Here is a 52,943-nt window from a genome sequence, read left to right on the forward strand (position 1 = left end):
CAGGGGAGCAGTGTCCCTGCCAGGGAAGGGGACGGGGCCCTGGGGAGCAGTGTCCCTGCCAGGGAAGGGAACTGGGGCCCTGGGGAGCAGTGTCCCTGCCAGGGAAGGGAACTGGGGCCCTGGGGAGCAGTGTCCCTGCCAGGGAAGGGGACAGGGCCTGTGAGAGAAGGGGAAGGGGACAGTGTCCCTGTGAGAGAAGGGGACAGGGCCCTGGGGAGCAGTGTTCCTGTGAGGGAAGGGGACCAGGGCCCTGGGGAGCAGTGTCCCTGCCAGGGAAGGGGACAGGGCCCTGGGGAGCAGTGTCCCTGCCAGGGAGAGGGAACCGGGGCACTGGGGAGCAGTGTCCCTGTGAGAGAAGGGGACCATGGCCCAGGGGAGCAGTGTCCCTGCCAGGGAAGGGGACAGGGCCCTGGGGAGCAGTGTCCCTGTGAGAGCAGGGGACCATGGCCCTGGGGAGCAGTGTCCCTGCCAGGGAAGGGGACAGGGCCCAGGGGAGCAGTGTCCCTGTGAGAGAAGGGGACGGGGGACCTGGGGAGCAGTGTCCCTGCCAGGGAAGGGAACCATGGCCCTGGGGAGCAGTGTCCCTGCCAGGGAAGGGGACAGGGCCCTGGGGAGCAGTGTCCCTGCCAGGGAAGGGGTCCCGAGCCCTCGGGAGGGGTGGAAGGGGGACCCCTGGATCGGGGGTGTCCGGGAGGGGAGGAAGGTCAGCAGCAGGGAGGGGCCGGCACTGTGGGGTGGCCCGGGGGGTACCGAGGGGTACCGGGGGGTACTGGGGGATACCAGAAGGTACCGGGGTGTACCGAAAGGGGACTGGGGAGTACTGGGAGGTACCAGGGGGTACCGGAAGGTACCGGGGAGTACCAGGGGGTACCGAGGGTGCCGGGAGGTACTGAGGGGTACTGGGGAATACTGGAGGGTACCGGGAGGTACAGGCGGGGTTCGGGGGTACCGGGGGGTACAGGGAGGTACCGGGGGGTATCGGGGGGGTACCGGCAGGGTTCGGGGATACTGGAGAATACCGGGGGGTACTGGGGAGTACCGGCAGGGTTCGGCGGGTACCGGGAGGTACCGGGGGGTACCGGCGGGGTTCAGGGGGTACTAGGGGTTACCGGGGGGTACCGGGAGGTACTGGGGGGTACCGGTGGGGTTCAGGGGGTACCGGCAGGGTTCGGCGGGTACCGGGGGGTACCAGGGAATACCGGAGGGTACTGGGGGGGTACCGGCAGGTACTGGTGGGGTACTGGCGGGGTTCGGGGGGTTCGGGGGGCTCGGCTCCGCTGAAGAGGGGCGGTCCCGGCCCGGGGGGCGGTGGCAGGGGCCGGGCCCGGCCCCTCCGGCTCGGGTGGGACGGGAAGGGGAAGGAGCGGAGAGGAAGAGGAGGAGTTGGGCTGCACCTGGGTGCGCGTCATTACTCGCGGGTGCCGATGGCTGGGGCGGCCGAGCCGGCGGGGCTGCGCGCTGAACGGTGAGAAAAGCGCATTGCCAGGGACTCCGAGCGGGGGAAAAGGGAGATGTGCAAAGCAGGAGTGTCCTCCCTGCGAGACACGCGGGGTACCCGCGGCTGGGGCGCCCTGGGGATGCTCGGGGATTCAGGAGGATGCAGGGGGATGCTCAGAGATGCAGGGGGATGCTCGGTGATGCTCAGGTATGCAGGGGGATGCTCAGGGATGTTGGGGATGCTCAGAGGATGCTCGGGGAAGTTCAGGGATTTGCAGGGATGCAGGAGGATGTTCAGGGATGCAGTAGTATGCAGGAGGATGCTCGGGGACGTTCAGGCATGCAGGAGATACTCAGGGATGCTGGGGATACTCAGGGATGCTGGGGATGCTCAGGGATGTTCAGGGATGCAGGAGGATGCTGGAGATGTTTAGAGGATGCTCAAGGATGCAGGAGGATGCTCAGAGGATGCTCAGGGATGTTCAGGGATGCAGGAGGATGCTCAGAGATGTGCAGGGATGTTCAGGGATGCAGGAGAATGCTCGGGGATGTTGAGGGATGCAGGGGGATGCTGAGGGATGCAGGAGGATGCTCGGGGATGTTCAGGGATGCAGGAGGATGCCTGGGGATGCTCAGGGATGCAGGGGGATGCTCAGGGATGTTCAGGGATGCAGGGGGATGCTCAGAGATGTTCAGGGATGCAGGGGGATGCCTGGGGATGTTCAGGGATGCAGGGGGATGCTCAGGGATGCAGGAGGATGCTCAAGGATGCTGAGGATGCTGCGGGAGCTGTGCAGGGACAGCCTGACCCAGCTCTGCTCCGTGTCATTCCTTGTCCCCTCAGGGAAGCACGGATGAGTTTGGAGGGAAGGGATTTGCAGCCCTGGGCAGGGCAGGGGTTCCTCTTGGGGCTGATACAGGAGAAAATTCAGAAAAGGGAGAAAATTCAGCCCATTTTTTAAACTTACCACATAAAGTATTTATGTTATTAAATGTTGTTACAGTCACAATTTCAATGATGTAAAGAGCTCAGCAGAGTTTTGCTGAAGGACCACCTCGGCTGCTGTCTTGTAGCAGCAAGATCAATAATCTCATTTTCCTCCTGTTCCACAGGGTTGTTCGCTCATGAGTTGTTTTTGCCTCGAGCCACAGCTCATTTAGCTGTGGCTGACACCCTTCTTGTTTGGTTTTCTTTGGGTTTTTGGGGTTTTTTGGGTGGTTTTTTTTTTGGCTTGAGGGACAAGGCAAACGTGCTGTGCAGCACCAAGTCAGCATGTGACCTTTACAGCCCGTTGCCAGGTTGGTGCTTGGGGAAGGGAGGGGAGGCTTCCCAGGGATCAGCTGAGCAGTATTTAAGAAGCACTGGCACCTCTGATGTGGAATTAAAGCCCAGAGCCAGCCATTCCCTCGAGATGGCTTTGATTGAGATGCCCACAAGGGTTTGTGTGTCACCCGCTCGCCACAGCAGCACAAATCACAAGGCATTGCCTGAGCTGAGGAGGATCCTCACAGACTATCTGCATTTTTACTGCTCTTAATCAATTCAAATGCCTTGGCAGCTTTTTCTGCTGGGCCTCTGTGTTCCTTTCCTTCATCTGGAGTTTCAAAGAGGGTCTGGGTTGGTTTTTTTTCCTCCCCCAAATACAATTTTTCACCTTTCAAGTGATGCTTCTTCGGTGTCCTTCATCATTCTGTAGCCTACGTGGAGGTGGCAGGTGTAATATGAAAAATTAATTAACATTCTTCAGATGACCCTTCCTCCAACCTGGCTGACGTAAATGAAAGCATGGCAGAGTTCCAGTGGAGATGTGGGAGTGTTTTGGGTTTTGGAAGTGGATAGAAAATAATTAGAGGAAAAACAGTAACTGGCACTGGCGATTGAATCTTGTTAAATCGTCTTTGCCAGGTTTGGGAGTTTAATAAAATTATTATTATTATTATTATTATTATTATTATTATTATTATTATTATTATTATTATTATTATTATTATTATTTTATTTTTTTAATATTATAATTCTAATTATTCTTTAATTAAAATATTGTGGCTGAGGGAAGGGGTTCCTGGGTTAGACCCTTGTGCTCAGGAGGGCCCTTGGTCCATTTTATTCCTGGGACTGCTCTTGGAATGTGCAAACAGTGGCACTTGCAGGGCATGCTGTGAGCAGGGTGATTTTCATGACCTGTAAGCAGGAACTGCTGCTTTTGATTATTTTTCAAACACTCTGCTGTCACTGGGAAAGGTTTTTTGCCTGAAAATATCCAGAGGAGTTGTACTCATTTTTCCTGCAGGGCTTGGTTGTTGTCATAGCTTGGTGTTGAAGCTTTTTGTAGTTGGATTTTTGGGGTTTTTTAAGGAAAATATATTTTTTTTTTAATTTTTGAAGTAGTCTCAGTGTGAGGGCAGCACTCCAGGCTGGAGATGGGATTCATTCCCAGAAATTCAAATTGCACTGATTGAATCCCACATCCCTCGTGGGGTCTCTGCTCTATGGAGGACCCCAGAGCCAGCCTGGGAGTGGGAATTTGGTTCCTTTTAGCCCCTTTTCCCTCCTCTCACCCCTCCCATGCTCAGACAGGCTCTATGTATAAAATATTTGTGTATTTATAGTGGTGCTGACATCTGAGGAGCTTCCTGTGTCCCGTTCCTGAGGTGGTGTCTGTGCTCCAAAAAAAGATTTCCCCATTAGAACCCAGCCAGGGAAGGAAGTTGGAGCCATGTGGTGTCTGACAGATAACTGAGAGCCCAGAGCTCTGCACAGGCACCAGCAACATCAGCCTGCTCTGGAAGGAGTGCTGGGGGCTGGAATATGGATAAATTCCACATTCTCCACTGTGTTTTGGCTGAAGGGCTGAGGAATTACTCAGTTTCTTGTTGAAGTCCTTGTTGCTGAGAATTTGAAACTTTCTGTGCTGGCAGGCACTGACCCCCACAAGAACACTGCACTGACCTGAGGCTGTGGAGAAGCTTCCAAAACTGATTATTAGCACTGGGATTATGGGTGTGGAGTTGGTTAGAATGTGTGGTGTCACAGGGTGGAAAACTTGAAGTTAAGGGTTTAGAATACAGTAATAGATGTAAAGCAGGATGGAGGTTTTAGGGCGGAGGCTGCTCCTTCTTCTTCACCTTCTTCTCCGTGGGTTTGGGTGGTTTTGTGTAATTGGATAAAAATCCACATTGCAGGGCATGGGTGGTTGTTGGGTTAAAAGTGAAAATAATTGAGGTGTCATTTCTTAATTGGACAGTTTATCCTTAAAAGGCCTTGTAGAGAAAGCTAGTTAGCCATTGTGATGCTTGTTAGTGAAATACTGCAGAACTCACCCCTTGTGAGACTGTAATATGGATAAGAAATTATTCTTATGGATAAGAAATAAAGGATCTTCTTTATTTCTTATCCATATTCCTTTCTTTATTTCTTATCTTATCTTCTTTCTTCTTATCCATATAAGCAATAAACACCTGAGTCTGAGCACGAAATACCATCTCAAGAGCTTCAATCCCTGCCAGAGGCAGAAGAGAAGCCAGACCCAGCAGTTTGTCACTGGTGTTGGTGGAGGTGGGCTTGGTGCCACCTGTGCCCTCTGAGCAGCTCCTGGTGTTGTCTCACCCCCCCAGGTGAAATGTCCCAACGCTCCCAGCTGAGGAAGCAGAGGGAGATGGAGACTGAGCCCTGACTGCCAACCTCAGGCAGCAAAAAGGGCGGCAAAACCCAGGAGAGAAGAACCCTTGCAGCCCCCATCCCTCCCCAGGTACGTGCAGCCATTCCTGGAAGAACATTTCCTATTTAATGCCATTCATGAATGTCATTTCTTTTCCCTCTCCCCACGGCCGTGTGCAGCCTGGGGAGTGGTGAAGAGGTTAAAAAGCAGGAGTGAGTGGTGCTGGCTGTGCTCCAGCAGGGAAGGGGGTTACTCACAGCCCATTGCACAGCTGGCCCCAGGGCAGCTCTCCCTGCTCCTGCCCTCAGCCTGCAGTGCTGCTCCACAGAACTGCTGGGGCTGGGATCCACGGGGGAAATGGAAATAAACCTGGCTTAACTCGGGGCTAGGGAGCTGGGCTTAACTCGGGGCTAGGGAGCTGGGCTTAACTCAGGGCTAGGGAGCTGGGCTTAACTCAGGGCTAGGGAGCTGGGCTTAACTCAGGGCTAGGGAGCTGGGCTTAGGTTGGGGCTAGGGAGCTGGGCTTAACTCAGGGCTAGGGAGCTGGGCTTAACTCAGGGCTAAGGAGATGGGCTTAACTCAGGGCTAGGGAGCTGGGCTTAACTCAGGGCTAGGGAGCTGGGCTTAACTCAGGGCTAGGGAGCTGGGCTTAACTCAGGGCTAGGGAGCTGGGCTTAACTCAGGGCTAGGGAGCTGGGCTTAACTCAGGGCTAGGGAGCTGGGCTTAACTCAGGGCTAGGGAGCTGGGCTTAGGTTGGGACTAGGGAGCTGGGCTTAACTCAGGGCTAGGGAGCTGGGCTTAACTCAGGGCTAGGGAGCTGGGCTTAGGTTGGGACTAGGGAGCTGGGCTTAACTCAGGGCTAGGGAGCTGGGCTTAACTCAGGGCTAGGGAGCTGGGCTTAGGTTGGGACTAGGGAGCTGGGCTTAACTCAGGGCTAGGGAGCTGGGCTTAACTCAGGGCTAGGGAGCTGGGCTAGAGCTGGTCCTGCCCTGGGGCAGAGGGGTGGCTCCAAGGCGTCCTGGGGCATCTTCAGCCCAAATTCCCAGCTGGATTCCCAGCTGCCCTCATTCCCAATTGCTCTCATTGCCAGTTTCTCTCATCCCCAATTCCCCGTTTCTCTCATTGCCAGTTTCTCTCATCCCCAATTCCCCGTTTCTCTCATTGCCAGTTTCTCTCATCCCCAATTTCTCTCATTCCCAATTGTCTGCTTCTCTCATTGCCAGTTTCTCTCACTGCCAATTTCTCTCATTCCCAGTTCCCAATTGCTCTTATTCCCAATTTCTCTCATTCCCAATTGTCAGTTTCTCTCATTCTCAATTTCTCTCATTCCAAATTTCTCTCATTCCCAGCTTCTCCCATTCCCAATGTCTCTCATTCCTAATTCCCAGTTTCTCCCATTCCCAGTCTCTCTCTTTGCCAATCTCTCCCATTCCCAATTCCCAGTTTCTCCCAATTCCCAGTTTCTCCCATTCCCAGTTTCTCCCTTTCCCACTCTCTCTCATTCCCAGTCTCTCCCCCTCCCAGTCTCTCCCATTCTCCTTTCCCAGTCTCTCCCATTCCCAATTCCCAATCTCTCCCATTCTCCATTCCCACTCTCTCCCATTCCCAGTCTCTCCCATTCCCAATTCCCAATCTCTCCCATTCTCCATTCCCACTCTCTCCCATTCCCAGTTTCTCCCATTCTCCATTCCCAGTTTCTCCCATTCCCAGTTTCTCCCATTCTCCATTCCCAGTCTCTCCCATTCCCAGTTTCTCCCTTTGCCACTCTCTCCCATTCCCAGTTTCTCCCTTTTTCAGTCTCTTCCCCTCCCAGTCTCTCCCATTCCCAGTTTCTCCCATTCCCAATTCCCAGTCTCTCCCATTCCCAGTTTCTCCCACTCTCTCCCATTCCCAGTTTCTCCCATTCTCCATTTCCAGTCTCTCCCATTCCCATTTTTTCCCATTCCCAGTCTCTCCCATTCCTAGTTTCTCCCATTCCCAATTCCCACTCTCTCCCATTCCCCATTCCCACTCTCTCCCATTCCCAGTTTCTCCCATTCCCAATCCCCAGTCTCTCCCATTCCCCATTCCCAGTCTCTCCCATTCCCAGTTCCCCAGTGACAGACACATAACCTGTATCAGGAGTTATTAAAACATCAAAAACTGAAACTTTTCTGTGACCATCCAAGCCCAGAGGTGCTGAACGCTGCAGCTGCCCGCCTCAGCTTGGGAAATTTAACAAAAAATTTGTATTTTTGTCATTTAACAAAAAATTTGTATTTTTTTCTTCTGAAAGCAGCCCAGAAAATGGCCCCAGGAGCTCCAAGAGAGGCAGGAGTGTGGAGGCAAACCCGAGCTCTGCTCTTCAAGAATTGCCTGATCAAGTGCAGGACCAAGAAGAGCAGTGTGCAGGTGAGGGGGCTCCTCGCAGGAAACATGATGAGCTTTCTGAAATATTCCATTTTTTTTTGTGGAGGAGGTGCTTTTCCCTCTATTTTTCCTGTTCTGCTGATCCTGATGAGTATATTTTGAGTTTTTTTGAACTTTTGAAGCATTGAATTTTGAAATATTCCATATTTTTTTGGTGCACACGTTGCTTTTCCCAATATTTTTCCTGTTCTGGTTGATCCTAATCAGTACATCATTAATTTTTTTAACCCTTTGAAACGTTGGATTTTAAAATATTCCAATTTTTTGGTGCACACGGTGCTTTTCTCAATGTTTTTCCTGTTCTGCTGCTCCTGATGGGTACACAATGAACTTTTTTCAATCTTTCAAATACTGAATTTTGAAATATTCCATTTTTTGGTACAGGAGGTGCTTTTCCCTCTATTTTTCCTGTTCTGCTGATCCTGATGAGTATATTTTGAGTTTTTTTGAACTTTTGAAGCACTGAATTTTGAAATATTCCATATTTTTTTGGTGCACACGGTGCTTTTCCCAATATTTCTCCTGTTCTGGTTGATCCTGATGAGCATGATGCTCCCTCACAGGAAATATGATCAAGTTTTTTGAAATATTCCAATTTTTGGTGCTTTTCCCTCTGTTTTTCCACTTCTGGCTGATCCTAATGAGCATATACTGAATTTTTTTGACCCTTAAAAATACCGAATTATAAAATATTCACTTTTTTTTGGTACAGGAGGTGCTTTTCCCTCTGTTTTCCTCTTCCGGCTGATCCTAATGAGCATATATTGAATTTTTTTGACCCTTTCAGATACTAAATTTTGAAATATTCCATTTTTTCCCTACAGGAGGTGCTTTCCCCTCTGTTTCTCCACTTCTGGCTGATCCTAATGAGCATATATTGAATTTTTTTGACTGTTTGAAATACTAAATTTTAAAAGATTCCATTTTTTCCCTACAGGAGGTGCTTTCCCCTCTGTTTTTCCTGTTCTACTGATCCTGATGAGTATATAGTGAATTTTTTTGACCCTTTCAGATACTAAATTTTGAAATATTTTATTTTTATTTTTTGTCCAGGAAGTGCTTTCCCTGTGTTTTCCCCTAATCTGGTTGATCCTAATGAGTGCATCATTAATTTTTTTGATTGTTTGAAATACTAAATTTTAAAATATTCAATTTTTTGGGGTCCAGGAGGTGCTTTTCACTCTATTTTTCCACTTCTGGCTGCTCCTAATGACCATATATTGATTTTTTCTGACCCTTAAAAATACCGAATTTATAAAATATTCCATTTTTTCCCTACAGGAGGTGCTTTTCCCTCTGTTTTTCCTCTTCTGGCTGATCCTGATGAGCATGATGCACCCTCACAGGAAATATGACGAGGTGCCCAACACAGACCTGGGCCCCCTGGACCCCTCGGTGCTGGTGAATTTTGTCATTGGCTACACCCCCCCCACAGCCCTGGCTCGGGAGATCATGAGGAAAGTGGCTTCTGACAACTTTGAGGATGGTATTGACACCTTAAATCTTGGGTTTTTCCCCATATTTCCTGCTGGAAATCTTTTTTTTTTTCCCCATATTTCCTGCAGGAACTTTGAGGGGGGAGCTCAGTGTTTGAAGGGGGAGGTCGGTGGTGCTGTAATAGGAAAAATCTGAATTTTTCAGAGGAGGGAATGTGAAGCTATTGGGGTTTCCTGTTGATTTTTAGGGGCTTTTGGTTGGTTTTGGGGTTTTTTTTTCTAGTTTTATGGAGTTCTCTGATGGTTTTAGCATTTTTCTTGGTGTTAGGGTTTATTGTCGGTTTGGGGGTTTTTTCCCTGGTTTTAGGCTTTTTTTGTTGTTGTTGTTTTGGGTGTTTTTTCCTGGTTTTGGGGGTTATTTTACTGTTTACAGAGGTTTTTTGCTGGCTTTGGTGGGGTTTTTTGGCTTGGTTTTTTTTTTTTTGCTGATTTTGGGATTTTCTTGCTGGTTTTGGGCCCCCCACAGCCCTGGCTCGGGAGATCATGAGGAAAGTGGCTTCTGACAACTTTGAGGATGGTATTGACACCTTAAATCTTGGTTTTTCCCCATATTTCCTGCTGGAAATCTTGGTTTTTTCCCCATATTTCCTCCTCCCTTTGAGGGGGGAGCTCAGTGTGTGAAGGGGGAGGTCGGTGGTGCTGTAATAGGAAAAATCTGAATTTTTCAGAGGACGAAATGTGAAGCTATTGGGGTTTCCTGTTGATTTTTAGGGGCTTTTGGTTCGTTTGGGTTTTTTTTTTTTCTAGTTTTATGGAGTTCTTTGATGGTTTTATCATTTTTCTTGGTATTAGGGTTTATTGTCGGTTTGGGGTTTTTTTCCTGGTTTTAGGTGCTTTTTGTTGTTGTTGTTTTGGGTGTTTTTTCCTGGTTTTGGGGGTTATTTTACTGTTTACAGAGGTTATTTTCTGGTTTGGTGGTTTTTTGCTGGCTTTGGTGGGGTTTTTTGGCTTGTTTTTTTTTTTTTTTTTGCTGATTTTGGGGTTTTCTTGCTGGTTTTGGGCCCCCCACAGCCCTGGCTCGGGAGATCATGAGGAAAGTGGCTTCTGACAACTTTGAGGATGGTATTGACACCTTAAATCTTGGGTTTTTCCCCATATTTCCTGCTGGAAATCTTGGTTTTTTCCCCATATTTCCTCCTCCCTTTGAGGGGGGAGCTCAGTGTCTGAAGGGGGAGGTCGGTGGTGCTGTTAAGAGGAAAAATCTGAATTTTTCAGAGGAGGGAATATGAAGGTGTTGGGGTTTTTTGTGATTTTCAGGGGTTTTTTGGTTGGTTTTGGTTTTTTTTTTTCTAGTTTTATGGAGTTCTCTGATGGTTTTAGCATTTTTCTTGGTGTTAGGATTTATTGTCGGTTTGGGGTTTTTTCCCCTTGTTTTAGGTGCTTTTTGTTGTTGTTGTTTTGGGTGTTTTTTGCTGGTTTTGGGGTTATTTTACTGTTTACAGAGGTTATTTGCTGGTTTTGGTGGGGTTTTTTGGGTTGGTTTTTTTTTTTTTTTTTTGCTGATTTTTGGGGGTTTTTTTGCTGATTTTGGGATTTTCTTGCTGGTTTTGGGCCCCCCACAGCCCTGGCTCAGGAGATCATGAGGAAAGTGGCTTCTGACAACTTTGAGGATGGTATTGACTCCTTAAATCTTGGGTTTTTCCCCATATTTCCTGCTGGAAATCTTGGTTTTTTCCCCATATTTCCTCCTCCCTTTGAGGGGGGAGCTCAGTGTTTGAAGGGGGAGGTCGGTGGTGCTGTAATAGGAAAAATCTGAATTCTTCAGAGGAGGGAATATGAAAGTGTTGGGGTGTTTTGTTGATTTTTAGGGGTTTTTGGTTGATTTTCAGGGGTTTTTTGGTTCATTTTGGTTCATTTTTCTGGTTTTATTGGGTTTTTTTTTCTGGTTTTAGGGTTTTTTTTTCTTGGTTTTGTGGGGTTTTTTTGCCGGCTTTGAGGATTTTTTTGTTGATTTTATGGGGTTTTTTTGCTGTTTTGGAGCATTATTTTTTCTTGGTTTTAGGGTTTTATATTCGTTTTTGGGGATTTTTAGCTGCTTTGGGTATTTTTTCCTGGTTTTATGGTTCTTTTGTTGGTTTGGGGTTTTTTTTTTTGTTGGTTTGGGGGGGTTATTTTGTTGGGTTTGGGCTTCTTGTGCTGCTTTTGGGGTTTTTTTTCTGGCACAAAATATTCATTTCAAAGTGATTCCCATTCCTGGGGCAGCCCCAAGAAGAAAAATCAGCTCTGGGGCTGATTTTGAGGGTTTTTTTTTATTTTCAGGGTTTTGGGGTTTTTTTGGTTGATTTTCTGGGGCTGGTGGTGCCTCCCCTGTGACATCCTGGGGCAGCCTCAGGGGAAATTCTGGTTATTTTCTCTCCTGGTGCCGCTACCAAATCAACATTTTTCATTTATTTCAGTTGCTGATTCTCATCAGCACTTCGTCACCTCTTCTTTTGAAAGCAATTTTCCTTTTTTTCCTTTTCCTCTTTTCATTTTTTAATGTTTATTTTGGTTTTGGTTTTTTTTTTTTTTCCCCTGTTTGGGTTTTTCTCCCCTCTTCACCTTTTCCTGGTTTTTTCTTCTTATTTTTTTTCTTCATATTTGTTTGCTTTTCCCCACTTATTGGGGTTTTTTTTCCATTTGTTTGGGTTTTACTCTTGTTTGTTTTTCTTGTTTCTGTTAATTTTTTTGTTTGTTTGAGTTTTTTTCCATTTGTTTCATTTTTTTCTCATTAGCTTGGGTTTTCCTCATTTGTTTGGGTTTCTTTCTCATTGGTTTTGGTTTTTTTCTCATTTATTTGGCTTTTTTCCACTTGTATGTTTTTATTCTGATTTGTTTGGGGTTTTCCCCTTTGTTTGGGTATTTCCCTTTTGTTTGGTGGTTTTTTTTCCCCATTTGTGTGGGGTTTTTCCTGGTTTCTTTCTCTTTTTATTTTTCTTTTTTCCCCCAACACTTTCCTGCACACCTCACACGCAACAAAAACCAATTTCTCCAATCTTACTCTGTCTCTTTTTGTAGTTTTGGATCTTTTATTCTTTTCTTTAAGTTTTTTATCCTTGAAAATTACTTTGGATCCATGGCCCAGCCCCAAATCTGCATTTTCCTCATCTCCTCCTTTTTTTTTTTCCCATCCACTGCTGAAATCAGTGACCATAAAACCACATTTTGATGGATTTATCCATCCTCACCCCCCATCTGCATTTCCTGGGAAATTCTGGGAATAAACTGGGGCAGCCAGCAAAGGATTGGAGCACAGAAACTCTGGGAGCAGCAAAAAAATGGGGGAAAAGGGAAAAATTCCAGGATAAATTTGGATTATTCACCCTGCAGTGCTGAGCTGAACTCCTGCAATGTCTGTTCATGAGAATATTCCCCTCCCTGTGGCAAAAATAAATATTTCCATCAATAATCATGGAATAGTTTGGGTGGGAAGGGTCTCCAAACCCCAATAAGTTGTTAAGGATTTTTATGATGCTTCTTTAAAGTGTTGGACGTTTTTATTCTGGGCTATGGTGGGGAATAAATAAAAAATGAATAAATATTAATATTATATTAATTATATTATATTAATTATATTATATTAATTATATTATATTATATTAATTATATTTTATTATATTAATTATATTATATTATACTATATTATACTATATATTATATGTTATATATTATATTATATATTATATGTTATATATTATATTATATATTATATGTTATATATTATATATTATATATTATATCATATTACATCATACTATATTACTATTAATTATATTCTATTATATGAATATTTTATTGTATTTTATTATATTCATATTTTATTATATTTTATTATGTTTTAATATTATAGTATGGTATAATACAGGATATATTATATTATATGTATATTATATTATATCTTATATCATATATCATGTTATATCATACTATATTGCTATTAATTATATTCTATTATATGAATATTTTATTGTATTTTATTATATTCATATTTTATTATATTTTATTATATTTTAATATTATAGTGTGGTATAATACAGTATATATTATACTATATGTATATGATATGTATATGATATATTATATTATATTATTAGTACAGTATATTATAGTATAGTAAATTATATTTTAATATTATATTTTATTTTAAATATTGTATTTTTAATATTTTAACATATTTACTATAATTTTATATTTAGATTTGTATTTCTATTTATAGTGTATTTATATTTTTATTACAGTATATTTTTATAATTTATATTTATTTATAAGTTTTCATTTTATATTTTATATTTCTCTTTTAATGCTGCCAGGCCTCATCACTGAGGAGTATTTGAGTGAGGAGGAGCTGGAGCAGGCGAGTTTTCTCAAACCCTCCAACTTTGTGGGGGTGGTGTTCAAGGACTCCATGTCCTACCAGCTGAGGTTCCACGACTCCATCGCCATGTCCTCCATCTACACCGAGTCCAGAGGTAAACCTGCAGGGGACAAAGCTGCAAAATCATCCCAAAATTGCTTTTTTTTGGCCTTTTTTGGCCTGGTGTCACATATATTGGTTTGTGGGGTTGTTGGTGCTGTTATCAGGGAGTGGAACAGCTGTAACTCAATTTTTCGGGATTTTAATGTGGAATTGTGGCATGGAAGGGCTCCTGAAGGTGATTATTGCCTATTTAATAGTAAATCCAGATAGTAATGGTAACCCAGAGGTAAACCTGCAAGGGAATAAGCTGGAAAATCATCCCAAATTTTCCTTTTTTGGTTTTTTTTTTTTTCTGGCCTGGTGTTGCGTTTGTGGGGGTTTTTGGTGCTGTTACCAGGGAATGGGGCAGCTGTAACTCAATTTTTTGGGATTTTAATGGGACATGGCTTGGCTTGGAAGGGATCCTGAAGATGATGATTCCCTATTTAATAGCAATTCCAGATAGTAATAGTAAATAGTAATTACTAGTAATTACTATCTAGAGGTAAACCTGCAAGAGAATAAGCTGGAAAATCATCCTATATTTTCATTTTTCAGGTTTTTTTGGCTTAGTGGTGCATGTGTTGGTTTGTGGGGGTTATCAGGGAGTGGAGCAGCTGTAACTCAATTTTTTGGGATTTTATCGTGGAATTATGGCATGGAAGGGCTCCTGAAGGTGATTATTGCCTATTTAATAGTAAATCCAGATAGTAATGGTAATCCAGAGGTAAACCTGCAAGGAAATAAGCTGGAAAATCATCCCAAATTTTCTTTTTTTTTCACCTGGTGTTGCGTGTATTGTTTTGTGGGGGTTGTTGGTGCTGTCATCAGGGAGTGGAGCAGCTGTAACTCTATTTTTTGGGATTTTCACCTGGAATTGTGGCCTGGGAGGTCTCCTGGAGATGATCATTCCCTGTTTCCCCTGCAGCCACGTGCTCCAGCCTGCGCAAGAGCTGCGAGTCTGTGACCTACTGGAGCTCGGGGTTCACAGCCCTGCAGGCCTGCATTGATGCTGCCATCATCCAGGTGAGGAATCCCACAAAACCCATAAAATCCCACCCAAAAAATCCCATAAAATAGGGCTTGGAACACACAAACCCTGTGAGGAAGCCCTGAGGGAGCTGGGGGTGCTCAGCCTGGAGCAAAGGAGACTCAGGGGTGCCCCCATCACCCTCACAGCTCCTGAAAGGTGCCTGTGCTCAGCTGGGGCTGGGCTCTGACACAACCAGAGCACACAGCCCCGAGCTGCACCAAGGGAAATACAGCTTGGAGAGCAGGGAAAAGTGTTTGACACAAAGGGTGATAAAGTTCTGGAATGTTCTGCCCGGGGAGGTGGGGGAGTCCCCATCCCTGGGTGTGTTTAACAAAGCCTGGATGTGGCACTGGGGGCCAGGGTTTGGGTGAGGGGCTGGGGCTGGGCTGGACTCGATGGCCTTGGAGGTCTCTGACAACCTGGGGATTCTGTGAATTCTGTGAAAATCCCACAAAATCCCATTAAATCCCATCCTCACCCCAAGGAAGGGCAGATCCAGGGGCTGCTTAATCTGCCTGTTAATCCTGGGAGATGCTGTGTGAGATTCCAGCTGGCATCTAATGACAAGGCAGAACTTTTAGGGTGGTTTGGCCATGTTTTGTCCAGGACTGTTTTGTCCAGGACTGTTCTGTCCAGGTACCACAGGGAAAATGCCATAAAATCCCACAAAATCCCATCCTCACCCCAAAAAATGGCAGATCCAGGGGCTGCCTGCTAATCCTTAATTTATCTGTCAATACTGGGAGATGCTGTGTCTCAAATCTCAGCTGGCATCTGATGAGAAGGAAGAAGTTTTGGGGTGGGTCTGGCCATGTTTTGTCCAGGACTCTTCTGTCCAGGTACCACTGGGTAAATCCTATAAAATCACACAAAATCCCATCCTCACCCCCAAAAAAGGCAGATCTAGGGGCTACCTGCTCATCCTTAATCAATCTGCTAATCCTGGGAGATGCTGTGTCTCAAATCTCAGCTGGGATCTGATGAGAAGAAAGAAGTTTTGGGGTGGGTTTGGCCATGTTTTGTCCAGGACTGTTCTGTCCAGGTACCACAGGGAAAATGCCATAAAATCCCACAAAATCCCACAAAATCCCATTAAATCCCACCCTCAATCCAAAAAAGGGCAAATCCAGTGGCTGCCTGGGCTGTTTAATCTATCTGTCAGTCCTTGGAGATGCTGTGTCTGAAATCCCAGCTGGGATCTGATGAGAAGGCAGAAGCTTTGGGGTGGGTTTGCTTGTGTTTTGTCCGGGGCTGTTTTGTCCAGGGAAAATCCTATAAAATCCCAAAAAATCCCATCCTCACCCCAAAAAAGGGCGCATCCAGGGCTGCCTGCTAATCCTTAATCTGTCTGTCAGTCCTTGGAGATGCTGTGTCTCAAATCTCAGCTGGGATCTGATGAGAAGGCAGAAGTTTTGGGGCAGGTTTGGCCATGTTTTGTCCACATACCACTGGGAAAATCCCAGAAAATGCCACCTTCACCCCAAAAAAGGGCAGATCCAGGGACTGTATGGGCTCCTTCATCTGCCTAGAGATGCTGTGTCAGATCCCAGCTGGGATCTGATGAAAATGCAGAAGTTTTGGGGCAGGTTTGGCCATGTTCTGTCCAGGACTGTTTTGTCCAGGATTTCCCCAGTCCTGTTGGGTTGGATTCTGAGGATTTGTGTCTCCATTTGCATCCCAGAGATGCTGAACATCCAGCACAACCCTCCTCAAATGCTCCCCCCAAAATGCCATTCCAGACAGAATTTACCTGCAAAATTTATTATTTTTGCTGTCACTGTTTCTCAGCAATTTTTCCCAATTTCCCTCCCCTCACCCTGCTCGTGCAGGCAGCAAATTCCATCTTTTTAAATGACAGAAATTCCACATTTCCTCATTTCATCCCCAGGCATTCAGGTGTTTTCCAGTCTTGCTTTTGGCCTGGAATTTGGGGTCAGGAAGGTTTTGGGCTCTCCAGATCTCTGGGGTGAAGTGGTTGGGATGGGGCTGAAAAATCAGGAAAAATGTCAAAATAACTTTTCCTCCTCTTCCTTCCAGCTGAAGACAAATCATTCTGTTTGGGAACAGCTGGATCTGACCAGAGCCATGGTTATGGGAGAGGCTGCAGTGGTGGAAATTGATAATTTCCCTCGTGCAATCATTTTAATTTACCTGGTGATTGCATTCTCCCCATTTGGGTATTATTTAGCAATTCACATCGTGGCAGAAAAGGAGAGGAAGCTGAAGGAGTTCTTGAAAATTTTGGGACTCCATGACACTGCCTTCTGGTATGTGAGTGTTTGCTACAACCTGTTCCTTAGAAAAGAAAAAAAAATCAAATATATGTAAAGGGAAAAAAAAAATTAAATATATGTAAAGGAAAAAAAATTAAACATATGTAAAAAAATTATTATATTAAAAATTATTATGTTGAAAAAATTTCTAGTTAACCTCTTCTATGCCACCCTCCAGCTGTTAAATTGTTTTCAGTCTTTAAGTGAAAAATATTCACTTAAATATTGATAAATACAAATAATTTAATACAAATATAATACAAATACAATACAAATATAATACAAATAATACAAATAGTGATAAATACAAAATATTGATATTCTGTACAATTAAACAGAGAGACACCTGCAGTACCATGAAAATATGAATATTTTAATAAGTAATCCTGCTGCATTTATTCATGTAAAGCTAGACCAGATTAGAGGGATTAAACTCATCATGTGTGAGGTTTTATGGAGGTTTTTAAGCATTTTTGGCTCACTACCTCCTTTCCTAGAAGCTCAACAGGTAACCTGCAGCCTGGCACATAATTAAATGAAGCCAACTCTATAATTTGAATGTGCCAGAGCAGTCTCAACAACAGGTTTTCAATTATTTCCTCACCCTGATGAAAATTGGCCTGGGCAATAGAATATCTCATTTTTCTCCCAAATGATATGTTAATTTGAAACCATTGATAGCTGAGGGGATAAAAACAGGTTTGGCTTTGCCCTTTCTGGCAGGGTTTTCACCCTGCACTGAAAATCCACCTGGGGTGGTTGGAATGATTTTTTTTTTAGTTGTTTCAGAGGAAATGTGTCATTTTCTGCTACCTGCACAAAAACCACCCCTGTTTGCTGAGGTCAGAGTTGCTCCCACACTCACAGCTCTGGTTTTCAACAGAGCAGGATTTTATTACCCTGCCCAGCAGCCTCTATTAAATTTTAAACAGAATTCCTTGAATTATTGAAACCTACGACTCTGTTACCCTCTTTTGCCCATACCAGGGAATTAATTATGCAAAAAATAAAGGTGAATCACCTGATTGTGCATCTTTGACTGCCCTGGGTCTCACTGTGTGCTGAGAACAACCCCAGGATGTTCACAACAGCTCTTTGACTCAGGTTTTGTTACAAACAGCTCTTTGATTCAGGTTTTGTTGCAAACAGCTCTTTTATTCATGTTTTAGTGCACACTTGCCCTTTGGTGCAGTGAGACACAGAGTTAGAAATTAACTTGGGGTAGAAGCCTGTGTGGAATTTTAAAGAGTGCTGGGTTCTGGAATATGTGGAATATTGAAGAGTGCTGGGTTCTGGAATATGTGGAATATTAAAGAGTGCTGGGTTCTGGAATATGTGGAATTTTAAAGAGTGCTGGGTTTTGGAATATGTGGAATTTTAAAGAGTGCTGGGTTCTGGAATATGTGGAATATTGAAGAGTGCTGGGTTCTGGAATATGTGGAATATTAAAGAGTGCTGGGTTCTGGAATATGTGGAATATTGAAGAGTGCTGGGTTCTGGAATATGTGGAGTATTAAAGAGTGCTGGGTTCTGGAATATGTGGAATTAAAGAGTGCTAGGTTTTGGAATATGTGGAGTATTAAAGAGTGCTGGGTTCTGGAATATGTGGAATATTAAAGAGTGCTGGGTTCTGGAATATGTGGAATATTAAAGAGTGCTGGGTTTTGCTGTTTGTGTGGCTGGGGATTCATTAATTTTTCTGGGTTTTTTCATCCCTAGGCTGTCCTGGGTGCTGCTCTACGTGAGCCTGATTTTTGTCATGTCCATCCTGATGGCTGTGATTGCCACAGCCTCGTCCCTGTTCCCCCAGAGCAGTGCCTTTGTCATATTCCTCCTTTTCTTCCTCTATGGAGTCTCCTCTGTGAGTATTCCTGGCCCTGGGGCTTTGTTTTATTCCCTCCCACCTGATTTGTTCCCTCTGCCAGAATATTTGTTGTTCCTGTGGGGTTGAGCAGTGCTGGGAGTCTGAGCTGTCCCAGCCCTTCCTGGGGTTTTCTCCTGGTTTTAGGATGTGGTACAGGTGTCACCCATCCCCTTGAAAAATGCTTTTCCCTCCTGAAATATCTGAGTTTCTAATGATGAGTTTATATATGATGAAAACTGATCAGGTTTTGAGTTTTCAGCCCTCCACAGAACCATTCTTCACTCCAGATCCTCTTCAAAACACCTCCTGTTACTACAGAGTTTAATGTAAAAAACCTAATAAACTGTCAGAGAATGATAAAAAATACATCATAAATATATTTACCTATCCAGTTGCTTGTCTGAATTGATAAGAGGAACAGCTGGACTTGATCTTAAAAGTATTTTCCAGCTGAAAATGATTCCATGAACCTGTGCTGTAGTGACCATACCAGGAAAATTATATTATAAATTATATGATTGTCAGAGGCAGCTATGGTATTTTCTCTTAGTTTTTTTTACACAATTTCTATATTATTATTATTATTATTATTATTATTATTATTATTATTATTATTATTATTGTATTTTCCCTTAGTTTTCCCACACAATTTCTATATTATTATTATTATCGTATTTTCCCTTGGTTTTTCCACACAATTTCTTTTTTATTATTGTTATTATTACTATGGTATTTTCCCTTAGTTTTCCCACACAATTTCTATATCATCATCATCACCATCATTATTATAATTATTATGGTATTTTCTCTTAGTTTTTCCACTTCTTCTTCTTCTTCTTCTTCTTCTTCTTCTTCTTCTTCTTCTTCTTCTTCTTCTTCTTCTTCTTCTTCTTCTTCTTCTTCTATGGTATTTTCCCTTAGTTTTTCCACACAATTTCTATATCATTATTATTATCCTTATTATCATTATTATTATTACAATTATTATAATTACAGTACTTTCCTGTCTGTTTTTCCCTCTGCCCTCAGGTTTTCTTTGCCCTGATGCTGACCCCTCTGTTTAAGAAGTCCAAGCACGTGGGAATCGTGGAGTTCCTGGCAACTCTGGTTTTTGGCTTTGTGGGCCTCAACATTGTCCTGCTGGAGGATTTCCCCAAATCCTTCGTGTGGATCCTCAGCCCTTTGTGTCAGTGCAGCTTCTTGATTGGTGTTGCACAGGTAAATCTCCACCTGCCCCTGATGGGGGTTTTAAATTTTATTTTTCAAAAATTATATTTAAATTATATTTATTACATAATTTTATTTATTAATCATTTATTAATTATATTTATTAATATTTCTTATTTGTGCTATTTATTAATTATTATATTTAAATTATATTTTTAAAATATGCAATATTTAAAAATATAGCTATTCAAATGTTTTTAAAATATGCAAATATTTTAAAACCATGAAACTTTTTTTCATAGCAGTTTAATATCCAGCACCGTAAAGGAGCTGTTATTCTTTGTGTCCATTATGATCTCAGTCACTTTCTCATTATTTTGGGGTTTTTTGCCAAGTTTTGGGGTTTGTTTTTTTTTTTTTTTTGCACTGTGCTGGTTTTTGCCTTTTTGGTGTGTGACATCTCTCCCTGCAGGTCATGCACCTGGAGGATTACGAGGAGGGGGCAACATTTGCAAACATCAATGCTGGTCCTTACCCTCTGTGTATCTCTCTGATTCTCTTGGTGCTGGACAGCATCTTTTACCTGCTCGTGGCTGTCTACCTTGACCAGGTGATCCCAGGTGAGTTCCTGACAGATCCTGAGCTCTGGGAGGATCAGCCTGAAATCCTGAGCTCCCCCAGCTGCTGCCATCTCCTCCCTGAACTCTCTGGAGAAAGGAGGTGATGCTGTTTTCACATGGAATTTTACACTTCTAGCTGAAATCATTTATATTCTATAACTATATATATATATTCTTTAACTATATATATAAATTCTTTATATTCTTTAACTATATATATGTAGTTAAAACTGTGAGATGTGAGGAAGAGTTTTGGCCTGCTCTTAAAAAGCTTAATTTTCCCCTTTTTCTAGAGGAAAAACTTCCTTCCTGAGTTAACTACGACCTCAACTCACATATTTTCAGGGACCCCCAACAGAGGGAGGAATGAATGAATCTGATTCCATGTTCTTACAAGGCTAATTTATTATTTTAAGATCTATATTATGTAAAAGAATGCTATAATAAACTATACTAAGGAATACAGAGAGGAGGCAGACAGAAGGCTAAAAAGATGAAAATGAAACTCATGACTCCTTCTGGAGTCTGACACAGTTGGGCCCCAGTTTGCCATTAAGTCAAAATAATTCACAGCAGAAACCAATAAACAATCACCTGTGGGTAAAGAATCTCCAAACACATTCCAAAGCAGCAAAACACAGCAGAAGCAAAGCAGATAATTATTGATTTCATTTTTCTCTGAGGTTTCTCAGCTTCCCAGGAGAAGAATCCTGGGCAAAGGGATTTTTCAGAAAATACCATGGTGATGGTCAACCTTTCCAATATTCTCTTGGAGGGCTGGAAATCAAAGGCTGCTCTGCCTCTTCCAGATCTCTCCCTGTGGCAGAAGAAGTTGAGCCTAAAACACAGAATAAAGTTGTTAATCTTGGGATTAAGAACTGGTTAAGCTCCTCAGCTCTGTTCCCCTCCAGCCTCTCTTTTTTCTCCCTGCCACATTTAAGTCACTGCTCATTCAGCACTGGGGATTTCTCTGGAATAGAAGGAGATTGGCAAATTTATTTAAATACTCAGCAAAAGTGAAGGCTTCCAGCAGTGGGGATGGGGAGTTGTGGCTTAAATGGAAATGTGGCTGATGGAATTCCTCAGGAACAGGGGTGGGTTGGCTATGGGAGGAGCTGAAAGCCCAGAGCTGAAGTTTATATGATATTATAATATAATATATAATATTTGTGGTTGCTGCTGAAAGCCCAGAGCTAAGGAATATAAAATAATATAATATAATATAATATAATATAATATAATATAATATAATATAATATAATATAATATAATATAATATAACATAATATAATATAACATAACATAACATAACATAACATAACATAACATAACATAACATAACATAATATATAATATAGCAATACTATATATTATAATATATGATGATATAATATATGATATGATATAATGCAGTTTAATATTACAGTACTATATATTATTATATAATATATTATATTATATAATAATACAATAAGATAAAATATATTATATAATATAATGTAATATAATGTAATTTAGTGTAGTACTATAATATATAATATAATTAATATAATTAATGTAATATAATATATTATATATTATATATTATATATTATATATTATATATTATATATTATATATTATATATTATATATTATATATTATATAATATTTGTGGTTGCTGCTCAGGAGTTCCTTCTGTCCTGTTCCCTAGGGGAGTTTGGCCTGCGCCGCACGCCCTTTTTCTTCATGAAACCCTCCTTTTGGTCAAAGCGCAGGAAAAACTACAAGGAGCTCTATGAGAGCAGCATCAACGGCAGCTTGAGCTTCAGTGAGATTGTGGAGCCTGTGCCTTCAGAATTCCAGGGCAAGGAAGCCATCAGGTATAGAACTCCAGGGCAAGGAAGCCATCAGGTACAGCATTCCAGGGCAAGGAAGCCATCAGGTACAGAATCCAGGGCAAGGAAGCCATCGGGTACAGAATCCAGGGCAAGGAAGCCATCAGGTACAGAATCCAGGGCAAGGAAGCCATCAGGTACAGCATTCCAGGGCAAGGAAGCCATCAGGTACAGCATTCCAGGGCAAGGAAGCCATCGGGTACAGAATCCAGGGCAAGGAAGCCATCGGGTACAGAATCCAGGGCAAGGAAGCCATCGGGTACAGAATCCAGGGCAAGGAAGCCATCGGGTACAGCCCTGCCCTGACTGGGGGCGAGCAGCTCACCTGCAATTTCAGTTCCTGAGAATCACTCCTGACTCTCCAGTGCCCAGGCTCAAACAGCACATGGATTGCAGAGCCCTCCACACAGCAAATCCCATCCTCAGGGCTGTGGAGCCAAGCATCAATCACTTCAGGAGAGGGGTTTGTTGTTGTAATCTTAGAGATGGACCAGATAGGAGCTTAAAAAGTAGTGAAAGGTATTTTTATTACCTAGAGGTTCAGGAGTCCAGTTTTAATGCTGCTGTTCCCTGAGAACATGGTGGCTGTTGTTGTGTTATTCACCTATCCAGGACTTTCCCCACATCATCCCTCCACCAGCTCCAGCAATCTTCCCACCTCTCCATGTGCAAGTTTTGTTTGCTTTCATACTCATTCTCTTCCCCATTACTCACCCTCCATAATCCACTCACCATCCTCATGTTCAGGGTGATGAGGCTTCCAAAATCCATCCTTGATTTGGTGCCTCCAGATAAACTGGCTGTTCTTTACATTTGGAAAACCAGCAGGGCTGGAAGGAAGGTTTTTACCTCTCTTGAAAAGAAAAACACTTGCTATTTATATATATAAGAATACTTGCTATTATATATATATTTATATATATAAAATACTTGCTATTATATATAATATATATTATATATATATATAAATAATATATATATAAATAAATAAATATAAATATATATATTTATGTATTTATATATATTTTTTTTATATATAATATATTATATATATTTATAAATACTTGCTATTATATATATATTATATATTTTTATATATAAAAATATATCTCTAATATATATATTATATATATAAAATACTTGCTATTTATATATAAAAGAATTTACCAGATTTTAATCAAGAGCTGTCAGGAATCACATCTTTGGAGTCCACTCTGCTGTCACCTCTCTTCCATGTCGTGTCTGTGGCATCTCCTGTTGTGTTGTGCAACTGCTGGGGAGTAGCTGTTCCCTTTCCTAGCTTGGGAAGCCTCTAGAGCATTGTTCCACCACGTGAAAGAGACCCAGATTTGAAATCATTCAGTTTATCATCGCAGGAAATACCTTAGAAGGTGGCCAGGAAAAGCTTTATGATGCCAGGGTGGAAATGGGCAAAGTTTTGGGAGAACCTGCCCTGTCTCTTGACTTGCCTCAATGAGTTTTTAACCCATCTGGTGCCACTTCAGTCTGGTTGGCTTGTTGTGATTGTTGCTGAGTGTTGAGGACTGAAAATGCCATGAAAGGTGCTGAAATAGTTCATGCCATGACGTATCTTCTTTCAGAATCAGCTGTGTTCAGAAAACATTCAGGAAAAAGGGGGAAACCGTGGAGGCTCTCAGAAGTAAGAACATTTCAGCTTTCTAGCTGCTGGTGGGATGCAGAGGAGCAGTAGCTGAGTTGCTGAGTGATCTTTTGGGTTTCAGTTCAGGCTGGTTTTGGTTTCTTTTGGAGGGGTGGGGCCCTGGAGCACAAATGCCAGGTGTGCTTGTGTGTCCTCTCTCACACAGTGGTGTCTAAACCAAAAATGAGCCCTTCATCCCTGAGGAAAGCCTGCTAGCATCACCCAATGCCCATGAAGTGATGTCATCCCCCCTGCCCCACCTCCCTGATGTTGTCACCTCCTTTCCCTGGGTGCCTTTGAGGCGTGGCCACCCCACAGTGGCTGTGGGACCGTGCCAGGCCAGTCCTGTCCCCCAGGCAGAGTGAGAATGTGAGCACTGGGATTGAGCCAGGGGCAGGAGCTGGCTCAGGGGGCCAGGACCCCACCCTGACACCTCTTTCTGTCGTTCCCTGGAGCAGATTTGTCCTTTGACATCTACGAGGGGCAGATCACGGCGCTGCTGGGCCACAGCGGCACCGGGAAGACGACGCTGATGAACATCCTGTGTGGGCTGTGCCCTCCCTCTGATGGTGAGTGCAGCCCTGGGGCTGCCCTGCTCCACAGCCAGGGCTGAGAGCCTGGGGGGCTATTCCAGGATGCACCAAAATTTCCTTGGATAACATGTGAAAGAGCCCACTTGCAATTCCTGTCCACACAGAGCTGTAAAACCCTCTCTGCTGATTGCTCCTTCCAGTGGAGAGTTTCCAGTTGTCTTGGTTTGAAAAGGTGTCTGCTAAGGAAAGCAGGAGCCTTCCTTGAAATGGAAATTGTAAACCCCCTCCCTCTGTATTATTATAAATTTGAGATTAAGGAGCTCTCATGCAAAGATATGGGAATAGGAATAACAGTTCTTTACTAGAAAAATTAAAAATACAAATACAGTAGTGCAAAAAAAAAAGAGCACAAACCAATGACAGGGTCAGACCATGCCCTGCCCCCTGTGTGTCAGGGGGTGGCACAGCCCCATCCCATGGGGGCTCAGCCCTCCTGCAGTGCCAGCTGTGGCTCTGCTGGAGCAGGGATCCTGCACAAGGGGGGATTTTCCTCTGCAGCTCCAGGGCTGCTGGAGATGGGCCTGGGCTCCCTCTGGCAATGCAGGGCAGCAGAAGCTGCTCCTCTGGCAATGCACTGGGCAAAGGCTGCTGTGCTGTCCCAAAGCTCAGATTGGATCCAGGTAGGAATGCTTGGCTCCTCCCCTGGGCGGAGCATCTCCCCATGGGATGATGGGATTGGCTCAGCCCTGCAGGGACACTCACTGGCCATGGACAGAAGGTAATTAATGGCCCATGAACAGAAGATAATTAATAATTAATGGCCCATGAACAGAGGAGATCTCCTGGAGGGAGGATTGGTTGTGAAGAGATAAAGGAACCTGCCCAATGAGCAGCAGAGAACTGCCCCAGCTCTGACAGGATGAAACTGGACACACACCCCCAGCTACACCTCTCAACCTGAGACACCAGCCCATGGCAGGGGGTTGGAATGAGATGAGCTTTAACCCACTCCAGCCCAAACCATTGGAGGATTTTATGCTCCTTTCCCTCAGGGTTTGTGTCAGTCTATGGGCACAGGGTGTCTGAGATCGACGAGATGCTGGAGGTGCGGCAGATCGCAGGCGTGTGCCCCCAGGCCGACATCCACTTTGACATCTTAACTGTGGAGGAGAACCTCTCCATCTTTGCTGCCATCAAGGGCATCCCTCAGAACGATTTGATACAAGAGGTAACTCACCTGGCCACGGGTGTTGTCTTACATTAATGTTTTTAACCTGTAAATCAAAATATCCCTGCAGGGTTTTCCTTTTGCAGGGAAATATTCCTGTGTGGTACAGTGGACAGAGAGGTAACAGGCAGATATTTAGACAAGGATAAACTTTTAATTTTTCCTAAGATTAAAATGCTCATGAAATGTTTTAAATCTGGCATCTAGCTCCAATTATAGACACCATTAAACTTTGTGTGTAGGTTGTGCAGTTCAGATACAGAACACTCTGGGAACCAGCAGCAGTTAATTTGAATGTTAATTGTTAACAATCTGGTTTTAAAATTTTATCTTTTTTTTTTTTAACAGTAAATGTGTTTCTTGTGTTTTCAAGGTGCAGAAGGTGTTGCTGGATTTGGAGATGCAGCCCATCAGGGACAATCAAGCCAAAAAATTAAGTGGGGGGCAGAAGAGGAGGCTGTCAGTGGGAGTTGCTGTTCTTGGGAACCCCAAGGTGAGAGGGACAGAATTATTCTCAGCTTGGTGTTGCTGATCCATGGAAGGCTTGTTCTTTTTTGTCACAACCAACTAATGTGCAAAATGCAGAAATTGTTCCTTTGAGCACCTTTTTTTCTTCATTTGTGGTTTAATTACAGTCATTGCAATCTCTCAGCCTTTGTGCTTGAGGCTCAGTAATGGCAGCAGCCTTGGGTTTGATCTCTTTGGCAACTAAATAGCATGGCAGGTTCTGTGTGTAATTTCTGGCAGGTAGCATTTATCCCCCAGCAGGGAAATCATTGGATGCTTTCCTTCCAAAGCCATCCAGGAGCTGGGAGCAGGAGCAGAGCCAGAGAGCTCATTTGTGTTGCAGCTCTGTAATTTCTGGCCTGTGAGGATGGGGACTGCTTTGAGATCTGTGGTTAAAAATGATGTGTGTGACACTTCCTGGGGGTTTTCAAAGCAGGTGTGTGCTTTCAACCACCCCTCTGTAGAAAGAGTGAATCCATGGCTAAGTTGTGATTCTACTACACAATTCCATTGGAAGCAGAATAAAGCAGGCTGTGGCATGAATTTATCACAGAATTTTTCCATTTGTCACAAGGGCAGATGGATGTATTCAAAGCACAGTGACAAAAGCTGCCTTGTTCATCTGGGCTGTTTCCTATTTTACAGGAATTAACTGGCAGGTTTCAAACAAACCCTTCTGGGTGTGCTGGGGTGTAGCAGATGTTTTTTTCTCAGACATTGGAGAGGAATGATGAGGAAGAGTCCATCTTATCAGAAGACTAATTAATTACTTTATTATATTATATTATTCTGTGTTATGTTACATTACATCTGAACTGAATCTGCCAAGCACTCAGCTGCACTCCACTGCACAGAATCTCGTGACTGTCAGCCCACAGTCCCCACACACACACTTGGATTCAATTGATCAGTGAATCAAAACACTCCAATTATCAATTCCCTTCAGGTGAACAATCTTCCACATTGCATTCCACTTGTGAACAACACAGGAGCAGTAAATGAGATAAGAATTGTTTTTCCTTTCTCTGAGGTTCAGAGGATGTGAAACCCAGAAATATTCTTGGGAAGAGCTGTGCCTTGCTTTTCTCTGTGGAGAGCAGTGTGGCTGCACTGGGGAGGGGTTACTGAGCTCGGGGGCTGTGGCTTTGAGCAGCCCTGGTGGTTTTGCCCCCAGGTTTTGCTGCTGGATGAGCCCACGGCGGGGATGGATCCCTGCTCCCGCCACATCGTCTGGAACCTGCTGAGGAGCAGGAAAGCCAACCGTGTGACAGTGTTCAGCACCCACTTCATGGATGAGGCTGACATCCTGGCTGGTGAGCCCTGCCCCAGCCCAGCTTCAGCCCCCAGCCCTGGGCTACCATTGGTGTGCAACCCAGAGGGGGATTTGGGAGGAAATTGTTGATTTTCTGCCTCCTGACTTCCCTTTCCAGATCGTAAAGCTGTGATTTCCCAAGGGATGCTGAAATGCCTCGGCTCTTCTCTCTTCCTCAAGAGCAAGTGGGGCATTGGTTACCGCCTGAGGTAATTCTGTGCTCAGTTTTGTACCTCTTAGGGGCCATTATGCATCTCTTTTTTTACTCTTTTATGTTGGAATCTCTAAGAAAGAACCCCCCAGAATGATCCTTTTATTCTTGAATTAATGCCTTGAGGAGGCTGAGCTGGAGCAGAGGCTGGGCAGAGTTCCAGAATAAAGCAGGGATTTATTCAAAGCATCTCCTCCATGGATCCACCTTGGGCAGCACCAGAGCCCAGCCAGGGCTGCACCCAAGATGAACCAAAATGGTCACAAAATGGTCCCAAAATGAACCCAAGATGAACCAAAATGGTCACAAAAGGAACACAAAATGAACCCAAGATGAACCAAAATGGTCCCAAAACGCACGGCCGGGCACGGGGTCTCTCCCTGGGATCAGTTCTGCTCCATTTGCATCTTGCAGTTCATTGTCCCATTCCAGCTTTAGCCCCTGCAGTCCCACCCTGCTTGTTTTTCTCTCTGCAGCCCACGGGGTTTGTGCTCCTGGGCTGAGATTTGGATCATTTGTCCTTGGTGCCCAGCTGGAGCAGGAATTGTTTTGTGCAGAGAGCTCACCAACATTTAATATGAAGCTCAGAACTACACACTAAAGAATGTGAAAATCAGAAAAACAGAATGTGAAAACCAGAAAATCTAAATCACAATGGTACAACTGAATGTTTGCTGCAGTGCCAGGAGCAGGCCAAGCTCTAAACCCCAATTCCTGCTGTGTTTTTCCAGCATGCACATTGATGCCTACTGCAACACAGAGGCCACCACGTCTCTGATCAGGCAGCACATCCCTGCAGCCAGCCTGATCCAGCAGAACGATGAGCAGCTCGTGTACACCCTCCCTCTCAAGGACATGGACAAGTTTGCAGGTATTTGTGGGGTTTTGTCTTGCAGGGATCGGTGATTGCAACAGGGGGTGTTTATTAAGTGTGGCTTTAAGCTGATGTTCTTGATAAAAGTGTCAGTTGTGCTTTGATGTTTTTATATTTATTATTGTTTGGTGGGGAGTCAGGGAGGGTTTTCTCAGGTGAGGGAGGGTTTTGTCACCTCTTCCAGTGAGGTGTGAGGGTTGTGGGTGCCCAGCAGCAGTGGCTGGGGAGATGCCTCTGTGGTGAGGAGTCCCTTCCACCTGAGCATCCCCTGGTCCTGCAGAATCACCATCCTCTTGCAGAGGGTCCAAAGAGCTGGACTGGCCTGCAACAGGAAGCAGGAATACCCCAAATCCTACAAAAACCCTACAAAAACCTTACAAACTCTCGTGAACTGCAAAAAGCATTGTGTGACTGCCTTGAAATTCCATGGAGAGAGGGAGCAGAGGGGAGGATTTCACTAGATGGCAGCAATTATCTGAGCAGTCCTGGGCAGGGCTCCTTGCTCTCCTCCCAGAAATAAATGGAATAAATCCTGTGTGGGAAGCCAAGAGAGCATCAATATTGATGGGAACATGCAGTTGATATTCCATAAAGATTTTTTTTCCCCTGTTGCATTGAGGTTAATGATTTATGAGCTTTGCAAAAAGTCTGAGATTGAATCAATTCCCCCAAACTATTTCAGGGGGAGCTGAGGTTGGGAACACACACTGTCAGCTGGGACAGGAGAAGCTGTGGAGGGGTGAGGAGTATTGTCAAATATCCAAGTGCTCCTCCTGTTTTGTACATTTGAATTTCCCTTCAGCCTCACCTTGGCACTGAAGCTCCTTTTTTTAAAGTCCTGATTTCATAGGATTGACAAAAACCCAGGAACATTTTTCACCCAAGGTGCTGTGTAAGTTCTCCCACTCTGAACCTCACATTGGTCTTCAAGCTCTGTGCCCTGTGCAGCATCTCCTGCCTGGTTAACCTGGCCTTAAACACCTGGCAATTCTTATATATATATATATATATACATTTTTATATATTTATAGATATGAAATGACTATTAATTATTTTTATAAAGTGACTCAGTGGTTTTATGTGTAAGCTCCTTTGTCCCTGGGCAGGGATTTAGGTAGGATGAGCTGTCCTGGATATGATTTTTCCAGGAGAGCTCCCCTTGAACCTGCCCTGAGGAAACTTTGAGCCCAGCAGCTTCAGGATGCTGAGCCAGGTTTTAGGAGCAGCACAACTTCAGCAAAACCAAAACCCCATTTCCTGACCGCAGAGCCTGAAATTTCATCCTCAAAGGAGCCTGTCCCACCTTGGTTCTCAAACCACAGCTTTCTGCTTTATTGGCTACTCCCACATTCCTGATTTTCCCAGCAAGCAGGAGCTTCAGGGGAGTGTGTGATGTGCCTGAAGAGCTCCTGGCAGGTGCTGGAGCAGAGTTTCAGAGCTGCCTCTGTCCCTAGGTTTGTTCTCTGACCTGGACACCCATTCCCACCTGGGGGTCATCACCTATGGCGTGTCCATGACCACGCTGGAGGACGTTTACCTGAAGCTGGAGGTGGAGGCAGAGATTGACCAAGCAGGTGGGAAGGAGCAGGGCTGTGCCCTCAGCTTTGCTTTGCTCTCAGTTCCTGTGGGATTGGCACTGCCAGAAGGAGGGAACAAAGAAAACATCCTTCACAGGGAGCTGCTCCAGCACCTGGGCATCCTTTGGTTCTCAAAACTTCCCAGGCTTTTGACATATTCACATGCAATATTCAATATTCAATATTGTATATTCAATATTTTATATTCAGTATTCAAGAGGAAGCAAGAAAGCCCCAAATCCTACAAAAATCCTACAAAAACCTTACAAAAACCCTACAAACTCTTGTGAACTGCAAAGAGCATCGTGTGACTGCCTTGAAATTCCAATTATTCAATATTTAATTACAAAATACTATTTAAACTCATGAAGAAGAAGGTAAAGAAGAAGGACTTCTGCTTCTGCTTTAGAACTTTTATTTTGTTTTATATATATTGCTATGTTTAAAAAAATATATATAATATATATTATATATTACTATATTACTTTATATATTTTTATATAATATATATTTTATATAATTATATATAATTATATATATTATATAATTATAATTATATATTTGTAGATAATATTTATATATTACTATATATATTATATATTACTATATCTATAATATATAATATATATTACTATATATTATATATAAATATTTATACTACATATATTAGTATATATATATAATATATATATATATATATATATATTTGAAAACCCCTAACTCTAAGTTTTTTACTTGGTGATATCACACACCTCCAATTAAACTCCACACTCGTCATCTTAGTGCTATTAATTAATTTTGGAAGCCTTTTCCACAGCCTCAGGTGAAATGCTCTGTTCTCCTGGAGGTCAGAGTCTGCCAGCCCAGAAAGTGTAAAATTCTCAGCAACCAGGACTCCAGCACAGGAAAAGGCAGATTTTGGGAGCATCCAGGGGAAAAGCTTTTTACTGATGAATTTTTCATCCAGCCACCTCACATCTGACTGCTTGGCTTTACTTGCCTTTTAAAATGCCCTTTTTGCTTTACTTGCCTTTTAAAATGCCCTTTATTCTCCTAAGGTAGTTTGCTTTCAAGAAATTATAAATGTGCAAAGGGTAAAATTAATTTTCAACCTTTTGTGTGAACAATAGCTGCACTTAGGGCTGAAACAGCTCAGCTTGTCTCACTTTAAATCAACTTTCAGTCCAAATGAAAAGTTGGGACTGCCTAATATTACTCCAGAATGAGTCAGTTGTTTTTTTAATGTCAGTTTTGAATGGATTGAGCTGTTTTTTAATTGTTCTGGAGCTTTCTGTGTGATCCAGAATTATTAATATGAGTAAATATATGGACTCTGTAGCTGGTATGAAAATTACTCCCTAATGAGAGAGACTGCACAGAGTTTCTGAGTGGCTTTAAGAGGATTTAACAGCTGGGTCTGCAGGTGCTGGGTAATGCAGGTGCACACACAGCCCAAGGGTACAAAACTGGGGCAAATCTGCACTTTTTGGTGGCAAAATTTTGAATCACAAGTCCCAGCTGGGACTGGATGGGGTTGCCCAGCCCAGGGAAGTGCTGGACTCTGTCCCTGGAGGTGTTTATGGGGTGGGGGTTCATGGGATGGCCCCTGGTGCCCTGGTCTGGTTGGTCACAGGCTGGACTCGGGGATCTCAAAGGTCTTTCCCAGCCCTGTTGGTTCTGGGATTTAAACCACCAGGGTTTTTCCTGGGAAATGCTCCTTTATTTCTGCTGGGTCAGCTTTAAATACCTGCCATGGGTGGGGTTGGGCTGGATCAGGGTCACTGGGCTTGGGGCTAAATTCGGGGATGGGGATGGGATTGGGATGGGGGTTTGATGGGATGGGATTGGGATGGAATGAAATGGGATTGGGATGGAATGGGGAGGGTATTGGGGTGGAGTGAGATGGGGATAGGATTGGGATGGGATAGAATTGGGATGGGATGGGGATGGGATTGGGATGAGGATGGGATGGGATTGGGATGGGAGGGAATGGGGAGGGGATTGGGGTGGAGTGGGATGGGATAGAATTGGGATGGGGATGGGGGTGGAATGGGATGGGGACAGGATTGGGATGGGATGGGATTGAGATGGGGATAGGATTGGGATGGAATGGGTCTAGGATTGGGATTGATATGGGGATAGGATGGGGATGGCATTGAGATGGGGATGGGATAGGATTGTGATGAGATGGGGATGGGATAGGATTGGGATGGGGATGGGGATGGGATAGGATTGGGATGGGGATGGGGATGGGATGAGGATTGGGATGGGGATGGAATGGGATGGGGATGGAGCGGGATGGGATTGGGATTGGGATGGGGATGGAGTGGAATGGCTGGAATAGGATGGGATGGGGATGAGATAGGATGGGGATGGGATTGAGACAGGGATAGGATTGGGATGGCATTGGGATGGGATGGGATGGGATGGCATGGGATTGGGATGGAGTGGGATGGGATAGGATTGTGATGAGATGGGGATGGGATGAGGATTGGAATTGGGATGGGGAGGGGCGGGGATAGGATTGGGATGGCGATGGCATGGGATTGGGATGGAGTGGGATGGGATGGGATTGCAATGAGATGGGGAGGGGATGGGATTGGGATGGGGATGGAGTGGGATTAGGATGGGATGGGATTGGGATGGGGATAGAGTGGGATTAGGATGGGGTGGGATTGAGACGGGGATAGGATTGGAATGGGGTGGGTTGGGATTGGGATGGGACAGGATGGGATGGGATTGGGATGTGATAGGTGGGGTGAGGTGACCTCTACAGCAGGCAGAGCACGGGGTCTCTGGCCCCTGGCTCCCCCTCCTGCCCCTTTTCCCCCCAGCTGTCAGAGATCACCCCCTGTTTCCCTGCCCTGTTCCAGATTACAGCGTGTTCCACTCGCAGCAAGCCCAGGAGGAGGTGGACACCAAGTCCCTGGATGACATGGAGCAGAGCCTGCTGATGCTCTCTGAGGCCAAGGCACCAGCCATGAGCAACTCAGCCCTGTGGAAGAAGCAGGTTTCCACCATAGCCAAAGTGCACTTCCTCAGCCTGAAAAGGGAGAACAAATGTGTCAGAGTTATGTGAGTACTGGGGCTCCTCCTCTGTGTGGGAGTCCCACATCCTGCCTGAATGGCACCAGGGAAAGCACATCCTGCCCTTCATTTTTCCCCATTTAAAAAACAGCCAGTGTGGAGCTGTAATTTCTGTCAGTAAATGGTTTTTTGGAGGGTGAGGGAGATGTTTTTTTTAATAGCAGACACATAAAACTGGGTTGGCTTTCACTGAACTGTAACAAACCCCAAACTTTTATTTCTTTCAGGTTGTTGCTTTTCCTCATTTTCCTTGTAGTTCAGATTTTGTTGTTTTTCATACACCACATCATCAAAAATGCTGTAGCTGCTATCAAACTCTCCCCAGATTTGTACTTGCTGAAGCCTGGAGAGAACAATCACAAGTACAGGAGTCGGCTCCTGCTGCAGAACTCCACAGGTAGGGCAGCAGCTCCTGCCTCCACCTCTCTCCTTCTCCCAGGTTTTGGGGTTGGGAATGAACTTTTTCCCTTGGAATTAACCCAGATGAAGAGTTTCCAAGTGCCCAGGGGTGGTAAACTGTCAGTTTGTGCCATGGGGTTTGGTTTGGAGATCCTCCTCCCATCTGCGTGACCTTTTTCTTGCTGTGTCAGAAGATGATTCAGGTGAAAGAAGTGGCCAGAAACATTGAGATAAATCACCATGAAAATCCTGCTGGAAAACATCTGGGAAAATCCCTTTTTGTTGCAACTGAGGATGTTTTAAAAGTACCCAGCAGGAACCCAGGCAGTAGAAACCAGCAGCTGTTTGAGCTGTGCATGGATAATTCTGTGTAAAATACTCCAGGCTGCTGATGAGGAGGGATTTAAAAGACAGGGAGATGTGGCACTCAGGGACATGGCTGAGGGATGGGGAGTGGCTGCATTTCAGGATCCACAGAATTTACAGAATTCCCAGAATTCACAGAATCCCCAGGTTGTCAGAGACCTCCAAGGCCATCGAGTCCAGCCCAGCCCCAGCCCCTCACCCAAACCCTGGCCCCCAGTGCCACATCCAGGCTTTGTTAAACACACCCAGGGACGGGGACTCCCCCACCTCCCCGGGCAGAACATTCCAGAACTTTATCCCCCTTTGTGTCAAACACTTTTCCCTGCTCTCCAACCTGTATTTCCCTTGGTGCAGCTCGGGGCTGTGTGCTCTGGTTGTGTCAGAGCCCAGCCCCAGCTGAGCACAGGCACCTTTCAGGGGCTGTGAGGGTGATGGGGGCACCCCTGAGTCTCCTTTGCTCCAGGCTGAGCACCCCCAGCTCCCTCAGGGGTTCCTCTCAGGGTTTGTGTGTTCCCAGCCCCTCTCCAGCCTCGCTGCCCACTCTGGATGTGCTCCAGGTCCTCACTGTCCCTCCTAAACTGGGGAGGACGAACTGGACACAGCACTCAGGGTGTGCCCTCACCAGGGAAAAAATGGATTTGATGATCCTGAAGGTCTGTTCCAGTTTAAATGATTCCCTGTTGTTTTGTGTCCCCAGAGTCGGATATCAGTGACATTGTGCACTCCCTGGGGAGCATGAACATCCTCTGGGAGATGTTCAATGACAGTGATTATGTCTCAGTGGCACCTCACAGTGCAGCTCTGAACGTGTTTGCCCTCCAGTCCAGGCAGGTAAGGCACACACTGGCTGGGCTGTGCCCACAGAGCAGCTCCTGGCGCTGCTGTGTGAAATTCTCACCTGAAAAGCAGCTCTGGAGTCGTGGAATCAGATAATACTGATTTGGAATCATATAATGGAATGTAATATAATGGATGGAATATAATATAATGGATGGAATATAATATAATGGATGGAATATAATTGATGGAATATAATATAATTGATGGAATCATATAATATTGCTTATACAAGAGGCTGCAAAGATGAAAGAGTGGGAATATTAGCAAAATAAAAGTTCTTCCATAATTACAATTATATAATTATATCAATTACAGTAAGCCAATCAAACTTCTATTCCCTTTTTTTTCCCCACAAGGACACAGAAAGCCAGGAGAAATATTCTACTTCACAGGACACTGGGCAGAGGAATGTTTTATGATTTTTTTTTTTAATTTGTACTGACTGAATTACAGTTTGACAGAAATATAATTCCATGGTGCTCTCGTGTGTAAAGAAAAATCAGTTTCTTGGGCTGTACGTGCTCACAGTAACAGGAAGATCTGAACTTTGGGATCATATTTAATCCCCAGCAAGGGAACTGCTTTACAATGTGCCAGCTCTGGCTCTTGTCCCCATTTTTACCCCCTGACACTGCTCCCAGCAGTGTGACAGTGCTGCTCCTGCACATCTTTCCTGTCAGGTTTTAAACCCACGAGCAGGATCAGCCCAGAGCAGCTCCTCCTGTGTTTTGTTTCCCAGACTGGAATTGTCTGGAGTGCCATTTGTCTGAGCCTCACTGCTCCTGAAACGTGCTGGGAATTTGTTCCCGATTTCCTCCATTAGGAATTTATTCCCGATTTCCTTCATTAGGAATTTATTCCCGATTTCCTTCATTAGGCTGTGTGTACCAAGCACCCAGAGCAGCCCAGAGCCTCCTGCAAGGCACTTGATTATGCAAAGATTCATCCCAATGCTCAGTTTTAATTAAGGAGAGCCCCTCTCAGAGCAGAGGCATTAATGCAGCACATATTTTTTTCTTCCTAGAATTATGTTTTCAACATCATCTTCAACAGCACCATGGTGCATTCTCTGCCAGTTCTGATGAACATTGTCAGCAACCTCCTCCTGCGCAGCCTGAACGTGACCGAGAGCATCCAGATCTGGAGCAACCCCTTGGTTCAGGTCAGCAGCTCCCAAAAAACCACCCTGGCACCCTGGGGAGAGGGCAGAGCATCCCTGGGGGGCAGGAGGAGTGCAGGAATGTTGGCTTTGGGGGATTTTTTAAAGATTTTTGATGTTTCTATTCTTGTAACGAACTTTCTGACACATTTTATGTAAAAAACTTACTGGTTTTTGTTCTTTTATAGCAGAGGAGAAATTTGATGGATTGTTGGTTTGTCCAGTGTCACTGGAGAGGTGGCCCTGTCACCCTCCAATCCACTGTCACTGTTAGAAATCTCTAAATGTTGGAGTCAGAAATTAAACACTCTCTTTTTTACCTTGGAAAGTCCAGGTATTATTTTGTTATATATATTATAGGACACAATTATTTTGTGTCCTAGAGCTCCACAGGAGCACCCCACAAACCAAGGAAAAGCTGTCTGGGGCTGTCTGCAGGGTTCAGGAGGGTGTAGAAGGTGCTGGCACTTTGCTCTGCAGGTGTGCAAGGGGAGGAGGAAAGGGGCTTGGAGAGAGGAGGATGAGTCAGGAATTAAAGGTTCAGTGGGGCTTGGAGAACCCAGGCTGGTGGAAGGAGTTGGGGTTTGGGATGAGATGATCCCCTTGGTTCTTTCCACCCCAACCATTCCATGGTCCTGTGAATTCAGTAATTAATAATTAATGAATTCATTAATTCATTCATTAATTATGGGTTTGTTGGAGGTTGCCTGCAGTTCTTGGTCTGTGCAGAGCTGGAGGGGCCTTTGGGAGAGGAGAGGACCTGCAGCAGGAGAAAAATGCTCTGAAAAGTTCTTTAGTTCTTATTTATTCCTCATCTAAATAGTCCCAAAACTTCCACAGGTGTTTTTCTTCCTGCTGTAGCTCAGGTGATCTTGACACCCATGGACTTTTCATTTTACCATTCACAGCCATGTTCCAACTCCTAATTTAGCATTTTTTGGGTCACATTCTGGCATTGAATAAATCTGATTTCTACCCCAGGACCTTCCAGACACAATTTTCAGGCTGGAGATCTATTTTGAAGCCGTGCTACTGGGGATCATCATCACTGGGATGCCGCCCTACTTCGCCATGGACAACGCAGAAAACCACAAGGTAACACCCAGGTGTCCCTGCAGAGAGGAACAGGGAGGTCAGAATCCTGGGATTTCCTCTTTGGAAAGAGCCAAAGAGGGGTTTAAAACAATGCCAAGGGTGGAGCAGATCTGGGAGAAGCTTTTCTGAGCCAAGCCAAGTTTGGCAATAACAACATAACACGGGAGGATTCACAAAATGTTCATTTTCATTAACTCTGTGTTCTTCCCCTGCTGCAGATCAAGGCTTACACGCAGCTGAAGATTGCAGGGCTCTATCCCTCAGCTTACTGGATTGGCCAGGCTGTGGTGGACCTGCCTCTGTTCTTCCTCATCCTCATCCTGATGATTGGCAGCCTCTTTGCCTTCCACTATGGTGTTTATTTCTATGTGGGCAAGTTCCTGGCTGTGGTGAGTCTGGGCTGGGCTGACAGCAGGGTTATCTTCTTTTCCACAAGTCTTTTTTGTTTCCCTTACCTGATTCAGCTGATTTTTCCCCATGGATACACACAAAAAATGCTTCTGGAACAAACACAGAAAGTTTTTCATGGGGAAAATGGCTCCAAGTTGGGAGTTTCATTCAGGACTGGAATAAAATCAAGCAGGGGAGGTTTGGGTTGGACACAGGACGAATTTCTTCACAGAAAGGGTGGTTGGGACTGGAAGGGGATTTAAACCACCAGGGTTTTCCAGGGAAATGCTCCTTTATTTCTGCTGTGTCAGCTTTAAATACCTGCCATGGTGTGGTTGGGCTGGATCAGGGTCACTGAGCTTGGGGTTAAATTGAGGGATGGGACTGGGATGGGGCTGCCTGTGGATGTGACAGCCTGGTCAGAGAGAAATAAAGCTCAATAAGCTTTTCCAGAATCGACCTGAGAAGCTTTAAAGAGCTAAAAATGAACAATGATAACCAAACATTACAACCAACCTACAAGGAGTGTTTTTCTAATCATCTGTTTTTCCTCATTTGTTTACAAATGGGTGCCTTGTTAATTAACCCATCAAGTGAAATGTGTTAATTAAATGACCAGTCAAGTCCACCTGTAGCAAACTAAGCTGTAAAAGAAGAGAGGATGAGACAAACAGAATTTTTACCACTTTGCCTTCTGATCCAGCTCTGTGCCATCTCTGGCCCAGCAGCAGCAGCTGCCCTGGGAGGTGCTGGAGTCTGTCCCTGGAGGGCTCTGCTTGGTCACAGGCTGGACTCACATCTCAAAGCTCTTTTCCAGCCTTGTTGCTTCTTAAGCCAGCAGGAATTTCCAAGGAAATGCTCCCTTCTTCTCAACACGAGAGAAACCTGACAAACCTGAGCCTGCTTGTGCTCTGTGCTGTGACTGGTGACTGCTGCTGATGACAAGGGGCACGGTGACTTTGGGCAGAGCCCATCTCTGCAGAGAACTGCAGATGGGATTAAGTGCAGGACACCACCAGGCTGCATGGCTTTGATATTCAGAGCAGGATTCCCCGTGATCCTGGCTGGAATTGAGAGGAATCAGCTTTTCCCAGCTGCTTTGCCAGAGTTAATCAGGTTTGGGATGTGGCTGCAAGGCTGCTGTTCTACCCTTGTTTGAATTTCTGCAAAAATGCCGTGGTGGAATTCTTAATATTTGCCAGAATCTCGAGGTCAGCATTTATGGGAGCCTGTGTTACAAAAAAAAAAAAAAAAAAAAAAAAATTAAAAACAGGAAAGAATTTAAAGGAAGCTGAAGAGGAGGGGAGTTTTTGCCTCTCCACACATGATTTAATTTGTGTCTTTAGTAATACATTCTCTATGCACCAAGGCAGCAAAATACATCAAATAAAGGGACAAAGATAAATCCAGAGTTCTCTATCCCACTGAGGTAATTCCAGTTGATCCTTATGCATAAAAATTCCTGCTGCACCTTCCCTGAGAATCCTTTCCTGTCTCTGCAGATTTTTTGCCTGATTGGTTACGTCCCCTCGGTCGTGCTCTTCACCTACGTGGTCTCTTTCACCTTTAAAAAAGTCCAGAACACGAAGGAATTTTGGTCATTTATATTTTCAGTGGTGAGTGACTTGGCCTGGAGCTGGGCTAAGTGGGAAGATTGGTGATTTCCAAAGCCACAGCAAAAAATCCCAGTTGTGTTGTTGATTTGTGTGTCCCTATTGCACAAGAAATGGGAAATTTTTACCACTATCTCACTCACTGCCATGTCCTGAGTGATAAAAGCTTTAAGAAAAAATTCTTTCAATTAATTGACTTATGCTTGGAGTGTCTGAAGTGGATGAAAATTGACATTTTTCCCCTTTCCTTTGGTACAGACAGCCCTGCTCTGCACAGTGGTCACTGAGGTGTCCTTTTTCCTGGACCATTACCTGGTAACCACCATCCTGCACTATGTCTTCTCCATCTTCATCCCTATTTATCCCCTTATTGGCTGCCTGATTTGTTTCATAAAGGTGAGGGGACTGCAGGGGTCCTTAGCAGAGCCCTGGGAGGTGGCTGGGGTTGGGTGGGTGTCCTTGGTGTGTCCTGTGTAGCCACTTAAGGAGGAAAATCACCTTCTTCCTATTAAGCAAAGTGGTTTGGTTTTAAAATGGGGCAAGCAGCAAGTTTTTCATGAAATTTCCTTTCTCTGAGTGGAGGGAGCCTCCAAGAAAGATGGAGAGGGACTTGAAACCAGGGATAAAGTGACAGGACAAGGGGGAATGGCTCCAAGCTGACAGAGGGCAGGGTTAGATTGGATTTTGGGAAGAAATTCCTCCCTGTGAGGGTGGGCAGGCCCTGGATCCCTGGCAGTGCCCAAGGCCAGGCTGGACAGGGCTGGGAGCAGCAGGGGATGGAATGAGAGAGGCTTTGAGGTCCCAAACCATTCCATGATTCTGTGATATTCCAAGGAAAGCCAGGTGAGCAAACCCAGGGATGGGATGAGGGTTCATTGGGAGTGGGTGGCTTGAAAGCAGGAGCAGCCTCAGGCTTTGGATGGAGCTGTTGGATTTTATTTTTGGGAGAGTCTCTGCAGAGCTCAGGAAGTGCTTGAGCACCTGAATGAGATGCAAGTGTAGGAAATGGAGTCTGTGTAGGTGATTCTTTACCTGAGCATGCTTTTCCCTGAATTCCCAGGTCTCATGGAAAGGCAAGAGTGAGAGTGGGGGATTCCACGACCCCTGGGACCGGCTGCTGGTGGCAGTTCTGGCTGTGAGCATGGCATTGCATTCTCTGGTTTTATAGAGGGAGAATTCCCAGTTTTCTGTGGGGAAATGTGGCTCCTGCTGGGATCCCCTGCTGTCCATCATCTTTACCAGTAAAGATGTGCTCTGATGCTGAGCCAGGAGAGCTGCTGTGCCCACCAGCTCCACATCTGCCGCCCCCACGGCCTGATTAACACTGCCAGTGTTAATTGTGATTATTATGGGAATCCCTGCTGATGGAGCAAGAGCTCCAGAGCAAGAGCAGTCCCCTCTCTGCACAAAAACCCCAAATAATTGCTTTTAAATCTCAACCCACTTTGGTTGTGCCTGCTGAGCAGCCTGTAATGATATATTTAATATTCTTGGCAACACCACCACTTGTGTGGTGGTGCAGGGCTGGAGCTGCTTGTCCCTCATCCCTGTGGGGGGGTCACCCAGGGTCCCCAGCCTGGCTGGTGGTGAGCAGGGTGGTTTGTGTGTGCCCAGCCCTACCTGCAGTGTGTGCTGTGGCTGTTCCTGCTGCGCTGCTTCGAGCTGAAGAACGGGGGGAGGACGGTCAGAGCAGATCCCTTCTTCAGGTGAGTCTCCTGAGTGCTTTTGATCCAAAATACTGCCCAAAGAAACTGGTTCTGAAGGTGCTGGTGGGGGTTAAACTGGGGTGTGCAGTGGGAGAAATAAAATCTCTCTGATTATCACTGAAGTGCAGAAATGGGGGGGTTATTTCTGTGACCGTGTTCACAGGGCTCTGAGGATGAGGGAAGAGAGGAGGATCTGACTCCATGTTTCAGAAGGCTTGATTTATTATTTTATGATATATATTACATTAAAACTATACTAAAGGAATAGAAGAAAGGATTTCATCAGAAGGCTGGCTAAGAATAGAACAGCAAAGAATGATAACAAAGGATTGTGGCTCAGCTCTGTCTGAGCCAGCTGGGCTGTGATTGGCCATTAATTAAAAACAACCAACATAGGCCAATCCCAGATACACCTGTTGCATTCCACAGCAGCAGATAATCAATGTTCACATTTTGTCCTTGAGGCCTCTCAGCTTCTCAGGAGGAAAAATCCTAAGGAAAGGATTTTTGATAAAAGATGTCTGCGACATTATTTCCTCTGCAAAATCAGGCATTTGTAAGGTTGTTCCCTATGTAAAACCAAGGGAATTGCCATTCCCAGTGCATGGACAGAGAGCTCAGCAGGGAGGTGACACAGTGGCAGTCCCTGAGCTCCTCCTGCTCTGGGATGAGCTGCAGGAATCTGCAAATGCCTTTGAGCATGTCATGGTTTCACTCTGGTGCAATGCCAGTGCCCTCATGGGAATATATTCTCCCTGGAGTCTGCTGTGAGATGTGACCAGAAATACAGCAAAGCAGGCTCCAGCTTAGGAATAAAGGGAAAAAAAAACTTTATTAACCTACAACTGTATGTAAAAAGAAACACACACAGAACTCAGGATGAAAACCTTCCAAAACATTCCTCCTCCCCCCACCAAATTCCCAATACATCACAGTAGGACAAAACCTTGGATTCTCAGTTCAGTTACCACCCCTCAGATCACCGACTTCCAGTCCATCTCCACCCTTCAGATAATCAAGAATTTCTCAGTTCATCAAGAAGAGAGGAGTCCCTCTTGTACCATACCGTGCACCCCAAAAAACTCCCTTCCTTTCAAACCAGGACAGAGCACCAAAGCCCTGAGCCAGCCTCAGCTGAGAGCTGAGCAGGGGGGGCCTCGTGCTGCTTTCCTCCCTTTTAGGAAATGTCTCACCAAAGCCAAGCCCTGGAAGTTCTCAGATGTGCCTCATGAGGAGAACGAGGATGAGGATGTGAAGGCAGAGAGGCTGAGAGTCAAAGAGATCCTGAGCAGCCCCAGGAGTGAGGAGGTAAAACCCAAATTCCCCCAAATTTGGGGCTCTCCAGAGCTGCTGGGATCTGCAGCCATCTCCCTCTTCTCTGCCAGATGCCAGCAATCCTGGTCAGCAGCCTGCACAAAGAGTTTGATGAGAGGAAGGAATTTCTTCTGGGGAGAAAAATAAAGAAAGTGGCAACCAAACATGTTTCCCTCTGTGTGAAGAAAGGTTGGAGTTCAGTTGCTTGCTGTTGAGCTGTTTGATTTATAAAAGCAGCTCTTGGAACCATTTGTCTGATCTCGTGGGCAATGTTTGTGTTGTCCCTTTTCAGGAGAAATCCTGGGTTTGTTGGGACCCAATGGAGCTGGGAAAAGCACGTTAATTAATATGCTTGTTGGAGAGATTGAGCCAACCAGTGGGCAGGTATGTTCCGTGCCACAGTTACACAAAAAATCAACCCACACTTCCATTTTATTGTTATTATTGCAAGCACTTCTGAGGCCATTTTACTAAAACCATGCAAATGTGGGGTTTTTTGCTGAAAGAGTTATGCAAAAAGAGTTTGTAAATTCGCAATATTCTGGATTAAGGTCTGGCCATTTTCCTCACAGGTCCTGATGGGAGATGATTCCTTGGGGCTGAGCAGTGAGGATGACTCTGTGAAATTCGTGGGGTACTGTCCCCAGACCAATCCTCTGTGGCCAGATATCACCCTGCAGGAGCACTTTGAGATTTATGGTGCTATCAAAGGCATGAGCCAGTCTGATGTTAAGGAGGTCATCAAGCGGTGAGTTGTTAATTACAGAAATCTTTGTGCTTGAACTGAAGTTGCTTTTTTTATCTTCAGCCTTATTGCTGGAGGGGTTTTTGGCCTTTTTTTTTGTGTGTTTTTTTTTTCCCCCTTCTCACCTTTCCTAATGCAGTTTTTGTTTCCATTTTAAACCATTTTAAGCTTGGTTGAAATTCTGCTGTTGCGAATTCGTAGATGAAGAGATGGAAGTTCACCCAGAGAAAATTCAGTTGGGATTTTTAATTTTGGTGCATGTTTTTTTTAAAGTTATTTTTCTGAGGTTCTAAAGTACTGACAGTGACCTTTGTAGAAGCTGCAAGGATGGGGAGTCCTGAGCTTGGAGCTGTTTCTGTTGTCACCAAGGCTCCTCCAGGACACGTGGCTCTGTATGGAAGCTCCAATTCTGCTTTTTGCTCTTCTTTTTTTAATACTTGATAGGCAAATATTTGTAACTGAGCTCTTCCAAAGGAGCTGTTTTGCATTCTCTGGTGAGGGGGAAGCCAAACCCTCCCCTTCCCAACCTTTCCCACCTGGTCCTTCCCTCCCCAGCATCGCCAGCGTGCTGGATTTAAAGGACCACCTGCAGAAGACAACAAAGAAGTTGGGCATGGGGCTGAAACGCAAGGTGAGGGGGGCTCTGGGGTCCCCCTGGGGGTCCCCAGCACCCTCCCTGTGCTCACCCTGCCCCTCTGCCTTCCCCCAGCTCTGCTTTGCCCTCAGCATGTTGGGCAACCCGCGGGTGACGCTGCTGGACGAGCCCTCCACGGGGATGGACCCCAAGGCCAAGCAGCACATGTGGTGAGTGCTGTGGCCCAGGGCACCAGCCTGCTCTGGGCACAGTTATCCCTGCTGGGTTATCCCTCCCTGGGAGCCACAGACAGGGAATAACTCCCTGGGCTGGGCTGGAAGGGACCATGAAGATGATGCAGTTCCACCCCTCTGCCTTGGGCAGGGATATCTTCCACTCAAGCAGAAGAATTTCTGCTTAATATCCCATGCAGCCCTGGCCTTTGGAAGCCATTCCCTGTGTCCTGTCCCTCCATCCCTTGTCCCAAGTCCCTCTCCTGGAGCCCCTTTAGGCCCTGGGAGGGGCTCTGGGCTCTCCCCAGAGCTTCTGTTTGGATGAACACCCCCAACTCTCAGCCTGTGTCCACAGCAGAAGTGCTCCAGCTCTTGGAGCATCTCCATGGTCTCCTCTGGGCTCTCTCCAGCTGCTCCTCCTGTGCTGGGAGCCCCAGGGCTGGACACAGGACTGCAGGTGGGGTCTCACAAGAAGGGGAGCATCAGCCCAACCTGTCTGCCAGAGCAACTTGGGAGTCACAGGCTTGAAGGTTGAAAGAAATCCTTGCAATAATATCAGGAATGCAGATTTGAGCTGTCTTTAGAAAACTCAGGTGTTAATTGTTGCTGTGGGAATAGCATTAATCCATAAATAGAGGATTATGAGGATTACTGAGGCAGGATTTGCTGTTCCCTGGCAGATGTTTTTGTCCAGGGGTGCTTTGGGTTGTGTTTTGCAGGAGGGCAATCCGAGCAGCCTTTAAGAACAAGGAGAGAGCAGCAATCCTGACCACACACTACATGGAGGAGGCAGATGCTGTCTGTGACCGTGTGGCCATCCTGGTGTCAGGGCAGCTCAGGTACCCCCAGATCCCCCTGGGGCAGGGGGCACAGGCAGCTGTGCTGATGCATTCCTCTAAAAATACAGATAAATTTGGTACCTTGAATTTGGTACCTTGAATGAATCCTTCTCAGCAAAGAGGATCTGTGTGAGGTTAGGCTGTTCTTGTGTTTTCTGCCTGTAATTTATAGGTGTATAGGTACTGTCCAACACCTGAAGAGCAAATTTGGCAGAGGATACTTCTTGGAGATGAAATTAAGGGAAACAGCAGATGTGCAGCAGGTGGAGTATCTGCAGAGCCAGATTTTGCACATCTTCCCCAACGCCAACCGCCAGGAGAGGTGAGGTTTGACAGATACCCAGAAAATACTGATATTAATCAAATTAATCAAACCCTCTGATTTCACAGCAGCTCCTTGGCACTAGGGAAGGAATGTAAATATTTACAGCTTTAAAAAAAGGAGGAATAAAAAAAGGAAGGGATCTGGAAGGCAGCAGAGCCCGGGCTGGCAGGGCGGGGGCCCGGAGCCCACACAGATGTTTGGCACAGAGGAAGCAAAACTGGATTTCTGCATAGCTGTTGCCTGACAGCTTCCTCCTGAGTCAGGGCCCCTGGGAAAGGGCTGAAACACAAGTTTCTGACTCTCTGCCCTTACCTGGAAATGCCTGAGGTCTCTGGGGGTCTCGGTTCCAGGGTGGGCTGGCTGCTGTTCCACCAGCAGCTCCAGTTTGGCTCAGTGACTGCAGAGACTCCACACGGGCACTGCAGGCATCCAGAGCAGTGTGATCCTTGAGGGATTGGGATTGGGATCCTTCCTCAAACGTGGGAGATGGGAGGGAGGGAAGGAGGGAGAGTTCCCTGTGCAGGGCAGAGCACTCCCTGGGCTGCAGTGGGGGTTGCAGGAAGGCTCTGTGATGCAAACTTCCAGGATGTGCCCAGCTCTGCTGAAATCCAAACCCTCGGGGCTCTGGGAGCTCCAGGAAGCAAACCTGAGTAAGCAGAATAGAAAAGAATGAATCTGAGTGGAGGAGCATGAACTTAGGACAGTCTCAGGTGGTCTCAGCTGTGCCATTCAAATTCTCTGGAAAAATCCCTTTGCCCAGGATTCCTCTCCTGGGAAGCTGAGAAGCCTCAGAGAAGAGGAAAACAACTCTTACCTCATTTGCTTCTCCTGTGTTTTGCTGCTTTGGAATGTGTTTGGAGATTGTTTACCCACAGGTGATTGTTCCATTGCATTCTGCTGGGAGTTGTTTTCACTCTTTGGCCAATCAGGGCCCAGCTGTGTCAGGACTCTGGAGAGAGTCAGGAGTTTTCATTTTTATCTTTTTAGCCTTCTGTAAATATCCTTTCTGTATTCTTTAGTATAGTTTAGTATATTTGTAACCAGGAAGTTTGTGATGGCCCAAGTGAATCAGACTGTTGGTGTAATTTCACCTTGATACAGCCTGTGGAACTGACTTGCCTTTGGGCTCAGGATGCTATCAGGCTCTCATTTAAATCTAAAATAGACACTGCACTTTTTACTACAGCAAGGCCTTATGCAACCCACACTAAGACTCAAATATTTCAGACTCAACCCAAACTTGAACCTGAAGTGTATGAAATAGGCCCCTACTAGTGAAAAATGTGAGTGAACAACAACTGTTGTTCAGTCCAGAATGGTCTCTCAAACGTGTTGAGTCGCTAATGCAAATTAACATCTCAAAAATCCAACCAGCCTGCTCCTCTTTCCTAAGAACATCCTTTGAGGGCTGGAAAACGTGGTTACAAAGACAGGTATACCTCAGGAGCAGAATAAGAAAGGATCTAACAGGGATATTAGGGACAAGATTGAGAGTTTTAAATGGAATTGATTCAGAAATAGTGATGAATAAACTGGCTACTCCAACAGGTGGCCTAACAAAATTGAAGCAGCCTTTACAGTCACCTCTCAGTTACAAATATATTATTCTTTAATATAATATAGTATTATAAAATAATAAATTAGCCTTCTGAGCACATGGAGTCAGATTTATCATTCCTCCCTGCCACGGGGATCACTGCAAATACAATCCTCTGCAAATACAATCCTCAGCTGATGCACCTGGAGCTGCATCACTGCCCTTCTCCTGTGTGACTGTGACAATCAGAATTCCTGCAGTAACCTTCAGGAAAGGAGTTCAAATCCATTCCATGGGGTATTAATATTTGTATTTTGCTTGAAGCTAAATTTGTTTTGCTTCTTTGTTGCAGTTTTGCTTCCATCTTGGCGTATAAAATTCCTAAAGAAGATGTACAGTCACTTTCACATTGTTTTTCCAAGCTGGAGGAAGGTAATGAAGCACCTGCCATACATCACACACACAAATCCTTTTGTCTCCCATAACTGACACTTCTGCCATGTGATGTCACTCCTCCATTTCTGTTCTAAATTTATTGAACTTAATTTTCCTTTTCCTGATGTTTGTCCCCAACTCTGTTTCTTGGGAAATCAAGAGTAAGTGAAGTGTCCCTAAATCTGCTCTTACTGATTCTTTCACCAGTAAAACACGCCTTCAACATCGAGGACTACAGCTTTTCTCAAGCAACACTGGAACAGGTGTGTTGAATTCCGGTGTGTGAGTTTAAACCCTGGTTTTTGAGTGTAAACTCTGCCAGATGAAGGTGTCAGAGGGCAGGGGGTGGCTGGGATATTTGGAGGGAATTCTTCCCTGTCAGGGTGGGGAAGGGCTGGGATGGAATCCCCAGAGCAGCTGGGGCTGCCCCTGCATCCCTGGCAGTGCCCAAGGCCAGGCTGGAAGGGCTTGGAGCTGCCTGGGACAGTGCAAGGTGTCCCTGCCCATGACAGGGGTGGGGTGAGATGACTTTAAGGTCCCTTCCAACCCAGAGCATTCCATGATCTCATAATGATGGACCCTGTGCAGGCAGCTCATCCCCAAGCTCTGCTCTCAGACCACTGGAGCTGCTTTGCTGATGCCTGTTGGGGCATTTTTGGGAAACTAAATTCCCTTTTTGCAAAGTCAATCACATCTGCCAGCTCTCCAGCTCCTCTTTATTCCCGTTTTCCCCTCTAAAAATAAGATGCCAACTGCAGTGACTGGAAGAAGGCAAATGTGTGGAATTAGTGGAAAAGCTGCTCTGATTTATTCCAAGAACAGACATTTGCTGTTTGTAACTGGAAGGAGGGTGAAGCTGAGATTTGTAATTGCTTATTGTGGATTAATTATTGCTGACAATTAATGTCCTTCAGTGCTGAACTTCCCTTTCATTGAAGAAAAGAGGTAGGAGGGTTAGGAGTAAGGAGAAAAACCTCAAAATCCTAAAAATGTCTTACTCAGAGATGAAGCAATACATTGAATACTCATCAGGATTTTAGCATGAGTTGTATTTGTGACCAAGGAAGTTCTTACAAGGAGCATGGGCTCTTCTTGGCTGTATTTTTACCTTTTGGATAATTATTTAATAGGTTAATTAGACACCTAATTTAAAGTTAATAATAGCTAATATTTATTAGTTTTCTAACTGAAAATTCAGTTCCTTCTCTGTTGTTTTCCAGGTGTTTGTGGAGCTGGCTAAAGAGCAGGAGGAGGAGGACAGCAGCTTTGGCACCCTGAACAGCAGCCTGTGGTGGGAGAGGACACAGGAGGACAGAGTCATTTTCTGAGCTCCTCGTGCTCCTCTGGGGAGATTCTGGATTCTCCCTCTGCTCCTGGAGCTGGGCTGGGCAAGGACAGCTGGGTTTGGGAGCCCTGAGCCTGTCCCACCATCCTGGCCTTGGAATAGGAGCTGTGAGCATCCCAGTGCTCCTCTGGCTGAGCCCAAACCCTCCTCCCCTCACTGCTGGGCAGGAGGGCACTGCCACAGCATCTCCTGCACTTGGTGGCTGGTGCAGGAGCTCCCCTGGCTCTGCAGGTTGGGCTGTCCTTCAGTGTCTGAGCAGAGCCAGTCTCTGCTGGAGCCTCCTGCCCCAGGGGTTTGCGGGGTCTGGCCGTGCCCATCCCGGGCTCTGTGCCCATCCTGCACACCCAGCCCTGCTCCTCACCAGCCCAGCCACCCCTGCTTCTGCTTTGAAGATGCACCTGCTTAGAAGAGAAGGGGAGAAACCTCTGCAGAGTCCCTCTGCAAGGAGGCTCCTGAGCTGCACGGCCAGCTCAGCTCGGTGCCCCACCTGGCTGCTGCTGCTGGCACTGCCCGCCCCCTGCCCTGCAGGCTGGCAGCCGTGGGTGCCCCTGGGGTTTGTCCTGCGTGCTGGGGGCTCACAGGGTGGGCAGGGTGGTGTGGTTGTGCCCTGTCTCCGTTCACAGCAGTCTGATTGTTCCCCTGGCTGGGACAGCGTGTGTCCTGCCAGCTGCTCTCACACACGGGGCTTTGGAGGTGGTTGCATTTTCCTTGCTGGTGCATTCATCAGCTCCAGTGTTCCCCAGTCCCTCGTTGTTGTGGTTGCAGTCAGTAACACAGGGCCCATCTTGTCACCCATTTTGTCACCCCCTTTGTCAAACCCAAATAAAAGGGTCCCAGTTCACAGCCTCACCCATAAGAAAGGTGCCTTTGGTTTGCATAGAAGCACTAAAAAGAGTAGGATATGTGGTCCTTTAGCCTGAGATATGACAGATGTGTGTTGAAAATATATTATTTTTTTGGTTTTTTCTACGCAAAGCTATCATCACTCTTTTTTTTTTTTTTAGTTTTATAAGGGGAAATTAAAGATTGCTCCCAGTTCATTTTGCTCTGCAATGAACAGATACAGAGATGTGTTTCTATTGAGACATTGGCTTCATAAGTCATATCATTTATGTATCTTCACTTTAAAGTTAGAAAAGACCTTGTTTTTTCTTGAGAAAACTCAAAAAGAAAAATGGGTAAATTTGGAGTTGTGTGTCCCAGCTGTTTGTAATTTTCAGGCAATAATGTGTGTGATGTGTCTGATAAAGGTTTATCAGTGTTTTCAGCCAAAATCTGTTTCCATCAGTTTCTTACATAGGGAAATGTGAACTCCTTATGCAGAATTTCACTTCCTCTTTTGTACCCACAGGTTGCACAAAAATGCACAACTTTGGGTTTGCAGTTAAAATTTGAGCCCAAGCCCTACAGAAAGCCCTGAACACCCCAGGGAAGCACAGCCCTGGAAATGAGGGATTAAAAGGACAAGATTCAAGCAAACTGCAGCTCCAGCACTGCCTGACAGGGGTGAAACTTGTCAGAAAAGAAGCAAAAAAACCCCAAATTCAGGTGTTGCATTTATTTAGCCCCAGCCCTGCTGCTGGCTGGGAGCTCTGAGCTCTTGCCTATATTTGGAGAAATTTGGGACTCAGAATTCTCTTGGCGCTTCCCCATGCAGGTGTGTACACAGGTTGAGTGCGTTTTTCCCAAATCCCACATTTCTTTGGTGTCTTTTTGCCAGTGGTGTCTCAGCCAAGTGTCACCTGCCCATCAATCCAGCACATTTTTGTCACCTGGATTTAGGGAATTAGTGTGACCTGTGAGCAGCTTTGGTGTCTGCCTTGAATTTATTCTTCCACTTGGAGTTAATAGTCTGTAAAATAGTTCTGTGCTGTCTGTTTCAGATGTTTCCATATTTCCTCACATTTCAGATGGGAAAACTTTGGATTAGAAGCCAGATGAGCTCAGTTTGGTGCTGTTGTTTATCTTGGAGGAGCCCAGTGGATGGTGGCACTGGTTTTTGTGCAGCTCCAGAAAGGACAGAGAATTTGGCTCAACTGATTAATTCCCTCTTTGGGTGGGATCTGTTTGGCCTGGTGACATCATGTGTTAAAATGGGGCAAAAATTCCACCCCAAAACATCACTGTCCTCATGTTAGAAGCGTTTCAAAGTGTCCTAAAATGTCTGTAACTGCCAGAATAGGGAAAAAACAGGCAAAATTAAACCAGGGAATGCCCTGGGAACAGCAGAATTATTCCTGGCACTGGAAGCTCTTTGTTCAGCTGTTATCAGTGCCATTCCAAACCCCATCCACCCAACACACACCCAGCCTGTGCTCCCAGAGATAAACTGGATTTGGGGTAAATCCAGCCACTTTGGGTCCCCATTCCCAGGTGAGCAGGTTGGAGCTGCCTTGCAGGGCTGTTGTGATGGATCCAAAGCTTGAAGAACACCTTCACTCGGTGCTCTTGTGACAAGGCTGTGATTTTCTGTGGAGAGTTTCAGAATCTGTCTGGTTTTGTTTAGGTTCCCAAGAAATGTCCTTATTTAAGAGTTATCTCTGTTCAGCAAGTGAGATTTCTGGCACAGCCAACACGCAGAGCTCTGGCAGCAGAAGCAGAGGGTGTCAGCCTGAAGGTGACACCTTTGGGACACTCCTGCTGCTGCTGGAGCACCTGCAGCTCCTTTTACACACTTGCCTTTCTTTCAGCACTTGGCTGTACTTGTAAAGGTGAGGGTTTTCCTTTCCCAGCTGGAAGTACTTCCAAAATAAAGATGGCTTGGGTTGTTAAACTCTTGGTTGTTTTGCTGTGTTGGAAATGGGGATGGTTCTCAAAGCCTGGGCTGATTTTGGGGTGCACCAGAGTTTCAGGTGGTTGGGCTCAGGCAGAGCATGGGGGGCTCTGGTTGTGGGCATGGCCACGGCTCTCAGGCTGCAGTATTTACATATTTTAAACCGAATCTGGGGGATTTTTGCAGAGTTTCAGCACTGGGATCCGACCGCCCAGCTTTGGGCTAGCAGTGACCCCCTGGCAGCTGTGTGCTCCTGGCATGGCACTGTCCCTCTGCAGGGCTGAATCCCCTCCAGCCCCTGGGAAATGAGCCCCAGATAAAATGAAACAACTCCTTTTCGTGCTTGGAGCTGTGCCCCAGGTGAGTTCAGCGGGTGGCGCTGGCCCTGGGGCGAGGGGCAGTGGAATGGGGAGCTTTGGCTGGGGTGGGACGTGGCAGGGATGGAGGGCACTGTCTGCTCCTGCCAGCTCCTGCACAGACCCTGCTGAGGCAGGGGGGCAGCTGGGCACCTCCAGCCTCATGGCCCAGTGAAGGGTGTTGCAAAATAAAAGGAGTTTGTGCTCCCTGAGCTCCTCAGTGGAGAGGAAATAACCCCAAAGAAGTTTAATCTGAGCTTGGGGACAGTTCCCAGCACTTCATACTCCTTTGTTTCTGATGGTGTGGAAAGGCAGTGTGCCATGCATTTTTTTTTTTTTAAGCTGTAAAATTAATTAGTTCCCTGATAATGCTTCTTTTAAGAGATGTCCAGAAAGTCCCTGATTTAACATGCTGAATTTCCCTTTGATAAGGGCTTCCCAGAGTTCTTGCTGTTCCTTTTTCCTTTGCCTGGCATGTCCCCCTGGAAGGGTCTGGGTCCCTTCCCAGCCCCTCTCCTCCTCCTGGCAGATTCAAGGGCTGGTCCCGAGGCCCCTTCTCAGAAATCCTCTGGAGCATCTGCTTGGGGGATTTAACTGATCAGAAAAAATATCAGCAGATATTAAAATACCATTTTATTTGTTTAATTTTAATATGTTTTTATTACTTATTATTTTATTCTTATTTTTATATAAATTATATATAAAAATTATATATAAGTATATATATATATAAATTATATATAAAAATATTTTATATATAAAGAAATGTGAGATGCACCATGGATTTCTCCCTTTGAACTCAAAATATAAAGTTTTATTAAATTATATAACGTTTTCTTTTAAATGATTATTATTTTTTATTAATTTTACTAATAATTACTAATTATTAATATTAATATCAGCAGATATTTTAATATCTGAAGCCTTGAGGGGTTGGAGTCCCACTCCAGCAGCCGGGCCAGGAGCAGGATGGGAAGTGCTTGGAGCAGGTGCCATTTTTCTGTGAAAATCCTTTTCTGCAGCTCCTGTGCAGGCAGGACAGGGCTGGGTCCCACCCTGAGGCACAGTTTTGGTCAGAAAAGTGCTGGTTTTTGGTCAGGTGTTTCTGCAGTCTCGAGGAGCTTCGCCTGTTGCTCCCCTGTTGCCCAACACGAGGGGATGCTGGAAAACGCTTCTGCTCCTCTCCTAAATGAGCTCATGCCTTGAAAATGAGAAGATCAGCAGCTGCAGCAGAGCCCCAGCCTTTTGTTAAGCAACAAGGCTGTGGTTTGAGGCAGCTCTGCAAATCACAGGCGCAGTCCTGGAGCTGTGGAAGTTCCGGGCCAGTCCAATTCATTTAACTCGTTGAGTTATGCCATGGCCATGCACCCTCCCAGCTCCTTTGGATTCCTTGGCTGCTCTGATTTCCTCACCTCCCTGCTCTGAATGCAGACCCACTGGAAAGATGGTTTGTTTTTAAACTCTTTAAACTCCCAACACGTTCCATCCTGCTTCCAGCTGTGCGGCAGCTGCTGGAAAAGCAATTAAAAGGAGTGGAAATTGGGAAAAAAACCGCTCAAAACAACAGAGAAAGAAGAACTAAAAACCCCGTTGGTGCTGGGGAGCAGAGGAAGGAGCATTTGCTGAGCCAGGCTCTGGG

General features: G+C 45.3%; 1 protein-coding gene across 5 annotated transcripts; it reads left to right on the forward strand.

Annotated features, from left to right (window-relative positions):
• The first annotated feature begins 1,393 nt into the window (after positions 1 to 1,393).
• Positions 1,394 to 50,948, forward strand: ABCA5 (ATP binding cassette subfamily A member 5). 5 transcript variants are annotated; one of them, XM_066566065.1, is made up of 40 exons: positions 1,394 to 1,465; positions 5,053 to 5,186; positions 7,373 to 7,488; positions 8,788 to 8,992; positions 13,292 to 13,450; positions 14,366 to 14,463; positions 16,508 to 16,737; positions 18,463 to 18,604; positions 19,637 to 19,825; positions 20,247 to 20,394; positions 22,088 to 22,256; positions 23,873 to 23,931; positions 24,390 to 24,500; positions 25,517 to 25,692; positions 26,066 to 26,185; positions 27,374 to 27,512; positions 27,630 to 27,720; positions 28,454 to 28,593; positions 30,051 to 30,170; positions 33,047 to 33,248; positions 33,488 to 33,657; positions 34,723 to 34,856; positions 35,890 to 36,027; positions 37,006 to 37,119; positions 37,338 to 37,508; positions 39,012 to 39,125; positions 39,381 to 39,518; positions 40,183 to 40,257; positions 40,737 to 40,828; positions 42,010 to 42,136; positions 42,214 to 42,331; positions 42,435 to 42,526; positions 42,715 to 42,890; positions 43,443 to 43,518; positions 43,597 to 43,691; positions 44,414 to 44,533; positions 44,706 to 44,855; positions 46,748 to 46,827; positions 47,038 to 47,093; positions 48,051 to 50,948. In XM_066566065.1, exons 3-40 carry the CDS (start codon positions 7,384 to 7,386, stop codon positions 48,156 to 48,158), a joined length of 4,947 nt encoding a protein of 1,648 aa, XP_066422162.1. In that variant the 5' UTR covers positions 1,394 to 1,465; positions 5,053 to 5,186; positions 7,373 to 7,383; the 3' UTR covers positions 48,159 to 50,948. The 5 variants fall into 5 exon arrangements, with proteins under 5 accessions (XP_066422162.1, XP_066422161.1, XP_066422163.1 ...); XM_066566064.1 differs by having other exon boundaries at positions 7,376 to 7,488; XM_066566066.1 differs by lacking the exon at positions 5,053 to 5,186 and having other exon boundaries at positions 1,432 to 1,465; positions 7,376 to 7,488.
• The last annotated feature ends 1,995 nt before the right edge of the window (positions 50,949 to 52,943 follow it).

Source organism: Molothrus aeneus, chromosome 26 (genome assembly GCF_037042795.1).
Source record: "Molothrus aeneus isolate 106 chromosome 26, BPBGC_Maene_1.0, whole genome shotgun sequence".
In the NCBI taxonomy this organism is placed as follows: Eukaryota; Metazoa; Chordata; class Aves; order Passeriformes; family Icteridae; genus Molothrus; species Molothrus aeneus.

What these genes read in the sequence shown, in the direction of transcription:
- ABCA5 (XM_066566065.1), top strand. Translation starts at nt 7,384, where the DNA reads ATGGCCCCAGGAGCTCCAAGAGAGGCAGGAGTGTGGAGGCAAACCCGA. An exon ending in TGAGGCTGACATCCTGGCTG is followed by an intron (nt 27,513 to 27,629) that starts GTGAGCCCTGCC and finishes TTCCCTTTCCAG; the next exon opens with ATCGTAAAGCTGTGATTTCC. An exon ending in GCCTGATTTGTTTCATAAAG is followed by an intron (nt 39,519 to 40,182) that starts GTGAGGGGACTG and finishes CTGAATTCCCAG; the next exon opens with GTCTCATGGAAAGGCAAGAG.